This window comes from Helianthus annuus, chromosome 16, assembly GCF_002127325.2.
Source record: "Helianthus annuus cultivar XRQ/B chromosome 16, HanXRQr2.0-SUNRISE, whole genome shotgun sequence".
Classification (NCBI taxonomy): domain Eukaryota; kingdom Viridiplantae; phylum Streptophyta; class Magnoliopsida; order Asterales; family Asteraceae; genus Helianthus; species Helianthus annuus.
The window spans coordinates 202373571-202434255 of record NC_035448.2 but is presented as its reverse complement, the minus strand read 5'-3'; the positions used below and the strand labels follow the sequence as shown (position 1 = coordinate 202434255).

Genomic DNA, 60685 nt, shown 5'->3' with positions numbered 1-60685 from the left:
CTACACATCCCCAAGTAGCAAGCTCCTGAGTCACTGGGTACCTGCAAAGCATGCAGTAGGGTATCAACAAAAATGTTGGCGAGTTCACGAGTTGTCCAGTTTTTAATTACCAAAAACTTGTTTCACCAGTTAATTTATCCGTTTATACATGCCATGGGGAGCTACCCCATAAGTAAGCGACTAAACTGTTTTTCCAATACCGAATACTTCATGTGACCAAACGTTTCCGTAAAGTGCCCCGTTTGTCAATGTTCTATCATCATTGACGGATTTGCCAGAGTCTATTAGTTCACTCCCGATCCCATACACGGGCACGGTGTGAGGCTGGTAAGACCTAAATAGCGCTATCAACTAATAACCCGTTCGCCTGGCCCCGGCGACTAATCGGTATTAAGTAGTAGGGACTTGAGTGATAGAGTTTCGTTTAGTGTTGCCCGTTGCATTCCGTATAAACAGTAATTAACTAAGAGTCCCACACAAGGGGAGAAAAGTAAGTTTGTTCCCAGTAACGAGGGAAGAAAAGCAAGTTTGTATCCCTCACAAGGGGATAGTGTTGTTTTTAGTTACGTTTCCCAATCCACCGGGAATGCATGCTTTAAGTTGTGAACTCACCTTGGGTTGCTCGGCAGATTAGCTTACTTGGTCAAGCTTGCTGGTCACCACGTCCTAACATGGTTACCAGTATAGGTCAGGTTTGGGGTACAAGTAATCACGTATATCCTACCTGTATCTAACACATAGAATGCATGCAGTTATCTATTGAGTTATTGGGCCTGCTCTAATAATTACACGGTTAAACAGCAACAGTTAACACATAGTCCAGTTAAACACATAGTCCAAACATGCCAGCATACATTATGGCCCAATAACTGAGTCAAACGGCCCAGTCGAGACCAGGTGGTCTCGACATGTGAGCACGAGGTCTCGAGTCGCAACTAGAGGGTCTCGAATGGTGCATGACCAACTCGAAACCATATAGGTCTCGAGTCCTGTCTCGAGTATGGATCAGAAGGTCTCGACTCGAGATCGTGCCAGTCTCGAGTCCCTGAAATTTGGCTGCTGGTCTCGGGTTGTCATGAGATGGTCTCGAGTCGCAACCAAAGTCCCGACTCGCAACCACGGATGCGTGCACAGGTGGAAACCTGGATCCAGCCACCAATTATACTGAGCAATTTAATTAATAGCAAAAGTAGTATTCACCAACCACAGGGTTAGCAAATATCATAATCAAGTTCAAAAGTTTTAAGTTCAAATAGTAACATAAGTAGCGGAAGCGTAGACAAACAGTTTAAAACAATGTTCATGGTTCAAGTTTATTTAGAACACAACACATGGGTTAGACGACCACTACACATCCCCAAGTAGCAAGCTCCTGAGTCACTGGGTACCTGCAAAGCATGCAGTAGGGTATCAACAAAAATGTTGGCGAGTTCACGAGTTGTCCAGTTTTTAATTACCAAAAACTTGTTTCACCAGTTAATTTATCCGTTTATACATGCCATGGGGAGCTACCCCATAAGTAAGCGACTAAACTGTTTTTCCAATACCGAATACTTCATGTGACCAAACGTTTCCGTAAAGTGCCCCGTTTGTCAATGTTCTATCATCATTGACGGATTTGCCAGAGTCTATTAGTTCACTCCCGATCCCATACACGGGCACGGTGTGAGGCTGGTAAGACCTAAATAGCGCTATCAACTAATAACCCGTTCGCCTGGCCCCGGCGACTAATCGGTATTAAGTAGTAGGGACTTGAGTGATAGAGTTTCGTTTAGTGTTGCCCGTTGCATTCCGTATAAACAGTAATTAACTAAGAGTCCCACACAAGGGGAGAAAAGTAAGTTTGTTCCCAGTAACGAGGGAAGAAAAGCAAGTTTGTATCCCTCACAAGGGGATAGTGTTGTTTTTAGTTACGTTTCCCAATCCACCGGGAATGCATGCTTTAAGTTGTGAACTCACCTTGGGTTGCTCGGCAGATTAGCTTACTTGGTCAAGCTTGCTGGTCACCACGTCCTAACATGGTTACCAGTATAGGTCAGGTTTGGGGTACAAGTAATCACGTATATCCTACCTGTATCTAACACATAGAATGCATGCAGTTATCTATTGAGTTATTGGGCCTGCTCTAATAATTACACGGTTAAACAGCAACAGTTAACACATAGTCCAGTTAAACACATAGTCCAAACATGCCAGCATACATTATGGCCCAATAACTGAGTCAAACGGCCCAGTCGAGACCAGGTGGTCTCGACATGTGAGCACGAGGTCTCGAGTCGCAACTAGAGGGTCTCGAATGGTGCATGACCAACTCGAAACCATATAGGTCTCGAGTCCTGTCTCGAGTATGGATCAGAAGGTCTCGACTCGAGATCGTGCCAGTCTCGAGTCCCTGAAATTTGGCTGCTGGTCTCGGGTTGTCATGAGATGGTCTCGAGTCGCAACCAAAGTCCCGACTCGCAACCACGGATGCGTGCACAGGTGGAAACCTGGATCCAGCCACCAATTATACTGAGCAATTTAATTAATAGCAAAAGTAGTATTCACCAACCACAGGGTTAGCAAATATCATAATCAAGTTCAAAAGTTTTAAGTTCAAATAGTAACATAAGTAGCGGAAGCGTAGACAAACAGTTTAAAACAATGTTCATGGTTCAAGTTTATTTAGAACACAACACATGGGTTAGACGACCACTACACATCCCCAAGTAGCAAGCTCCTGAGTCACTGGGTACCTGCAAAGCATGCAGTAGGGTATCAACAAAAATGTTGGCGAGTTCACGAGTTGTCCAGTTTTTAATTACCAAAAACTTGTTTCACCAGTTAATTTATCCGTTTATACATGCCATGGGGAGCTACCCCATAAGTAAGCGACTAAACTGTTTTTCCAATACCGAATACTTCATGTGACCAAACGTTTCCGTAAAGTGCCCCGTTTGTCAATGTTCTATCATCATTGACGGATTTGCCAGAGTCTATTAGTTCACTCCCGATCCCATACACGGGCACGGTGTGAGGCTGGTAAGACCTAAATAGCGCTATCAACTAATAACCCGTTCGCCTGGCCCCGGCGACTAATCGGTATTAAGTAGTAGGGACTTGAGTGATAGAGTTTCGTTTAGTGTTGCCCGTTGCATTCCGTATAAACAGTAATTAACTAAGAGTCCCACACAAGGGGAGAAAAGTAAGTTTGTTCCCAGTAACGAGGGAAGAAAAGCAAGTTTGTATCCCTCACAAGGGGATAGTGTTGTTTTTAGTTACGTTTCCCAATCCACCGGGAATGCATGCTTTAAGTTGTGAACTCACCTTGGGTTGCTCGGCAGATTAGCTTACTTGGTCAAGCTTGCTGGTCACCACGTCCTAACATGGTTACCAGTATAGGTCAGGTTTGGGGTACAAGTAATCACGTATATCCTACCTGTATCTAACACATAGAATGCATGCAGTTATCTATTGAGTTATTGGGCCTGCTCTAATAATTACACGGTTAAACAGCAACAGTTAACACATAGTCCAGTTAAACACATAGTCCAAACATGCCAGCATACATTATGGCCCAATAACTGAGTCAAACGGCCCAGTCGAGACCAGGTGGTCTCGACATGTGAGCACGAGGTCTCGAGTCGCAACTAGAGGGTCTCGAATGGTGCATGACCAACTCGAAACCATATAGGTCTCGAGTCCTGTCTCGAGTATGGATCAGAAGGTCTCGACTCGAGATCGTGCCAGTCTCGAGTCCCTGAAATTTGGCTGCTGGTCTCGGGTTGTCATGAGATGGTCTCGAGTCGCAACCAAAGTCCCGACTCGCAACCACGGATGCGTGCACAGGTGGAAACCTTCTAGAATCTCTGTTGTACTATCCAATAGAATTTCATATTCATGATCCTTTGTACTAACCAATCAAATATCACAAACATGTTTCCAATTTTCTACACTAATCAAAATGGATCAAAACATTCAAATTCCAAATGTTCTAAGCATATTCATACAGTTCATCCTCTATCCAAATTGTTCTTCATCAGGGTTTTCATTATCCTAACAAAATAACTCTATCAACAATCATCTGACATCATCCATCTCAACAATCTCAGCCTATGTTCATAGTACCACATCATCATTCATGTTATTTCATTGAGAATCATGTCATATTTACATTCATATATCCAAAACGTAACACGTTATCATGAAATCACCCACAACTAGCACCGAAACAGATTTGCATCTAACACACAAATATTCACATTATTCAAGAAGCACATTTGTAATCATTTGTACTATTTGTAAATAGACCACTTAACACGTGTTGCTTTTAAACGGTTGGAGACACTAACCGGATGGTGTCCGAATACAAGAGTGTGAAAAACTGTTTGAGAGAAAGCTCCCAAGTGATGAACACTAGCTAGATTCCAAGCTCCAAGCTGCCACTTAGTGGATCCGAAAGGATGGAGAGGGGGTGATTAGTGGAGTTTTAGGGTTTTCTAGAGAGAAAAAGCTAGGAGGAGTGAGAGGGTGTGAGAGTGAGGGATTGTTTGAGAGTTTGGGAGAATGATTGTTGCTCCAAAAGGGGTAAGTCGGCTAATGCAAGGATTTTATACTCTCCCGAGTAAGTGCACCCTAAGGCATTATGAGTGGGCTAAGGTAGGGGTGTGGCCCAATCGGCCAAACTGTTCACTCGAGACCGAGTGGTCTCGAGTCGGGTTCGCGGTCTCGGCTCACTTCGTACATATGTTTATACCTATGTATATATATATCTATTATACGTACACATTATAGCACATCAAGATAATTCACAAACTTTCATTTAATATAATATACACATAATGTCGATACAAGATAGTTGCTCGGGAAAACCCAAAGTGTCACATTATCCCCAAGTTTTAAGAACTTTTGTCCCGAAAGTTAGGGCAGCCACTGTCAAGCTAGTGTGAGTGAGAACATTTCAACGGGGTGTCACATCATCCCCCCGTTAGTTTGGAATTTCGTCCCAAAATTCGGTTGTAGCTTCAGCGCTGGAAGTTTCGTTAGGGAACAACTGGGGATACTTGTGCTTCATCTGGTCTTCCCGCTCCCAGGTAAACTCTGGGCCACGTCGCGAGTTCCAACGGACTCGTACAGGAGGTATCTGGCTACGTTTGAGGGTTTTGATCTCTCGATCCGTGATCTCAATCGGTTCCTTAGTAAAGTGTAGCCGTTCGTCAATAGTGAATTCCTTGAAAGGAATGATGAGTGTTTCATCTGACATACACTTCTTCAGATTAGATACGTGAAAGACGTTGTGCACCGCACTCAGCTCTTCAGGCAGATTTAATCTATAAGCGACCTTACCGATTCTCTCGGTAATTTCGAATGGTCCGACATATCGCGGATTAAGCTTGCCCCGTTTACCAAAACGAACCACACCCTTCCAGGGTGAGACTTCAAGTAGAACCCGGTCACCGACCTGAAATTCTAGTGGTTTCCTACGCTTATCGGCGTAACTTTTCTGACGGTCACGAGCTGCCGCCATGCGTTGTCTGATCTGGGCAATCTTTTCCGTTGTTTCTACCACCAGTTCTGGGCCTGTGATCTGGCTGTCACCAATTTCCGCCCAGCAAAGAGGTGATTGGCATTTACGACCGTACAATACCTCAAAGGGTGTTGCCTGAATGCTGGTGTGGTAGATGTTATTATATGAGAATTCCACTAGCGGTAGATGCTTCTCCCAATTCTTGCCAAAATCGATCACACATGCCCTAAGCATGTCTTCTAGGGTTTGGATGGTGCGTTCAGACTGTCCATCCGTTTGTGGATGATAAGCGGTGCTCATGTCTAAATGTGAGCCAAAAGATTTGTGCATAGCTTGCCATAACTCAGAAGTAAAACGGGCGTCTCGATCGGAAATAATGGAGGTTGGCACTCCGTGCCTCGAAACCACTTCCTTTAAGTAAATGTCTGCCAAGGTAGAGAACTTGTCTGTTTCTTTAATAGCCAAAAAGTGTGCCGACTTGGTCAATCGGTCTATTATCACCCAAATAGTGTCGTTTCCGGGTTGAGATCTAGGTAGGCCAGTAACGAAATCCATGGAAATTTGCTCCCATTTCCATTTCGGGCTTTCTGGTTGCTGGAGTAGGCCTGCTGGTTTCTGGTACTCTGTCTTGACTCTTGCACAAGTCAAACATTTGCTGACATATGTTGCTATGTGGGCTTTCATGCCAGGCCACCAATACGTAGTCCTTAAGTCGTGGTACATCTTATCCGAACTAGGATGTACTGAGTAACTGGACTTATGGGCTTCGTCCATCACAAGTTCACGTAGATCTCCATAGAGCGGAACCCAAATGCGCCCTGTCACATAGTAAGCGCCGTCTTCTTTTCGTTCTAGCCGTTGTCTCGATCCTCGCAGGGACTCAGCCCTAATGTTCCCCGGTTTCAATGCTTCAACCTAAGCATTTCTAATCTGAGTAGGGAGGTTGGACTGGATGGTAAGCTGTAACGCTCGCACGCGCTTGGGCGGAGTGTCCTTTCGACTGAGGGCGTCTGCCACGACATTGGCTTTGCCCGGATTGTACTTGATTGCGCACTCGTAATCATTCAAGAGTTCGACCCATCGACGTTGTCGCATGTTTAATTCCTTTTGCTTGAAGATATGCTCGAGACTCCTGTGATCGGTGTAAATAGTGCACTTGGTACCATACAGGTAATGTCTCCATATCTTAAGAGCAAAAACCACTGCTCCCAGTTCCAAGTCGTGCGTAGTGTAGTTCCTTTCGTGAGTCTTAAGTTGTCGAGAAGCGTAGGCAATAACCTTCTCGCGTTGCATCAACACGCAACCGAGCCCATGAATAGACGCATCACAGTAAACCACAAAGTCGTCGGTACCTTTAGGTAACGAGAGAATAGGAGCACTACAGAGGTTATCCTTCAGCTTCTGAAAAGCCGATTCCTGAGCTTCATTCCACTTGTAAGCAATACCCTTCTGGGTGAGTGTCGTGAGAGGTTGAGCAATCTTCGAGAATCCCTTGATGAATCTGCGATAGTATCCTGCCAATCCCAAGAATTGACGAACTTCGGTCGGAGTCTTAGGTGTAGGCCAATTCCTTATAGAGTCGATCTTAGTTGGGTCGACGTGAATTCCGTCCTTATTGACCACGTGTCCAAGAAAATGGACTTCTCGAAGCCAGAAGTCGCATTTCGAGAACTTTGCGTACAGTTGCTCATTACGAAGGAGTTCAAGAACGCAGGTGTTGCTCATGCTCCTCTTGACTTTTCGAGTAGATCAGGATGTCGTCGATAAACACAATTACGAACTTGTCGAGGTAGGGATTGCACACGCGGTTCATGAGATCCATGAATACTGCAGGCGCGTTAGTCATTCCAAAGGGCATGACGAGGAATTCATAATGACCATAACGAGTTCTGAAGGCATTTTTGGAGATGTCTTCATCACGGACTCTCAGCTGATGATAACCTGACCGTAGGTCAATCTTAGAGTAGTAGCTCGATCCTTGCAACTGATCGAATAGATCGTCGATACGTGGGAGAGGGTAGCGATTCTTGATGGTAACCTTGTTTAGCTCATGATAGTCGATGCACATTCGGAATGTGCCATCCTTCTTCTTAACAAAGAGCACTGGTGCTCCCCAGGGTGACGAACTAGGACGGATAAATCCTTTATCCAATAGTTCTTGTAGTTGCGTAGAAAGTTCCTTTAGTTCTGCGGGGGCTAGTCGATAAGGCGCACGAGCTATAGGTGCTGCTCCGGGGGTTAGCTCGATTTGGAATTCGACCTGACGATGAGGAGGGAGTCTAGGTAGTTCTTCAGGAAATACTTCGGGGTAATCGCGTACAACTGGAAAATCTTCAATCCTCTTTTCCTTTTCCTGTGTGTCGGTGACGAGCGCTAAGATAGCGGTGTGCCCCTTTCGTAAACACTTCTGGGCCTTTAAGAACGAGATGACGCCTGTGACTTCTCCGCCTTTGTCACCTTGAATGGTGAGAGGTTTGCCAGATCGGCGGGGAATGCGAACCATTTTCTCTTGACCGAGGATTTTAGCGCGATGTTTGGATAACCAATCCATACCAATGACGACGTCGAAGCTTCCAAGATTGATAGGGAAAAGATCGATACTAAACGTCTGACCAGACAACACTAGCTTGCAGTCATTGATCACATGTGAGGCCTCGATGTTTCTACTATTAGCTAACTCGACGATATGCTTAGAGCTTAATAACGCAGGCGGGTGCTTAAGTTTCTTACAAATACGTAGGGTTACATAACTAGCATCGGATCCGGAATCAAATAATACAGAAACATAGCGATCATCGAGTAGGAACTTACCCGCCACGACGTTGGGGTCATTCCTTGCTTCTCCAGCTCCAATCACAAAAGCCCTTCCTCTTGCACCATTCCCGACATTGTTGTTTTGATTGTTGTTTCCATCTCCCTAGTTGTTGTTGCGGTTCTGGTTCAGTTCTGGGCAATCCCTGCGTATGTGCCCCGTTGCCCCACAGTTATAGCATCCACGGTTGTTCCCTTGCTGCTGTTGTTGTTGCGGTTGTTGCTGATTCTGCCTAGCTGGAAACTGACTCCTACAGTCTTTGGCTTCATGCCCCATCTTGTTGCATCCTTGACACTGACTTTTGCCACATGGCCCGCTGTGATGTCGGTTACACTTGTTACACTTGGGATGGTTCCCTCGATAGCCACCCTGTTGCCGAGGGCCTTTGTTGTTTTCAGTTTTCCTTTGCTGAGTCGGGGCCTGAGTGGGCTTAGCATCTTTGCTTTGGTTTCCTTCCCACTTATGCTTGTTATCACCAGAAGCTCCATCAGTAGCACTAATCCTTCTGGGTAACTTGCCCTGCTCCACAGCCTGATCAGTGAGTTTGTGAGCAAGACGGACGACTGGCTGGATGGTATTAAGGTTGGCTGAGGTCACATGGCTTCGAATTTCTGGGGCTAAACCCTTGATGTACAATTCGATCCTTCGGTACATAGGTCGAGACATGTTTGGGCAAAGAGCAGCATAGTCGTTGGACAGTTTGGTGTAGGTCTCAATCTCTGACCCAACCATCTTAAGCTCAAAGTACTCGTTTTCGAGTTTGTGGATGTCATCCCTGTGACAGTACTCTTCTTTGATCATATCCTTGAAATCTTCCCACGCAGTAGCATTAGCGGTTTCCAAACCAAGCATTTGAATCTGTGCTTTCCACCATGAAAGCGCGTTTCCTTCAAGTGTGCCAGTAGCAGGGGGACACTCGCAGACAGCGAACACAGCTTCGACCTTCTCGATCCAGTGCAGAAGACCTATGGCACCCTCAGTGCCATTGAAAGGGAGAGGCTTGCAATCCATGAAGGTCTTGAAAGTACAAACACGTAGTTGCGCAGGCGCATGCTGACCTGTTGTGAGAAGTGAAGCGAAATAGGTTTAGGGGTGAAAAGACGTTGCGGCGGTAGGATCTAAACATCCTAAAATAACGAGCTTACCTCCAGGGTGAGCTGCGAAAGCTGCAGCCGCCGTGTTGATCAGGTTAGTGAACTGAGCCTGAGTCATGTTAACGTTTCCTCTTCCGCGTCCACTCATTGTCTTCATAACCAGAAAACATAGCATGAGTGTGATGTCGTAATGTAGCGAGAATGAGATAGAAGAGGGAGGTGTATCTATCTAACTAGGCACACTAGTACGTATAGCAGAACAGAAAGCATAAAGTAAGCAAGCAAGTAAACACTAGTCCGAGCTATGAGGTCTAATGTGTTGAGTCTTGGACTTGGAGTGTAGTGTCGTCACGAGTCACGGGTTATAGTCTGGGTTTTCTCAAAAAGATTCCCTTTTTAAAACCAAGTTCACTATAACCAATGGCTCTGATACCAATCCGTCACACCCCCAAAATCCACACGCGGAGTACCACCGCTTGGGGGCGTGACTGACCTGGATCCAGCCACCAATTATACTGAGCAATTTAATTAATAGCAAAAGTAGTATTCACCAACCACAGGGTTAGCAAATATCATAATCAAGTTCAAAAGTTTTAAGTTTAAATAGTAACATAAGTAGTGGAAGCGTAGACAAACAGTTTAAAACAAGGTTCATGGTTCACGTTTATTTAGAACCCAACACATGGGTTAGACGACCACTACACATCCCCAAGTAGCAAGCTCCTGAGTCACTAGGTACCTGCAAAGCATGTAGTAGGGTATCAACAAAAATGTTGGCGAGTTCACTAGTTGTCTAGTTTTTAATTACCAAAAACTTGTTTCACCAGTTAATTTATCCGTTTATACATGCAATGGGGAGCTACCCCATAAGTAAGCGACTAAACTGTTTTTCCAATACCGAATACTTCATGTGACCGTACGTTTCTGTAAAGTGCCCCGTTTGTCAATGTTCTATCATCATTGACGGATTTGCCAGTCTATTAGTTCACTCCCAATCCCATACACGGGCACGGTGTGAGGCTGGTAAGACCTAAATAGCGCTATCAACTAATAACCCGTTCGCCTAGCCCCGGCGACTAATCGGTATTAAGTAGTAGGGACTTTAGTGATAGAGTTCCGTTTAATGTTTCCCGTTGCATTCCGTATAAACAGTAATTAACTAAGAGTCCCACACAAGGGGAGAAAAGTAAGTTTGTTCCCAGTATCGAGGGAAGAAAAGCAAGTTTGTATCCCTCACAAGGGGATAGTGTTGTTTTTAGTTGCGTTTCCCAATCCACCGGGAATATATGCTTTAAGTTGTGAACTCACCTTGGGTTGCTTGGCAGATTAGCTTACTTGGTCAAGCTTGCTGGTCACCACGTCCTAACATGGTTACCAGTATAGGTCAGGTTTGGGGTACAAGTAATCACGTATATCCTACCTGTATCTAACACATAGAATGCATATAGTTATCTATTGAGTTATTGGGCCTGCTCTAATAATTACACGGTTAAATAGCAACAGTTAACACATAGTCCAGTTAAACACATAGTCCAAACATGCCAGCATACATTATGGCCCAATAACTGAGTCAAACGGCCCAATCGAGACCAGGTGGTCTCGACATGTGAGCACGAGGTCTCGAGTCGCAACTAGAGGGTCTTGAATGGTGTATGATCAACTCAAAACCATGTAGGTCTCGAGTCCTGTCTCGAGTATGGATCAGAAGGTCTCGACTCGAGATCGTGCCAGTCTCGAGTCCCTGAAATTTGGTTGCTGGTCTCGGGTTATCATGAGATGGTCTCGAGTCGCAACCAAAGTCCCGACTCGAAACCACGGATGCGTGCACAGGTGGAAACCTTCTAGAATCTCTGTTGTACTATCCAATAGAATTTCATGTTCATGATCCTTTGTACTAACCAATCAAATGTCACAAACATGCTTCCAATTTTCTACACTAATCAAAATGGATCAAAACAATCAAATTCCAAATGTTCTAAGCATATTCATACAGTTCATCCTCTATCCAAATTGTTCTTCATCAGGGTTTTCATTATCCTAACAAAACAACTCTATCAACAATCATTTGACATCATCCATCTCAACAATCTCAGCCTATGTTCATAGTACCACATCATCATTCATGTTATTTCATTGAGAATCATGTCATATTTACATTCATATATCCAAAACGTAACACATTATCATGAAATCACCCACAACTAGCACCGAAACAGATTTGCATCTAACACACAAATATTCGCATTATTCAAGAAGCACATTTGTAATCATTTGTACTATTTGTAAATAGACCACTTAACACATGTTGCTTTTAAACGGTAGGAGACACTAACCGGATGGTGTCCGAATACAAGAGTGTGAAAAACTGTTTGAGAGAAAGCTCCCGAGTGATGAACACTAGCTAGATTCCAAGCTCCAAGCTGCCACTTAGTGGATCCGAAAGGATGGAGGGGGGGTGATTAGTGGAGTTTTAGGGTTTTCTAGAGAGAAAAAGCTAGGAGGAGTGAGAGGGTGTGAGAGTGAGGGATTGTTTGAGAGTTTGGGAGAATGATTGTTGTTCCAAAAGAGGTAAGTCGGCTAATGCAAGGATTTTATACTCTCCCGAGTAAGTGCACCCTAAGGCATTATGAGTGGGCTAAGGGAGGGGTGTGGCCCAATCGGCCCAACTGTTCACTCGAGACCGAGTGGTCTCGAGTCGGGTTCGCGGTCTCGGCTCACTTCGTACATATGTTTATACCTATGTGTATATATATATATATATATATTATACGTACACATTATAGCACATCAAGATAATTCACAAACTTTCATTTAGTATAATATACACATAATGTCGATACAAGATAGTTGCTCGGGAAAACCTAGAGTGTCACATCACCCTTTGTGGATACTAGAGATGTACCCACACATTATAATGCATAATATCAAAAGGAGCAATAAAACGAGAGAAACTTTTATTATATGGTGAAAATTTGTAAGGCCCTAACACGTTTTAACTGAAAAGACGCGGCGGAAATACGAACCTTAGAATTTCTTTTCATATAAACATTCACACATGTTTGAAAATCATTTACAATGACTCTTTTACAAGAGCTACATCTTTCTTTCTCATTTAAAAGGATAAATTATAATCTAAGGTTACAACTACATGACCACGTTTCCATATAATCCTCATTCTGACCTATCTTCAACCGCTTGCTCTTCATGACGACAATGATGATCCATGTAACCTGCACTCATCGTAAACACCAACATAATTAGTAACCGGTGACATCATACCTAATTTAAAACATGCATAATTTAAATGAAATATCGCATTCTCTCGACGGGAGATAACCCATTCAATTATCCTCTCGAATCTAATTATTGCATTCCAGTGTCGAACCTTCAACGGTGTAAGACCCTATAAGTGTTTTGGCCCAAAATGACGCAACGGAAAATGAACCGTAAAATTTCTTTCTTTTAATTGCTCTAACATACTTGTAAACCGTTTAAAAACGACTTCTTTAAAATAAGTACATTGTTCATCCTTAGTTAATGTAACCCTTATAACATATGAATACAGACCACGTGACCACTTTTCTGTACAATCCATGATCTTCAACTCGATCCTCGTCCACTCGTCCCTCATGATGATAATGATGATCCGAATAACCTGCAGTCACCATATATAACTAACACATTAGTAAATGGTGACATCATACATAATTTAATGGATATATAAACAATCAGTAACCACGTAGCAATCTATATTTGTATACTACTCCATTATGATGTTCTTTCGAATTTGTTCTTTACCCCGGGCCTCCATTCTCTAAGAGCCCAACACTTACATGCCTGCACTTTCATTTCATTCTCATAGACAACTCAGTTAGTATCGTCAATACTCGTATATATATTAACACCATACATACCTTCATACGAATCTCACTCATTTGGAAACATTAGGTTTATTAGCATGCATGCATCTTATCTAACCCTGACTCCTTAAAAGATAATAGTCCTACTTAATACATGCATAAGTATTAACAATCTTAACCACAAACATCTGTACACATATATAAGTCTCGTACACACTAGTCTATGTACATACTCATTTCTATTCATGTTTACCCATGGTTTCCATTTACTAACATGCAATTAAATCCATACATACAAGGCTTACATACTTATTTTATTCCCACATGTACTTGCCCAAACGCTGCCTTTTCACCCGCACACATAAACACTCTTTAATGAGTTTGGTGTGCATTTCAGAAACTTTAAAAATGAGTTATATGCTCATCCATACTTCATAAAAACTATTTGGTAAGGTTGGGGTACGTTATGCAAGTTTAACGGGACTTAGGAATGGGATTATGGTGTCAGGAATCGAAGAAAATGAAGAAACGGGGCTGCCGGCGTTGGCTGGCGCGTAGACAGCAAGATAGAGCGTCGGCCAACTGCTGCCCAGCGTCGGGGACGACGCCCCTACAGCACCGATGCCCGAATTTTGTTCTTTTCGCCATTTCGACCCTCGTTCGCGCATCCCGAACTTCCCAAATCATAAAATAACATTATTCCAAACCCCAAATCATTCTAAGACTTAACACCATGTCCCCATAATCAAATCTATACTTTTATCATACTTTCTTGATTTTGACCCGTTTGATTTTTCCAAGTTGTTTCCGACATAGTCAACTACTTTCGACCCATTACAACAATACCTACCTTAGTACTTCCATTTATTACATGATCTTCCATGATTCCCCACATTCATAGATATCAAAACTCTCTATACTTACTAAGAAGTGAGTCGGAAGTCACTTACCTTAAGCGACCGTCTTCTCGTTCGCTTCGTTGTATCCCCTTGGCCCGTTAGCCTTCCATACTTGAGTCCATGTCAATTGGGTTTCCTATCCTTTCAAGTCATTATGTCCATATCATAGTTAGTATGCATGTTCATTCATATCACATCCATTTCTAACTCTTAGCTACATAGACTTTCATTAGTCAAACTTTATCACGCATAAGACATGAACCGACAACCACATTGTTCAACATTCACTTAATCAAATTCATTATCATACGTACACATAATTGGTCTAACACATATCACATGATTCTTTATAATCTCACAAACATATTAATAAGTCTAACCATGCTACTCACATATTCATTGACTTTTCAAAAAGTCAACGGTCAAGCATACTAATTTCCAACTTAGAAACTTATGTCCATATTTATGTGGTAGACCAAACTAGTGACAACATATACATTTCATATTCATGTTTTTAGGACACACACAAACACATGATCAATTAACTACATCATACACATAGATAATCAGTTCAATACATACTAATGCTCTCATGATACTACAATTATCAACTACATTCAAGTTAGCAATTTAACATAATCCCAACATCATCCTTTACTAGTATGTCCCCAAGCTATATGTTTAGTACACATCCATTTCTAAATTACCATTATGAAACTAGCCCGACATATGGTGTGCACCACACCATTCAAGTATAGAGTAAAAACTCCTAAAGCATACTTTTTACCAAAATCATTTCATCAAACTAATACCCACATGTATTTCATCCAAAATACAAATCTCATGCTATCCTATCATTAATTTCTTCATTGTTATATTCTACACATATTTATCCATCAATTGCACATAATTTCATCTAAAATTGTTACCTTAGGCATTTCATTAAACACTTTGTGTGCGTACAACAATTAAGGCACAATGTACAAGTATCTCATGCTCATCTCCTACTTATTGCTTCCATTAATCAACAACAATCAAAATCACATTACTTCCATTTCATACATAATCTAACTAACAAGTATCCTTCACACATTACACAATACATCAAATTTGAACAAGAATTGGTCATGGGTGATACACCCATGTCGCCACCTTCATCATCACCAAATGGATTTTATGTAAAAACATCAATTTACTTAAAATTGTTCATAACCCAAGTTTTATTTGGTGATTCTAATACACCTTCATACTTAATTTCATAGACATTCACGGATTCATCATAAACCCATTTCATAAAAAAATTACTAAATCAACTATTACAACTTACCACATGTTTATTAGGCTGAGATAATGCTAGATATTGATCCATGCATTTGATTATCAACTCCACACTCATCAATTTGCTGAATTTTCCTTGTTCTTAAGAGGTTCTACCTCTTCCCCTCTTTCCATCTCTATACTCACGACACACACCCACACTTACATATGCAAGAATTGTAATTTTTTTATAAACTTTAATACAATCTACCAAATGTAGCCCCTCATGTTTGTCATTTTTCTCATTTGTCACAAACTTAAATCTCTACTATTAAATTTTAGTTAACTAAGTCATAAAAAAAAAACTAGTTAAACATTCTCATGCCATATAAAAAGGAAACATACTAGTGAATTAAACATTCGGATTTTGGGGCGTTACAAGTCTACCCCCCTTAAAAGAGGTTTCGTCCCCGAAACCTTTCTCATTACTACTAGAAGAATGCTACACTTACTTTTTCACCTAAAAATTCAAGTTGCTTACTAAAACACAAAAATACTTGTGACTCGTTAAAGAGGTAGTGTTCACATACAACCATAATTATATATCTTGTTCTTGCTTTCTTAATCAAGCCTTGGACTTTTATACATTTACCAATCGTAGTGGATCAACAAAATTTTCATCTCACACATGTATCATACATGGTATTTCATTCTAGCGTTAACCCCACAAGTACTTATCATGAGTTTACCTCCGTGTTCTATTATTAACATTCTTTTTGAGTACTTTCATTGGCACATGGTGATTTAGACCATCTACATACACATATTACCAACATCCATTTAGGTTTAATCACTATCACTAGGTAGTTATTATTTCATTTTCGTTCATCTTGGGCAAACCAAAACATTCCATTACTAATGCTCCATCTAATTACTTTCATATCCATATGAGAGGTAAGCATATGTTATACACATACCGTAAACATTCAATTATCTATCACTACTACCACACAACTACTTTTTTCATACTTACTTATTCATATTCGACACGAGAATTAAGCATCATTCTAAGTTTACTACCATTACTTGTACTAAGCACGCCTTTAAGTCTTGCCTCAAATCATTTCATTCATGTCACTTTGTTCTCCGGGTTTATGTTCCTTTCCATGACTTAATCTGAGTCAAAGTCCTTCCTGTGTTGACTTATAAAGTCACACCCTAACCGCAACATAACTACTATTTCATACATAATCTTTCATACTTAACTCGATTTTTAAGAGTCATTGTATGTTTGTTTTAGTTACATGTACTAAGTATACCGTTAGCTTATATTCTAGGCCATTCCATTCGTATCATTTTAATTTTCTGGTTAGCTTGTTTCACGAATTACTTACCAGATGCTAACGTTCACACTTCTAATCAACATTATGTCTGAGTTGATATTTAATATTTAGTTGACCTCTAAAAGTCAAATCTTCCTTTCCATGTCACACTTGTGCTACCATTAGTTCGTACGGAAGTACTTATTCAACTCATAACCTTATATCTACATTCACATATTAAACAATTCACTAACCTTGCTACTTTGGCGCAATACTACGACTTGCAAGAACGGATCGGTCCACTTCGTCACGAGTCCATACCATCTCTGGATAGGTTTTCATAATTCTTATGACAAGTTCCGGATCGCGAGCATCCTTTCACTAGCTCTATTGGTTTCGTCACCTCATGAGTTCTACCATCCTCACATATAAAATTAAAGATCAGTACCTTTCATTCAAATTCCATCAATTATGACATTTATCAAGTTATCTTGTTTACATACTAGCCCCTTCCAAAATTCTTTTAAAACATTTGTTCGTTTGGCCCTCTCGGAACGGGTCAATGCATGATTGTTCCTTAATATATCATTTTCATTTGTTTGACGCGTTTATAACGGGTCCATACATGACCTTTCTTTAATATACTATTCTAAAAAAAACATTTTTCCTCCCATCCATACTTAATCTATCACCATCTACTTTAAACTTACTCATAAAACCCGTTTGACTCCAACAAATTCAAATTGAACACATTCTTATGTAGGTACTTTCATTCTTTTTATGTTTACAATCTGTCTCACAAATTCAAACCTTTCTTTTTATACTTTTCATTCTTACCTTTCATTCTTACGGGTTCAAACTTTGTTAATAATTTTCATTCTTTTATGTTTGAGTCCATCTCGTGGGTTCAAACCTTTCATTCATACTTTTCATTCATTTCCATTGTTTGACCCGTTACGTGTCAACTTTCTTATCATACTTTTTCATCCATTGTGACCTGTTCATAACGGGCCAATCCCTTAACATATTTTCCCATCCTTTGTGACCCGTTCATAGCGGGTCATGTCCTTAACATACTTTTCCATCCGTTTTGACCCGTTTATAACGGGTCAAATTCTTTAACATACTTAATTACATGTATTACTATAATCGCAAGATATAACAATGAGCATTACTACAAGTGAAACTTGAAATATATCAAGTAACATATAGATTCAAACATTTTATTCTTACTTGGTTGGTCCATTCTTACTTACGGATTCGTACTCTTCCTTCCAAAACCTTCATTCAACATAAAATGCTCCCAAGTTACTTGGGAATCTTGCCACTCTTTTCACACACACGACCACTTACTTCTCAATTCTACCAGACATACATGTGATGATTATCATGGTCTCACGAGTATCATATATTTCTTGCTCGCTGGTCGGGCGCGCAATCCACATACTAGCCTCGTGCCTTCATGTAACCATAACCTTATGTCCGTAGAAGTTGATTTCAGTACGTGCATCATTTATAAATATTATCAAGGCAATATCAATGTCTTACATTGTACCCATATTTATTTAAAAATGTGTACCTGGGGTCCAACGGTTCAATCACATACTTTGGCATTTGCCTTAGATTGCATCTTTGGACCATCCTTCTTAATCATCCAAGCTTACCTTACATAAATAACACAGTTAGTTTCTTCATATGAACATACGTATACATATTCCCATTCGAACCTTACCTTTAAAATCGTGTAACACCTTGTAAAATCATGTCCAATGATGGGGTGACACGTGTAATGAACCCTAATAAAGTCAAACGTTGACTATGAGGGACTAATTTTGACAAAAATCGAAAACCTTGATTATAGAAGGACTGAAGGTGTCAACATGCCTAAAATAGGCCTCTGAGTGACCTTATACGGCGTCCGTATTCTCAAACGAGCCACTTGTTGGACGAGAGGAGTTGTTTGCGTAATTATGTGAAAGTATGCGCGTGGAAGGGTTAAAAGTGTCAACATGTTAATTCTTACCTCTGAGTGACCTTTTAACAAACTGAGAGCTTCATTATGTTACAGCATGTTCTCGGGAATGCCTAATATTGGCTATTAAAGGCTTTTATGCCAATAAGTGAAGTTACGCGCAAGTTTGCGAGTTAGAGGGGTTAAAAGCGTCAATATGAATGACCTTTTAACGAACCCGAAGCATTTTGATGTGCCATCATAATTTTGAGAATCCTTAATATGGGCTACAAAGGGCTTTGATGCCATTAAATGATAATAAGCGCAAGTTTGCGCATTAAAGGGACCAAAAGCGTCAATAAGCGAAACTACGTTTTCAAGCGACCGTTAAGAGAACCAGAGACTCTATAATGCTCGGTCACGTTCTCGGGAATCCCTATATGGATTATACAAGACTTGGATATCAATAAATGGCTTTACGCGCAACTTTATGCGTTCAAGGGACTAAAAGCATCAAAACTACGAAAGTATGCATATTCGCGCATATTCTACATTCTGGCCATACCTGCACATCCATAAATTTTTGTAATCATTAAAATGTTATATTTTAGTGATGGGAATGCAAAAATACCATCCGTCGCGAAATCTGGATTGTTTTCGCGTCCGTTCGAACGTTCGTCGTAATTAAGCGGAAAACGCGACCGTACGACCGAACGAACTGGTACCCATAGTATTTTTGAGCATGGTTGAAGTTAAATATACCTTAGCGTCCCTATAGAGCTTTGAAATAGGGTTAACGGGTGTTAGAAGTGCCAAAAACTCAACGATACGCGTTCAGGGGCCAAAACTGCCAACTGTTGAAACTTCATGTATACTGACCAGGTCCTTACGGACTGTATACCATGGACCATACGGTCCGTATGATAGTGCCAGCTATGAATTTTTGCTTGTTTCCCACTCTAATCCATTCTTAACCAATCAAAACCCAATCCTTGGGCTTCAAGACAATTGTAGAGCTGTTCCAACACCTGTAATGATCTTGTAAACCCATCCAACACTTGTCTTAATCCTAATCATATCCAAAAACTATAAATATGATGAGAACCCAACACTTTCATTTGCTCATTTCCTTCATTCTTCTCCTCTCTCAAGTTCTGGAGCCTCTTGATCTGATTAGGACTTGTTTTCTTGTAGAAAAGATAGCAAGGACCTGTTGTAAGTATCTTGGCTCCCTCCTTAGTTCAGTTTTATGTTTTAAAAAACGAAAAGTCAAGATATCGTAAATTAACTTTGACTTTCGGTTTAAACTCTAATGGTCTAACCACTGATCAAATTGAATGTGGGTATAAGACCATATATATGTAGGTGATTAACCCTCAAAAGGGCACCTCCTAATTCCTTCGTTTGCTTAGTTAATTGCTGGGTCAAACTGTTTAATTAAAAAGTCAAACTTGGCAGATTTGTGTATAATAGTTAAACCAATAATGCAAGGGTTATAAATTATATTTAACACTTTAATAACTTGGTAATTATTATTTAAACATGTCTAAACACTTTAATAACTTGGTAATTATTATTTAAAAACCGAAAAGTCAAACTTGACTTCTACGTTGACTTTTGGTTATAAGCCGAATTAGATTAGTATGATACTGATTTTAGGCTCCGTTATGATCATATTATAATGTAGCATAACCCTCTGGGATTATATTACATGATCATACTAGTAATCCGAGTCTTATGCAAGTTTCCGTTAATATGCCATACTTTAACTATTATGCCCTTTTTAGAAAAAAATAAGGTTTTAGACACCAATAAGCTTTCAAACAACTTAGGTACTGATATGTTAACATGTTTAACATATTTTGATGTTATAAATCTGATCATAAACTGAGTTCGCGTATAATGTCGTAAATTGTGCTTTAAAGTGACCAAAATGCCCTTTAGGCGCATAGATCGGTTTTAAGCATAATTCCTTATACCAAACTCATTGCCTACTAATTTAATATCATAATTAGGATAATTTGGGATATCAATTCAGATTATAAACTGAGTTTACACACAAGTTCTTGAATTATGTCTTCAAATGACGATAATGCCCTTTTGGTACCTAAAATGGTTTAAAAGCATGATTATCATACGAAACCTTTTTACTACTGATATATCATGTTAAATAACATATTTTGGTCATATAAACCTGACTGTAATATCAGTTTTCATAAAAGATCGCATATATCGTCATTTAGCGACTTAAACGCCGTTTCGGCGCGTAGTATGGTTTTAAACCATAACTAACAATCAAGACTTGTTACCTACTGATTTTATAAATCATTTTAAAAATATTTTTACAGTAGGTATATGCTATAAACTCAGATCCCCAAATTAGCCTTCAAAACTATGTTTGAAATTACCAAAATGCCCCTATGGAGCACAGTTTGGTTTTAAACTATGAAACACACATATGTTTGATATCATACTGATATTATATCATAGATAAAGTATTTTAAAAGAATGTTTATAATCATAACATCAGATTGTACCCAAGTTCCTTTTATACGTTATTAAATGACCAAAACACCCTTACGGGGCATAGTGTGATTTTAAAACCTAAACGGGCATACAAGTTGATATCCCACTGATAATATAACTTGTTTAAAGTATATTGGCATACGGAATTTGTTCACGACTCATCCGGTTACTCGTTATCGCTTATAAGCGTACGGTTAGACTTACGTAACTAGTTTATGTAAGTTTGCTGAAACGGGTTTAACCTTATTGTTTTTACTTCAAAATCCAGAATGTACTTAGTATACCCATATTATACAAGTCCTCGTACTTGTTGGGTCTGAATTATATTCTATTCCGGTCACCGCTTAATCTAGCGTATCATTCCGTTCTAGATATTTTAAGCTAGCAGGCCTATGTCTACGACTTAAATAAGACCGTTAGCATTCTAAATTGGTTATATATTACCATCACTCCAGACTAGAGCCACCCGGTAAAAGCTACCTGCATTTAGATAGGTTGGATACGACTGAGTTATTATGCTGTGAATCAAGTATTAGCTCAGGTAAATACTTTTAACTTATTTTCCCTTATACGGGCTTGGGATACGGTAGATTAATACAGCTTGGTCGGGTGTGGATCAATCAAATGCCGGATTGTGGCTAGTAAATCCACAAAACCTGTTTTGATACTGTTCTGTTAATAACTTAAACGTTGGGGGTTAACGACCGTGTCCTGGATATATCATTGGCTCATTCATTTGTAAATGGCCACGACCGATGCGCAGGGTGTAGGCATACACCGAAAAGATGCCAATAATAAATTATTAATTACCCACAAGTTGGGGATAAATCCTTTATGGGTTTTATAAGTGGTGAGTCATTTAATCATGTCTCAGACTCTGTACTGGGCCCCAGATGTATGGTAAACATGTAATTCAGTATACAAGATTATCTTTAAATAATTGTCCCAAGTTATAAAAGGTTTTGTGCCTTGTGCACTTAAATAAATTTTCATAAACTCTTTTCAAATGAGTCGGTTAAATTGTATTTACCAGTGAAAACTGAGGTATTTTAAAAAGGCTAAGTGGCATGTACTACTCGTAATAGGCTGGGAGTTGCTCAGTGTCGAAACAGAGGATCTTGCAAATCCTTAAAGATGCCATAAAGTCTGCTAAGCTTCATTTTACGCATCCTGTAATGATCCTCCTGTGGATTGATATTATAGACTCGTCTATAATAAATACTTTGATATTTTCAGACATTTGAGTTTGTAATAATATTTTATATTCCAAGACTTCCGCTGTGCTATTCTGTGTATGTTTGACCATGATGATATCAACTACGTCACGATACTCCCCACCGGGCCCACCGGTGACATGTGGAAATATCGGGGTGTGACATTTCCAGAAGCTTAAGTATAAGTCTCATACTTCATACAACAGTTTGGTGAGGTTAGGGTGCATTTCAGAAGTTTATCGGGGCTTGGGAATGGGGCTACGGGATCCGGGATTAAATAAAACGAAGAAATAAGGAAAATGGAGCCTTTGGCATCGCCTATGGCCCTAGGGTGCATCGTCGACGCCGTTTAGGCGTCCACAGCCGCATCGACAGTGTCAACGTGTCGGTCAGCCAAATGGCGTCGCTGACGCCACCCTGCAGATCGGTTGCCCGATTTCGTTCTTTGATGCATTCTAGCCCCCGTTCTCGCATCCCGAAAGTCCCAAAGCTGTGAAAGCAATGCTTGATTCTCTAAATTAATCAATGGATTTAATAACTAAAGAATCATCAATTTACACAGATTTTACAAGTCAAAATCTCAGATATAAAGAAAAACAGAGCACATACAAGAAAAGATGAATGTTTGATTTTGTTATAAAAACACAAGAAAGAATAAAGATAGTGATTAATAAACAAAACCCACAAACATTGTTTGAAAGAATCATTGATTTACAGAAATTTTAACATAAAAATCTCAAATTTAAGAAATTAAAAAAAAAACAGAGCATATACAGGAAATGAGAAAATATTATATTTTGTTAAGAAAAATGAAAATATTAAATATATAACGATGATTAATAAACAAAACCCACAAATATTGTTTATAGGAATCATCTTTACACAGTTTTAGACGTAAAAATCTCAACTTTGAGAAATTTAGAAAAAACAGAGCATATACATGAAATGAGGAATGTTAGATTTTGTGAACAAAAATGAAAATATTAATGACAAAATGATGATTAATAAATGAAACCCATAAAAACTGTTGGGAAAAAAAAAGATAGATTCGCAACAGATTTTAGAAGAAAACCCATAAAAACTCATAACTTAGATGGATAATTTTTTACCCATCCCAACTTATTTCATGGCCCAATATAACCTGTTTTTTTTATTTTAAAACAACCCGAAATAACTCAAAATACTCAAATGGGTTTTTATTGTCACCCCTACTTATTACTATTGTTGGCTGATGTCAACTATTTATATATGTAAGGGAGCAAATCTCATTTTTACTTCAACTCCCATTAAACTTAAAACAGTCCCCAAATTCTACTCTTATATACCCCTATTAAGGACCATTGGACCAACGTTAGACAATTGTCAAAGAACAATCTTCTATAAAATCGATATCTAGTATATATGTATACTAGGTTAGAACCCTGTGTATTAGACGAGTTGAATAAATAGATGTTATTGTAAACAAATAGTTTTAAGAAATAAAACATCGTTAATTTGTTGTTTATACTTATTATATGAGATTGATAAATAAATAAGTAGATTAGTATGTTGATACTACTATATAAGTGAGTGATACCTAACATTCTATGAAAACTTGTATGTTACAAAGGCTGAATATTAAAAAAAATACAAATTATAAACTTTTTTAATTAATTATTACATGTGTATTATACGGGTTGACATTATTTGGAATTGTTAATTACTTGAGTATTTTAAAGGGTAGATTTCTTTAATTAATTATTAAAAAGTTAATTTTTTTAGTTGTAATATATGACGAACCAGTTGCACTAATTTACGATTAATAACATATTTCAATTGAATATATATCCATTGCACATTGTGTTATACTCATACGTTAACATATGTGGGTAAACGAGTTGATGTTAACCCATACGTTGCAGCGGGATGTTGATTAGTTTTATGCAAATATCTTAATTTAAGTATTACTATATGAGACGTAAAATTCTCAATTTTAAGAAAAACATTTTTTTTTTCATTTTGCTTTGTCCCCATTCTGTAACACCACATTCAAATTTAAAATAACATAAAGTGTTTTAAGGAATTATCCAATTCTAAAACCCAATCTAATATAGACCATCAGGCGGACAACCAAATTAACCAATATTATTTAACCTAACTATTAAAAATAAAAACCAGACCAAATCGAAAAGTTACTTATGATTCGATTTAACCGTTTGTAATTTTGTAGAACTTTTCTAAACGGTGGAGGTATCCACACCTCCCCCCCCCCCCTCCCTCAAAAAGTATTTACACACCCCCTAACCCTAAATGACCCTTATTGTCCAATACGCTTTAAATTGGCCTCACCCATACGCCCCTCATTGCCAATACGTTTGAAAATGGTCCCTACCATCTAATTAATGTCAATCATTGGGTGTCAGCCAATGATTACCAATAATTGGGGTGTGTGAAACTTTATTTTGATAGGGTATTTGTATGGGGAAGTTGTGAAATATTAAGAAAGTTAAATTTTTTTTATAAAATGTTGTTATAAAAAATTGTGTTAGTATTATAAAAACTTCATATTTTTATGAAATGAATTGTGTACATTATAAAATGCCAATTTTTTATAAGTATTATTAAATGTCAATTTTTTTTATAAAACGAATTGTATATATTATAAAATGGCAATTTTTTATAAGTATTATTAAACGTTTTATTAAATATCAACTTTTTTATTTATCAATTATTATTATTATGCGTTTAATTTTATTAAATGGGTATATTATAACGTTTTATTAAATGTCAACTTTTTTATTTTTCAGTTATTATTATGTGTTTAATTGTTTCCATAACGCAATGTGTATGTTAAAAAATGTCAACTTCTGAAAGTCTTTAATTGTTTTTCAATTGTCGTTTATTAACCATAACGCAACAAGAAACATAAGTCAAAATGTAATTAAACATAGTTTTATATTAATACACAAAACATGTAACTTTGATACAGAATGTAACGACTAAACTCTAAACCCTAAACCCTAGATCGCTAATTGTTACATATTTTTGAATTCCTGTACAGGAAAACGATGGGTGCAACATACACAATATAAAGACAGCCCCGGCTGTCTTGAAATTGCGTACCGAACCCTACCTTCCAACGGGATTCTGCTTCACATTTACCACACTGAGATGGCATAAGGGATCAGGAGGTTGGAGTAGTGGAGTCGGCATTTCGTTTATCAACCACCGTCCAGTCTTCCGCGTCTTCTTGGGATGGTGAGCGAAGTGGCATTCCCGTTGGTGGAGGGCTCGTGAGAACACTAATGAACTCCTCTTTTGGAAGGACATGTCACGGGGCAAACTGCGTTGGCTAGCGTCACTAGGAGCTGACGAGGCAACAGGCTACTCCGATAACACGTAATCCTAGATCCACGTTCTAGTGCATGAATCTGAAATACGAACGTAGTTTCTCCATAAGAATTACGCTACCACCACCGTCAAAACACCGAATTTAGATATCCTGTTAATAAAAAAATACAATTTCGCATTAGACTCGGCATTCAAAAATATATTGTAAAAATTAAAAAAAAAAACAAAACACCACCACAGCCGACCCACCACCACCACCACCATAGCCGACACACACCGCCACCACCCCAGCCGACCCACCACCACCACCACCAACACAGCCGACCCACCACCACCCTATCCGACCTACCACCACCACCACCACCCCAGCCGACCCACCACCACCACCACCAACACAGCCGACCCCCCCCCCACCACCACCCCAGCCGACCCACCACCACCACCCCAGCCGACCCACCACCACCACCACCCCAGCCGACCCACTACCACCACCACCACCCCAGCCGTCCCACCCCACCACCACCACCACAGCCGACCCACCACCACCACAACCACAACCCCAACACCACCACAACCACAACCCCAACACCACCACAAACCGCCAAAATAAAACCACAAAAAACAAGGGTAAACAAACCTTGAATATTCCAACCGTATAGACCGATACGAGAGACGCGTGTGGTCCCCTTCCAGATTGTCATCGTGTGGTCCAGAACTCGTCCAAAAAATAACTTTTGGATTTGGATATGTACTTGTTCTCGGTGAAAGTATAAAAAGGAAGGTGAAACTGAACTTCAATGAGACCCGTATGGGTCGATGAGAGGCATATGCAAGTGGGGTGTCATAAATGTCCTGTCAACTTTTCAGAAAAGGTAGGTGGATATGGGTCTCATCGGGCTATACGAGGCATATGGGCTGAAAAGTTGTCAGGATCCGTACCCACCATACGCGCGTATGGGCCTATGAGCGGCATATTGGTTTGTTTTTTTAAAGCTTGTATATGTTGGTTGCAAATGTCGGGTATTTTTGCCATCCTTACTTGCCACAGAAATATACACCATCTTCACAATCACAAATTCACAATGGTTGTTTGCAGATGTTGTAGGATGGCTGCACTAAGAACATCTTGGACTGAAGCTAATCCCGGACGTTAATTTTACATTTGTCATATTACGGTATGTTTTTAATGTATTTTTTTTCCATTAACCCTTGTATATTAGTGATTTATTTTTTTTCGTGTCAGCGTTTTAAGTGCAACTTCTTTGTGTGGGTCAATCCTCCCATGTGTCGTCGGGCATGTGTGGTCATCAAAGAACTGATGGATACGAAGGCTGTGCAGAAAAACGAAGTCAATTTTTTGAGAGAGGAGGTTCGAATTTATAAATTGCAAGAAGCGGAATTTGAAGAATTTCATTCAAGTGTTGTTCGTAAGAGGGAACGTTGGTTGATAATCAGTTGGATTTTTTTTGTGTTGTTTGTCTTGTTATTTTTCATTGTTAGTATATAAGTTTACGCAAGACATGTAATCGAATATTAGTTATAAATGCCGTTTTTATATATATTAAGTTTTAAAAAAATGTAATCGAATATTGTGTTGTTTGTCTTGTTATTTTTCATTGTTATTATATATACTAAGTTTTTTTTTTTTTTAAATGTTGTTTTTTAAAATAAGTCGACTAAGCATAAATAACAAAACGAACAAACATTCATCAAGTTACAAATGTTTAAACATACCAAAATAAACAAAAAGAAATAAAAATTTGTTCATACATGCCCACAAATGTTTAACAAAATAAAATTCACCCAACAAATACAAATACTAATCCTCCATCTCCTCATCGCTGTCGTCAGAATCATCCTCACCACCTGCCTGCGTCCCGGACGGACCTGCCTCCATGTCGAAACCCGGATACACTCGTGGATGTGGCGGGGGTCGAACCGGCAACCCCGCCTGGGTACGTCTCTCGGCCTCACTAGCCATCACCCACTCCATCAAATCCTCCATCCGGTCCATCCGCCTATCCATCCGCTGAAACTGTTGTGTCCAGCTGGCCATCATACCATCCTGACCCGCCACCAGCCTCTCAAGGAGACGTTGGGTTGACTGAGGCAACCGCACTGCATGATAAACGCGTTGTGGAATCTGTGGCGGATCCTGCGGATGCCCCTGGTCAACCTGAGGCTCCATGTCTCCATCCATAGCAGGCACGTCAGCAATATGCGGCATCTCCACCTCCCCAACCTCGAGCAGTGCCTGGTGGACTATCGGTTGGGGTTCATAAATCTGTTGGTGTTCGTCAACAAACCGATGCCCGATATCCTCAAGGAATGGGTAATACAGACCGCAATGCTAGGCAATACGCGTGATAAAAGCCCCACCAATCAAACGGCTACGCCTCTGCCGTTTGCCGTACGAGGCGAAATACTCCGCCAGACAGCGATGGAGGGCGCACGGTGTGCCCGTATATAAGCAGTACAGAAAGAACAGATCCACCTTCGTGACCCACTCGTTGCTTTTGCCACGAGCAGAGATCGACGTGGCAATGCAGCGGTGTATGTAGCGAACGAGTGGGTCAGGAATCGCAGAAACTCGGGCCTTCTTACCGAAGGGTCCAGGACATAGAGGGGGCCACCAAGCAAACAACTGATCATCAGGCATAGCCCAAATCGCGGTGGTATAGATGTCCTAAACCAACTCATCATCGGTATAGAACCCGGTGGCAACAGCAAACTGACGCAGCGACCAATTTTGTCGCTGTCCGAACAAACAGAAAGATACCTCGGGAGGCGGTGCTTCCACGTTCGGATCGTCCATATCCGAATTGGGTCGGTCAGCCGGCCGTGGACGAAACACGAATGTGGACAGAAACTCCACCATCATGGTCCTATAAGACGGCCCAGCCGCCACCGAAAACATGCGATCCCACGAGGAATTCTCCCTGATCAAACCCCTGGCTCTCTCCTCCTCCCCGACCTCCCGTAAAGCCTCCCATGACAACACCCTCTGCCGACCCTTCATTTGTCGCAACTTTAAAAGTGGAAACCACCAGGGGAGGCTTATTAGTCAATGAGACACTCATAAGGTGTCAAACAGGGGAGGCTTATTGATCAATGAGCACCTTATAGGAGTTGTATATGGGTCTCATTGCCCTATACGACTCATATGAAATTATTTTTTTTAACAATTTTATGTTGTAATTAAGGGTTTTTTATGTTATAAAACACCCTAATTATTTTTTTTTTAAATTGTTGCATACACTATATTTCACGGATGTTACACCTTTGCCAAGTTAACAAATTCTTTTTCGTGAAGTTCTATTACTATCTACTAACGCTCTACCCTGTGTAATACTATACATGTACATTGTCACCCATTCATAGCTTTTATACGTCGGTGAAGTATTTCAAAGTCCATTTCGTACCGACATCGGACAATCATCCCGGTAACTTAGCAATAATAATAATAATAATAATAATAATAATAATAATAATAATAATAATAATAATAATAATAGTAATAATAATAGTAATAAATAATAATAATAATAATCATTATTATAACAAATAATAATAATAATAATAATAATAATAATAATAATAATAATAATAAAACATATGTACATTTAAAAAACGATGTTATACCTAGTCCCGGCAAACGGGTCGGGCCGGGGGGCAGGTACGGTCTTTGACCCATGACGATACTTTATGAAATGAATTTTGTGTATTATAAAATGTCAAATTTTTTATTTATCAATTATTATTATGTCTTTAATTATTTTTCACTTGTCATTTATTAACCATAACGCAATAAATACACGAAACATCGTTTTATATTAATACACAAAACATGTCATTACTATATTATACCAAAAAGCAACATAGGGGTGTCTTTGACGCACCGTCGCAACATTTATAGAAAGGCATCCATTCATTTTAATCACCATCATATCCAACTATTAAATAATCGGTGTGATGATTTATAAAACCAACTTTTTCTTCTGGCTTCCAACATGAGATGCATGAAACAGAACCCTTTCGCATTCCTCATCTTCATTCTGTTTTACACACAAAAACATCCCCTCTCTTTTGTACCAGAATTGTTGGAGCACAATTGATTGCGATCTGCATATGGCATTTTTCAAAGTCCATTGCCATTTACATAGAGTATAAAGAAACTATGCATATGATTGAATCAATTGTAATAATAATAATCCCATATTTATAAGTAGAAGACTTAATATATTATCGGCAATTGAAGGATATCGATCATTAATCTTCTTTAATTTTGTTAACACCATGGGACGTGTCACGGTTGAAACAATCGATTCATGCATTTTATAACACACTATCGCATCGTTTGATTTTAACGCACCGTTTCATAGGCACCGATTATTCAAAAACATGGTTTCAACTACGTGTGACGGTTGAAACAAAACATGGTTTCCAAACGTGTGATGGCTTTTTATTGCGTGTGTTCATTTATTATTCTTCTATATCTGACATATTTGCTCTTAAATTTAGTCGCCGGGCGAAATAGGAACTTCATATCAGAATGGAGAAGGATGGATTTTGGGATGGGGTAAAAGTAAAACAAATACCATTTCGTTGGAAAGTCAGTTTGCTTTACCATCGCCATCGAAACTGTCCATTGGGCAGTCTGAAACCTCGCCTGACGGATCATCTAACACATGTTGTCTTTTGCCACCGTCGGACATCACCAGAACGTCGTCCGAATGGCTCCTCATTTTGTCTTTTCCATCTCAAACTCCCTCTCTACATCCACTGGTATCTCTATCTCTTTAGTAGTTGATGTGTATGTTTGATGCTTTTGCCGGTTAAAAAAAAAAAGTAAGTTTGATGGTTTTGAAAAGTCTGTTGGATGGTTTTGAGAAAGAAAGACAGAAAAGACAACCCTATGTTCAAAATAATGGTTAAAATTTGAAATTTTCATTTATTTAAATATAACCAGAAAACTTGTTAAGTTACATCAAAACAGAAGGTAGACGGGCAACAAACTGGTTAAAATGGATTTTAGTCTAAAAATGAATAAATAAAATGGAAGTTCTAGAAATGGTTTGATTTGATTTAAAAAAACTTTCGAGTATGATCTTAATTATATAATTTTCTAACTATCACTACTTTTGACACGCGAACGATGACACGCACATATTTTGTGACATTCAATAGCGTATGTCAAGAAAAAAATGTCATGGTTTACAAAATTTAATAAATCTATGACATTCTTTTTTGTGTGTCATGTTTTTAGCGTCATATAAAAAAAAACAAGATTCATCTTGACACGCAAACAATGACACATGCTCATTTTATGACATTTGAAAGTGCCTGTCAAGAAAAAAATGTCATGGTTTTACAAAATTCAATATATTATCGAAATATTAACAATGTTTTTAATTCATAATTGCTACGTATCTAATTATTGAAATATTAACAATGTTTTTAATTCGTAATTGCTAAACTTTTATAGTTGTTATTATTCCGGGTGATTAGTGATATCTTAAGTATGTGGTTTTTGTTTTAACCATGTTATGCTATTTTTATTATGTCATTTTCTTTGTTATACTTAAACTTTTTAAATAAACTACTGTTTTAATTTTAATCTAAAAGAAAAATAATTTTGTTTCTGGCTTCTATTGTCGTCCCTAATATTTGGTTGAGATCATTTAAGGTCATTAAGGCACTATTTGGTAGCCTCTTAATGATTCCATAAATATGCTACCTCTAAATCAGTAAGATGTGAGAGTGTGTGGTTCACAAAAATAACACTTCTTAATGATTCAGTGATAAGATAATGCCGAATGGTTAAGAGACAGATTTATCATTGCCTAATAACCCAAAAACTTTAGCCACCACCAACCACCACCACCCATAACAATCACATCTAACCACCACAACCATTCGCCAACCACCACCACACAATACAACAAGCACCCATGAAAAACATCGCTAATCACCACCACCCACTACCACCACCACCCATGACAAACACCGCTAACCACGACACCAACCGCCAGCCACCACCACCACGCACTACAAACCAACACCCATGACAAACACCGCCAATCACCACCATCCGCCCACCATTAACCGCCAACCACCACCATCACCACCAACATCGAGCACTAAAACCATCACACATGATAGACACCGCTAATCACCACCACCCGCCACCATACCACTTGTCACCGCCAACCACCACCACTACCAACCAGACCATCGCCAACCACCACCCCTACCACCGTTAACCACCTACCACCATCGACAACCACCACCACCGTCACCGTCACCGCAAAGCACTAACGCCACCACTACCCGCCACCGCCAATAACCTCCATTACCACTAGCCAACCACCAGATACATTTCATTTAACACAAGATAGTTTAGAGAGGTATAATATCCATTTTACACAATTATTCGGAGTTTTAGATAAACAACACTTACTGGTTCAGAGCCTTTTACCCAATCAGACTTTTTACTTGTTCAACAATTACTATTTAGAAATTGCCAAACAACCCCTAACATCTACTAGCACTCATTTGAACTCATGAGTCGTAACGATCTATTTCACTTTCCAAAGTCAAACAAAACTTTGTGGAAAAAGTCAACTTTAGTTAATAATAATAATAATAATAATAATAATAATAATAATAATAATAATAATAATAATAATATCAATAATAATAATAATTCATGTGAAATTCTAGTACATAATGTTTTGATTACATGACACTATTGTTCTGTTTTCTATACTTGATAATCTTCGTGTATGCTTTATAATTTGGGCTTTGTGAATAAAATGAATAAAATTAATTAAAATCTAAATAACAATAGAAAATACAAATAATAGTAATAATTATTAATAGAAAATACAAATAATAGTAATAATTCTTACTATAACATTATCTTTAAAAATATAAACCAAATTTCCCCTCCTAAATTTCGTTCAAAATTTTCTTCCTTCATATTTCTTCCATATTCCCGCTCTCCCACCTTTATTTTCATTTTCAATCTCCCCAAAAGGCTCTATAATATGCGATTTTTACTCAAATTTAGGGTTTTTAGGAGAAGAAACGGTTTGCAGCGACAGCCGACGTGGATACGAACAAGGTTTGTATGGCGGAAGTGTTGGCGGGCGAGACAATGATTACTTTGGGAACTAGGGATAACGACAAGAGCTTATTATGTGCTTTAATTTGAGATGTTTTGTTGATTTTATGAAATGGTTTGATTGGCTAATTCGTGTGTAGATGGTTCAGCGAAGTTGAAGGGAAGGAAAGTTCAATTTGATTCTCAAGGTTTATCCCCATTCCGACGAACCTTCACAGTTCAGTTCCCTACGACATTTCGATCTCCGTTCTGCAAAAGAGGTGGTCTGTTGAATTTGAAAGATCTGTTTGTTACTCCGTTTATCGACGAACTTGAGCACCGTATCTCATTAGAGATGTTGGTATGTTTTCTCTGTTATATTCGTTTAATTAGTACGACTTTGGAATGATGATATTTAATTAATTGATTGTTGTTTGCAAATCTTATGTTTGAAAAGAAATTTGAATTCATGCTACAAGTCGTGTTTCATGATTCTTTTGAGTAATCTTTTTTTTTTTGTGAATTGATGCAAGAAGAGTACCAGATGCATACTTTTTTATGCAATGTTACAATTTGTACTCTATACATTCCTTTCACAAATCTGAAGGAAAAAAATTAGATTTTCTGCACCTTAAATTATAGATATGTTAGGCATTTGGTTTTTAGGCTTTGATCTAGTTACAATTATTGGTCTCTTTCCCTTGCGTTTATGTACCTGTATCGTATACATAGTTTTTTCATATTGGTAAAAAAAAAGTAATTAAATTATTTGTTTTTTTATAAAAATACATAGCATAATAAGGAGTAAAATTTGAAATCGAAATCAACAATGATACCACAGTATTGAGTTTCATATCGTGAACAACCTTTCTATTTTGACAAGTTATCTAACTAGCTTGTGTATCTATTCAAGTGAGTTTGGATTTAATCACACTGTACAACCAAATTAAAGTACACACATCAATTTTTTCAACCTTCACTATTTGCGTATGATTCTATCAAGCTCCGAAGATGAAGATAATGAGAGGACGAGACAGAATTTTGATTTTTGTCAACTGTGGTTGCGTTCTTAATAAACCAAAGTAAAGACACTGCCGCATCATCGTCAATAAGGTACTAATTTATTAAAAAATATAATAAGTATTCAATTTATAAAAATATGTAACTATGCTGACATATGAGATACACCGTGTTACATCTTTACGAAATATTGCTTGTATTTATAAAAAAAATGTTGCGTAGGTGGTGCCATGATATTGGTGGTGAGCATGCTACAAATAAGCCTCTGATAAAAACTGTTTTATAGGTACATATTTTTAGATCTTTGTTTTGTTCTTCTATTTAATTGGAAGCTTTCAACAATCTGCTTTGTACTTTTCCTTTTTTCAGGTCATGATAAGATTATTTGGTCTAGCAAAACAACATTAGTTTTTGCTATACGCGATACAACAATAGTAAGTGCGGTCTACACACGTTTTTTTTAAATAAGAGTAAGTGTAATAAAACAAATTGTCATGTTTAGTTGTATTTTTTTTCTTTATTGAGGAATTGATCAGATTGAAGTTGTTGCTCTTTCTAGCTACGAAGAGAAGGAAGAACAGTTCAAAGAACAGGTAGAGTACATGTTTTTTGAACAAAATATTATGATGGACATATAGACCTTAAATGATAAATTGGCCTCATTTTATATCTTTTTTTTCTTCATACCCTCTTCACTAATGAAAGAGTGGATGAAATTGGGTATTTTTTCCATTTTGTAGGTGAAGATGAACAAAGTGAGTAGGAAATCTGGGCATGCTACATAAGCAAACGGTGAAGGAGGTTCACTCGCATAGTTAATGAAATATTGTATTTTTGTTAGTATTTCTTTTTTTTTTTTTTTTGAAATATTGGTTTGTTATTATCAACATTAATCAAATATTGTTAACTTTGTTATTTGAATTATTGAATGAAATGGATTGTTTTGATATATATGTATTATAATTTGTATTTTGAGACAATAATCATTTAATTTGAAATCTAGGAAAAATATATATATTTTTTAAAACACCTAAATTCATGATACGCATCTAAGTGTGTCATCTTTTTATTTATGACATGGGCTTCCTTGACATGCATTGTGTGTCATAAATGTTTGTCCTAAATGCGTGTTATAAAAGGATGACACACAAATACATGTCATCTTAATTTTATGACATGAGCTTCCTTGACACTCTTTTGCGTGTCATAAATGTGTGTAAAAAACATGACACACAAATACATGTCATGTTAATTTTATGACTCCTCAATCAACGACACGCTTTTGTGTGTCATAACTACTGTTTTATGACGGACAATGTGCGTCAAGAAATGTGTATTTTCTAGTAGTGATATTCTTCGTAGTCACACATAATTGTATTCTAAATTTTAAATTTTAAATTTAAATACCGGACTTTTCTTTTGAAGTATCAATACACAACGTTTTATTTTAAATTTCTAACTTAAATTTCAATTGCATTAGATAACTATATTTTTATTTTAATTGTGTATTGTTTGAACCCAAAAGAACACTAATATATACAATTTTTGTGTATATACATATAATAAGTTGTTACATTGTACGCTATAAAAATATAAAATTGTAAAGCCTCTTTTTATCTCAGATCTTTCAACATTCCGTCGCAACACGCGAATTGACGCTCGAGAGGCCGGAGGCCGGATTTTTCAGAGAGAGAGATCAAAATATATCCTATGATGATTATGAATGTGATTATGTGAAATCAAAATGAACACTAAATCTGAGTTTGGGTTTTCAAAACGTATTATTTATAAATATAAATAAATGTAAATGGGAGTTTGGGTTATCAATAAATAGAATTACAGAAGAATAGAAAAGAGAAATGTAAATAGGAGTTCGGGTTATTCATAAAATGCAAAAGAATAAAAAAAAGATGATCACAGTTTTTGAATACTTTTAAATTTATAACAAATATATTTTAAAATAACTTTTAATCATTTAACTTAAATTTAAATAAAGCAATTTTGTATAGTTTTCGAAAATGTTTTCTCCTTTTATAAAAAAAGCAAATAAACGAACGATTATACTTTTTAGGTTTGGTTTACCTATTTTTCGTTTTATCATTTAACTAAAATATAACTATATAATTTTTTAAATGCTTATTTCTATTGGGGACCACTAAAATGAAAACCACCTCCAGTTGTAAGAACCGCGAGAACCAGTTCCTAACCACTAGATCAACAAGATTGATGGATGAGATTAAAAGTAACTAATATTAATATTAAATACATCTTGTCTTATTATGTCTTTAATATTTTAATCCTAAAGGCTAGTTTAGTAAAATTATTTTTTTGTCTTTTAGTCTTTATTATTTTTTATTACTTTTTTGTTTCATTATATTACTTTTTATTTTTTAAAAAGAATTTTTTTATTAAAACATTTTCAAATTCAGATTTATTTAACAAGACAATTTTTTTGGGCGTCGGTTTTTGCACGCCGTTTTTACGCCCGACTTTTTCATGCGTCGTTTTTGCACGCAGTTTTTTACGCTTGGCATTTTCAAGCGTCGTTTTTTTAACGCGCCGTTTTTTACGTCTCGTTTTAACGCGGCGTTTTTTACGTCCCCTTTTTTCCGCGGCGTTTCTATGCGCCACATTCATGCCCCTTGTTTAGGCGCCGTTTTATCACACGGTTTTTTTACAACTTACATAGAAAAAGTTTTCCATTTTACGTTAAAAAGTTTACGTTTTACGTTAAACTTTTTAAACTTTTTACGTTTTACGTTAAACTTTTTAAACTTTTTACGTTTTACGTTAAACTTTTTAAACTTTTTACGTTTTACGTAAAACTTTTTACGTTTTACGTTAAAATTTTTACGTTTTACGTAAAGCTTTTTACGTTTTACGTTAAACTTTTTACGTTTTACGTTAAACTTTACGTTAAAATTTACGTTTTTACGTTTTATGTTAAACTTTTTACGCTTTACGTTTTACGTTAAAATTTTTACGTTTTACGATAAACTTTATACGTTTTACGTTAAAAAAGTTTACGTTTTACGTTAAAAAATTTACGGTTTAACTTTTTTTCACAAAAACTTTTTACGAAAAAACGAACGCACCTATAAATCACAGCTCGGTATGTGTCTCAGATAAATTGTTATCATCATCATCGACTGGAAAAAAAATATAACAAACCAACAACAAAAATTAAAACAATGTTTGGATTCTTGAAAAAACCGGGGTTTGGCTCAGATTTTTCCGATAATCAGAGGTTGCAAAGTGGGGTTGCAAGTTCAAAAACCTACCCTCCACCATCCTTGCCACGCCATCGTCATCAAAATATGGGTTTTTTTTTTTTTTTTTTTTGCATCATCGCCGCCCAAACGAACATATCAAAACCCACACATAGTTCACTGTTTCAAAACATTCAAAAGCATCAGCAAAAACCCCCCAACGCCACCGCCACCACCACCAACAACCGTCGGGCACCTTCATCACAAAAAAAGCACCAGCAAAAACCCTCCAACATTCAAAAGCATCAGCAAAAGCACCAACAAAAACAACCAAATCCAAACATTAAAAAGCATCAGAAAAAGACCCCAATATTATTTGATTATTTAAATATATGAAACTAACCCAGCTCATGAAATCAATTATCAATGAACAATCAACCAGAAAAAAACAAGTATTAGTTGTGATTACAAGTGACCCACTTGATATAAGCTAACAAAATGCAAAAATAATAAAGTACTAACAAAAAGAAAAAGAAAAATCAGATCTTGATTCAAGAAAAATTATGGGTTTATAATAAAATCAACAAAAAATAAAAACAAAAAGGGTTTGTAAAGATTTAAGGTTACCAACAACCTTGGAAACTCAGAGGCTTAGATTAACATTAATCTCTGTTAAATTAAAAGAAAAAAGTTACCTTCTTTTAATGAGTGGAGTATGTGTTCATGTGTTGATGGAGGCCTTAAAATGGTGTTTATATATTGATCCGGTTAGTATAATAGTAGTGTGAAAGCAGACTCTCTGCAACTTTCAAGAGGTGGGAGATTAATATTTTATAGAGAGAGGGAGAGAGGTCTGTTTTTTGAAGAAATGAGAGAGACAAATGAAATCAAATAAGGAGAGAGACAAGCATTAAATGGAGAGAGAGAGAGGAAGGATTTGACATTTGAGGTAAAAGACCAAAATACCCTTTTAGTTGGCATAATCTGATTGATTGAGAGTGGTTCTCGCGGTTCTTACAACTGGAGGTGGTTTTCATTTTAGCGGCTCCCTATTTCTATTATTATCTAACTAAAAGAAACAACGTCAAATCCGTTTTAACCATATGTTAACAATACAGTATATGCTAGATCTATTAAAAAACGTTGAATATGGCTAATCTCTTTTGTTGAATTAGTTATAACTGGACAATTTGTTGATAATCAACATTCCGCCGCAACGCGCGGTTAACGTTAACTTGTTTTAATACAAAATGTAACGACTAAACCCTAAACCCTAAATCGCTAACTGTTACATATTCTTAAATTCTTGCAAACTGTATCGGTTATTCAGATCTCTATTCGGTCACCATATTGTTGCTATCAAGTTTAAGGACACGTTCCACGGTAAACGTGCTTTCCGCTTCCCCATTACCACATGAAGAACCTCCGACCTGATCTGGCGCTCCCTCGTTGTTGCTGAAGAATTCTCAGTAACCGGTTCCACAGCATGAAGAACCAATCCATACAAAAGGAGTTCTCCCTCGAGGTTGCTGACGCAGAAGCATTGTCGTTTACATTCCAGTTCACCCTCACATTCACCTGTAAATATCTACTTCCACCGTCACAGATTGTGGGTGCAGAAGTATTGTCGTTGGTGGACGTTCTGGTGCATGAATCTGGAATACGAACGCAGTTAAGCGTTTGAATCTGAAATATAAACGCAGTGTACTTCTCCATAAGGATTACGCTACCACCACCGTCAAAACACCGACTTTCGATATGCTGTTAATAAAACATACAATTATAGCATTAGACCCGACATCCGAAAATATATTGTTAAAAATAATAAATATAATAATAAAAATAACATATGCACATTTAAAAAAAAACGATGATATAAGTCTAGACCCGGCAAACGTGTCGGGCCGGGGGTCGGGTAGGGTTACGCTACCACCACCACCACACCCGCCTAACCACCACCAACACCACCACCACTACCACTACCACCACAGCCACCACCACTACCACTACCACCACAGCCACCACCACACCCGCCTAACCACCACCACAACAACAACCACCACCACCACCACAGCCACCACCACACCCGCCTAACCACCACCACAACAATCACCACCACCACAACCACCACCACCACAACCAGCACCACCTCCAGCACCACCACCACCACCACCACAGCCACCACCACCACCACTAACACCACCACTAACACCACCACTGCCGTCATTCCCCACCACAGTCAATCCCCCACCGCTGTCAATTCCCCACCGCCACCAATCCCCCACCACTGTCAATCCCCCATCGCCGTCAATCCCCCACCACCGTCAAACCCAACACCACTATCAAACCCAACACCACCGTCAAACCCAACACCACCACAAACGGCGGAAATAAAACCAAAAAATAAAAAAAGGTTGAAGATTAAGCAATAAAATTTGGAATACAAACTAACCTTCATCGTGTGGTCCAGAGTTTGTCTTGTGAAAATCGTGTGGTCCAGAGCGTTTGTGTGTGTGTTCTTGGTGTTTTAGTGTGTCAGTTTTCAAATTTTTGATCTAGTTTACCCCTTTATTGAAGTTGGGAAAGTGTTTGTGTTCAATGAGAGCTGTATGGTTCAATGAGCACCTTATAGGAGTTGTTGGGTTTAAAGCGTACGAAGTGTATAAAGGATATACTATAACCAATTTATCAGCTCCTGTACAGGAGGATAAACTGGTTAAGGCTTGTGTGTTCTATGCGAAATGTGCGAGTTCGAAACCCGGGGGAGGCCGGTCCGATACAGAAGGTCCCTTCCCTTTTTTATTTGACATTTTTTATTATTTATTTATTTATATTAAAATTATTTCCTTTTATTAAAAAAAAAACAGATTTCATTTTTAGTTTGAGTCAACAATTTTAAAACCCTTTAAAACAATAGTTTTCTTTTATTTTGTACTCTTTTCTTTTATATGAAGCACTTTAATTAAAAAAATTTTATAGAAAAATTGTTACGTACACTATATTTGACGGATGTTACAATATATTTAAATTATAATAAAGAGAAACATTAATAAGTTCGTTGTGTACACTATGTTTCACGGATGCTACACCTAACACAAGTTAATAACTTCTTTTTGTCGAGTTCTATTACTACGTAGTAACGCCCTACCCTGTGCAATACGAGATATGTACATTGTCTCCCATTCCATAGCTTCCATACTTCGGTATATGTTCCAAAGTCCATTTGGTACTGGCATCGGGCTATTATCCGCTAACTTAACCATGATGAAATGGCTATTTTCGACATAAGCAATCGTTAAAATGGAATGGTTCGGGTAAACCTACGGTCCATCGAACATCGGGAAGTAAGTTTGACAAACACCGTTGCTTAAATGTTGAACAATCACCCAAATTTTTGAGCCACCAACAACCATGTGTAGGGCAACCACATCCAGCATGCCATAGGTGCAGGTTCAACATTTAACCAATTTATCGATCGATACACATTTTCGTAACATCCCTTGTCCAATGATTCGAGTATATGCCCCCAACGCTTTTTGTTAATGAACATCTCGTCGAGTAGCTCTTAGCGGACCCACTTCCACTGGTTCTGGTCATACCCCAAACCCATAGCTACGGATCGAAACCCACAGTTACCGTCCGGCTGGGCATTTTCGATATGTGTTACGTATCTCCGATAGCTAGATGGAAGCCAATCCTTAAAACGCTCGATCATGTTTTTTGTACCTATAATTAGCAAAAAAGTAAAAAAGCTAAAAAATATTAAAAAATAAAAAATTGAAAAACAATTCTAAATATATGTATGTATATACGTATGTACCTGTGCCCGGCCAACAGTGGAAAGTCTTTATCTATAATCGGAAGTGTATTTTTTTCTTCTTTGCTTTTCTTTGAACGACTACGTCGCACATTTGGCTTTTGAGTGTAGTCGTTCCTCTGTGATTCGGGTTGTTTATCTTTACTTCTCGCAAGGTCTTCATTCTTTTGTTGTTTTGCTTTCGTAGTTGGGCGGCCCCGGGTATCTTGTTGTACCTCAGGCGGTTGATGGTCAGTCATACTTGGATTCAACACCGCTTTCGTCTTCGACAACATACTTTTTAACACTAGAGGTGGCTGCGTATGTAGTTGCTGTGTGAGTTTATCCATTTCCATCTGAATATTACACTCGTCTTGATTAAGTTTTTCTGTCGAAAAATCAAGTTTTGTCCAGAATTTATCTATCGCGGCAAGTGGAATTTTGCAACCTGTTTTTCAAGAATCATTGTTAAAACATGAAGTATAATGATGATTATATTCTATGGATTGAAGCATATGTTATAGTTGTTATGTTACCTGTATTTTCCCACCACTCCATCTGACAAGCACATGGCAATCCACAACCCGTAGAAAGCTGGTGGCCACAAGTCCCCCCTCCTTCCCTCAATGCATGTAGCTTCTTCCTCTCGACAACCAATAACTCTAAGGCTTTTTGGGAAACATTACCGCGTAGGTTGTAAAAAAAATGGAAATCTGTGGTCCCCCATTTGCACGGACCTGCTCTCCTGAAAACTAAGTTTTATTTGTATCTTTTGTGACTCTAAAACTTTGCCAACAAGACACACAAGTCTATGGAGCGAGTTGTTTGGCCCTTTAATGTAACTCTTAAACTTAGAATGCTGGCTTTCAACTCTGTTGGTTGTATGTTGACCAAAATTGGGGACTGTGTTAGTCCAAGCTGAAACGAACTTTTCTTTATAATCTTTCAGCCACACATCATACAAATAATCTAGAACATCTGAAAAAAGATTGAATACAATGATTTGTAATGTTTTTATGTATATATGTATGGATGAATGTATGTAAACTAATATAATATGTACCTGATCGTTCGTCGTTAACCAGTCGCGTGAAAAGCCGCTGAAAGTTATAATTGTATATCGTCGGAGTGGGAGAATACACAGTCGAGACCAAGAAAGCTTGAATATTTTCCACTCTTCATCCGTAAGTTTTGCCCGACAGTGTTTTAGAATATTCTGTGAGATGTGCCACCTACATAGCAATTTGGAAGCTTTTGGGAATACTTTATCGCAAGCATTCATCAAAGCTTGATCCCTATCTGTTACAATTATACGTGGCTCCATGCAATCTACCAACAATTCTTTGAGCTTCGCCAGGACCCATAAGAAGTTATCTTTTTTTTTTCTTTAGAGACAAATGCATGAGCCACACAAAAAGACTTGTGTGTTGATGTCACACCCACAACTTGAATAAACGGAAGCTTATACTCATTCGTCTTGTAGGTAGCATCAATCATCAACACACGTGGGAATGCACGCCACATGTTGTACGAGTCCGGATGAACGAAAAAAACCTCCTTGACCGCGTTTGTGGAGGGATTCACTCTGGTGAAATAAACGTACATTTCTTCTTGCAACATGCTCTCCAATATCTGCATTGGAGTTCGATCGCCGTACATTTTTCGTTTAATCTTTTTAATCATGTTTTGTACGTCTTGTAGAATGCACACGCTATGTGGGTACTGATTTCTTATGGTTAAATGTATATTTGTAGGCACCATGTTTTGTAGATAAAGTCTCTCCACCAGTGATTCTTCGTCCGGGGTCAGCCTTCTAGCAAACGCGTGGCCCTCGAGAAATTCAGCAAGCTCATGGTTGTGAATGTTTTTCTTCTCCACAAGGCTCCAACTACCACTAGAGTCTAGTTTCCCTATCAGACTAAAAGGACAGCCAACCTTTTTGCTACCGGAACGCCGAACAGATGCTTTACTTTTGGGTTCGCCGCCAAGATCGCATTGCAACCATATCTTCACTGTCCTTGCTGACGCACCTTCGCCTTTTTCCTCGTTCGTTGGGTGATAATGACGTAACCTTTCGCAACTTCTCTTTTGTATACCCAATTCTTCAAGTGACCCAAATACCTCAAAAAAAAAAAAGGTTCGTTAGAAATCCACATAAATGAAATTAATATATTAATTTGTCGAAAAAACAATAAAAAAAACTCGGGTTCAACATCGGGTTCGGGTTAATATGTATGACACATTTTAGGGTTTGTATGAAATTTCGTGTCATACATTTTCTATTTTTTAATCAGTATACATGCCTCGTTCGTGTTCGTTCGGTTCATTTATAAGCCTAAGTAATCTATTTTTAACAAAACATTTCACCAGAACATATATAATATTTCACCAAAATGATAACCAAATCGGGTTAATATGTATGACACAATTTCGGGTCGGGTTCGGGTTAAGGTTGGGACGGGTCAAACATTTTCTAGATTTCTCCTACCTAATAAAAATTATATACATACGAATAACACGAATACAAAATCATTTTATCCACTCTAAAATTATATCAACATTATGTAACACGAATAACACGTAATTGACGGTTATGTCATACCTTTTTTGTTTTTTTCTCGTCATTAGCACCTTCCTCGTTAGCAGGTTCCTCGTTAGCACGCTCGTCGTCGTGAACACCTTCCTCGTTAGCAGGTTCGTCGTCGTCAACACCCTCCTCAAAGTGCATTACACCTTCCTCAATTTCGTTATCATTTTCCTCAAAGTCCTTAGCACATTCCTCGACTTCGTTATCATTTTCCTCAAAGTCGTTAGCACCTTCTTCGACTTCGTTATCATTTTTCTCATACTCCTTAGCACCTTCCTCATACTCTAACTTGTGTTTGCTTTCCGTATACGAATGGTAAGTCTCGTATTCGTGTCGCGGATAACTTTGGGCAATGTAAGATGGTTCCCCCTCATCTACAAACACCTGGTTCAAGTCAGGTAACGTGGGTCGCACACCCCCGTCATCACGATGAGGCACGGACACAACCTCCTCCTCACCTCGATCAACGCCGGATAACCAAACGCTTTCGGAGACGTACGACTGGTTCGAATCTTCGCCAAAAATATTACCAATGCCCCAAAACTACATCTCTATGCTTCATGGTCTCAACCAATTTTTTTAGTTAAGAATCCTCAGGAGTTCAGTCGGAATTTTGTGAGTTTGAAAAATTTTGGAAGCCATAAATCCCGTATGCTTGGGTAAACAAACATTTTTGCTCGACAAGGGGCATATAGGTCGATAAGGGTCATATGGGTCACTTTCACGCTTTTTCAGACTGAACTCCTTTCATGTCAGTAATTATACATTAAATTCATCAAAAGTCGTGCCGAGAAGCCTCTCATTGCTCAATGAGAGGCGTATAGGGTTTAATGCTCAAACTACCACAACCTTATATGCCTCTCATAGGGCAATGAGAGGCTTATCAAAACCCTTTTTCTGGCACATTAGTTGCTTTCACACTATATACTCCCCTTATTGCCCTATATGCCACCTCTGGGGGGGGGTGTGCACTCAAAAAGTAGGGGTGTGTCAATACCCTCACCCTTTTATTATTATTGATAAAGATAAGTGATATTTATGTATTAATTAATTGTTAAAAAAGTTAAAAAATATAAATAATTTTTTTAGGTTGAGAGAAAATACCATGTGCCATTAATTGAACTCCTTTATTAGAATTTAGAATATTAGAATTTGATATATAGATACAGATAAATATAAATATAGATAAATATAATATTGATATAAATATAAATAGATATTGATGTTTTTTTTGAAAGGTAAACTTTATTAAAACACTAGCTATCTCAAACCGAGGCAACCCAAACCACTACAAACGTTAAATATTTACAAATTTACACCAGTCATTCCAAGTCCTTTCAAAACCTTTGTTCCTAGTTTTGAACCATAAAAAACCCAGCTTCTTCACTTCGCCACAAATGTACTCAAACTTCACCTCTTTATTCTTGAATCTCGCTTCATTCCTCATTCTCCGGATTGACCAACACCCGATTCTAATAAGGCCTTTGATAGCTTCCATCCTCATTCCGACAAGACCCACATGCTTGTGTATTTCTAGAAGATCCCTAAAGGTAAACACCACCAAAGGTTGGCACTTACACCAATTCCTGATCCAAGACCACATCATAGAAGCAAAATAGCACGTCGTGAACAAATGCTCCACACACACACACACACACATATATATATATATATATATATATATATATAAGCTGCTTGAGTCAAACGGTTATTTAGAGTCTCATCTCCTTCACTGCACAGCCCACACACCAAGCTACCGACCTCAATATTACGTTTAAACAAGGCATCGGCGGTGGCAATCCTATTCATTTCCGCCCTCCATATGAACACATTACATTTCTTCGGGATCCACTTGCATCGATCCGAAACGTAAATGTTGGTGCATTAATGTCTATCGCCTCCGTCAATTCAAACCGTAGCTGAAACTGTAGAAATCTAGGATTATATTGTAATATCTAGTTACTAAAAGGCAAGGTGGCATAATGGTAAATAAGGAGAACCTCCTTATACCTTGGCCTATAAATAGATCCCTTAGGGTTAGCTTTAGGGACTTTTGGAGACTTTTGCACATTTGCTACTTTGGAGAGCTTGGATCCTAGAAAGAGAAACTTGAGAGAGAAAGTGCAAAAGGTGATTCACGTGATTGTGCAATTTCAGATCTTTAATAGAATCACAGATTTATTACGTTCTCGTGTGTTCGGTCACGCACGTTCACGGATTCCGCACGTCGAACGTGTCATACGCAATCGTTTCGGAGACGAAAACCGGTCCTAACAGTAAACATTCGCCTGGCTCCTGCTTTTGTCAAGAAGATACCTGCCCGACTTAACCGTATATTCCTCCTCTATCTCATCTTCATGCCCCCAACCAATACCATTTGGCTCGGTCTAGATTCGAATTAACATGCAACAACATTGAGCAAAGAACGACCAGTTCGTTAACTTCAACATCCGAAGCAAGTGGCCTTTTCCATCTCCAAATTAAATTGCCACAATCGATCCGGTTTCCCAACATGTTACTTACCTTGTAGTCTTTGGCCTCCTCTAACTTGAAAAGATTGGGAAAAACCTCACATAAAGGTTTACTCCCCGGCCAATTATCCGTCCAAAAAGTTGTACTTTCGCCACTACCCACCAAAACTTTGAACCTGTACCTTAAAACAATATTGTTGACAACCGGTTTGTTAATCACCTGAACGATGTTGAACCACACGCCACCGAGAGACCTTTTAGCCGTTATGAAATTTCCATTAACTCTGTTACGATGCAGGGCTTCAATAACTTTACACTATAACTTACTCTTGTTGGTGAGGAACCTCCATCCCCACTTGGATAAAAGAGTTTAGTTGACATTTTTTAATTTACTTAGGCCTAACCCGCCATTCTTCACCGGGAGCGTCACCCTATCCCAAGCCACCCAATTTAATTTCTTAACGGAACTATCTCCATTCCAAAGAAAGTTCCTCATCTTTGCTTCTAAATCTTTTATAACTTTCATCGACGCTTTATACAAGGAAAAAAAGTAGTTCGGGAGACACTCAAGACCCGCCTTAATTAACGTAATTCTTCCGTCAATGGACAAAAACCCGCCTTCCACTTAGCCAACCTCAAATCGAAAATATCATAAACTGGTTTCCAATTTATAATTCTGTTCATGTTAGCCCCGACCATAAGCCCCAAATATTTAAACGGGAAAGTTCCCGCCTGACAACCCACAATATCCGCCATACCTGAAACAATATTTTGATGAACTCCAATGGCAAAAAGGTTGGATTTATTAATGTTTATCTTTAGCCCCGAACAAATGAAAAAAAACCGGAGAATACGCACTATATTCTTAATATTTTCAGGTGACCAATTCCCGAGAATAATGGCATCGTCGGCGTAAAGCAAATGAGAGACACATGGACCATTCGGGACTTGAATACCAGAAAAAACATTTAAACTTCCAGCTTTATCAATCATACAGGACAACATTTCCATAACCATAAGGAACAGGAAAGGGGAGATCGGATCACCTTGGCGAAGGCCATTGTGGCATTGAAATTCGAAAGTAGGCGATCCGTTGACAAGCACCGACGATCTAGCCGACTCCAGAATGCCTTTAATCCATGAACACCTCCTGCCCGGAAACCCCATCTGACACATCGTAGAAATTAAGAAGTTCCAGTTTTCATTATCATAAGCTTTCTCAAAGTCAATCTTCAGGAAGAAAGCCTTTAACTTATTCTTTTTTCCCCCAATTCATAATCTCATTTAATAAAAGAGCTCCGTCTAGGATAAAGTTACCTTTGATGAATGCCGACTGAGAATCCGAGATAACAGATCCGATAACCTTCCTGAGATGGTTGGCGAGAACTTTTGAGATTACTTTGCTGATAACACCAATGAGATTTATTGGGCGATATCCGTTAAGCTCCGTAGGTTACTTAGATTTTGGTATAAGCGTAATAAAGGAACTACAACAACCAATGCTAACCAAACCATTATCGAAGAATTCATCCATGATGTCATTAAAATCCTTTTCGAACAACTCCCAGAAACTCTTAATAAATTTCAAATTGAGGTCGTCTGGCCCGGGGGCCTTATCATCACCACAATCGTTAACCACTTCCTTAATTTCCGTCAAGGTGAAAGAGCTAATAAGAGAGTCCTTTTCCTCCTGATTTAATTTCTTAATGTTATCACACATGATAGTAGGCCTGTGTTGGTGACCTTCAATGAACCGGTTCCTAAAAAACCTCATAACCTCACATTTGATCTTATTCGGCTTCAAAACCCAACTACCATTAATATTTAAACCCAGAATCTGATTAGCGGCCCGCCTTATGTTGACATGAGAGTGGAAAAACTTAGTGTTCTCGTCGCCATCAAGAGCCCACTTCGTTCTCGACTTTTGCTTCATATCTTCACACTTATTCAACTCATGTTCAGAATCACTTTTTTATTCTCCACAAACTCCCATTCCTCCACTTCATTTAACTCCCGTTCCTCCATAATTTTCTCCAAAACCTCCGACTTTTCTTCTGCCTTAAAAGCGAGTTCTTCTTCTTTTTTCACACAATCAGATCTCCAATCCTTTAGAGCATTTCTAATAGCAGCGGATTTTTTCATTAGTCTAATGTCGGCACTTCCACTTTCAACCTCGTGTAGCTCCACAGCTTTCAAAACCGTTTCCCTGAACCCATTTTTTCCCAACCACGAGTTATATATTCTTTTTGTTGATTGTGAGTTACAGCGGGCAATGGTCCTAATGGGAGAAAGATAAACCTCTTAAACATTGAGCAAAGAACGACCAGTTCGTTAACTTCAACTTCCGAAGCAAGTGGCCTTTTCCATCTCCAAATTAAATTGCCACAATCGATCCGGTTTCCCAACATGTTACTTACCTTGTAGTCTTTGGCCTCCTCTAACTTGAAAAGATTGGGAAAAACCTCACATAAAGGTTTACTCCCCGACCAATTATCCGTCCAAAAAGTTGTACTTTCGCCACTACCCACCAAAACTTTGAACCTGTACCTTAAAACAATATTGTTGACAACCGGTTTGTTAATCACCTGAACAATGTTGAACCACATGCCACCGAAAGACCTTTTAGCCGTTATGAAATTTCCATTAACTCTGTTACGATGCAGGGCTTCAATAACTTTACACTATAACTTACTCTTGTTGGTGAGGAACCTCCATCCCCACTTGGATAAAAGAGTAGTTGACATTTTTTATTTTACTTAGGCCTAACCCGCCATTCTTCACCGGGAGCGTCACCCTATCCCAAGCCACCCAATTTAATTTCTTAACGGAACTATCTCCATTCCAAAGAAAGTTCCTCATCTTTGCTTCTAAATCTTTTATAACTTTCACCGGCGCTTTATACAAGGAAAAAAAGTAGTTCGGGAGACACTCAAGAACCGCCTTAATTAACGTAATTTTTCCGTCAATGGACGACAAACCCGCCTTCCACTTAGCCAACCTCAAATCGAAAATATCATAAACTGGTTTCCAATTTATAATTCTGTTCATGTTAGCCCCGACCATAAGCCCCAAATATTTAAACGGGAAAGTTCCCGCCTGACAACCCACAATATCCGCCATACCTGAAACAATATTTTGATGAACTCCAATGGCAAAAAGGTTGGATTTATTAACGTTTATCTTTAGCCCCGAACAAATGAAAAAAAAACCGGAGAATACGCACTATATTCTTAATATTTTCAGGTGACCAATTCCCGAGAATAATGGCATCGTCGGCGTAAAGCAAATGAGAGACACATGGACCATTCGGGACTTGAATACCAGAAAAAACATTTAAACTTCCAGCTTTATCAATCATACAGGACAACATTTCCATAACCATAAGGAACAGGAAAGGGGAGATCGGATCACCTTGGCGAAGGCCATTGTGGCATTGAAATTCGAAAGTAGGCGATCCGTTGACAAGCACCGACGATCTAGCCGACTCCAGAATGCCTTTAATCCATGAACACCTCCTGCCCGGAAACCCCATCTGACACATCGTAGAAATTAAGAAGTTCCAGTTTTCATTATCATAAGCTTTCTCAAAGTCAATCTTCAGGAAGAAAGCCTTTAACTTATTCTTTTTTCCCCCAATTCATAATCTCATTTAATAAAAGAGCTCCGTCTAGGATAAAGTTACCTTTGATGAATGCCGACTGAGAATCCGAGATAACAGATCCGATAACCTTCCTGAGATGGTTGGCGAGAACTTTTGAGATTACTTTGCTGATAACACCAATGAGATTTATTGGGCGATATCCGTTAAGCTCCGTAGGTTACTTAGATTTTGGTATAAGCGTAATAAAGGAACTACAACAACCAATGCTAACCAAACCATTATCGAAGAATTCATCCATGATGTCATTAAAATCCTTTTCGAACAACTCCCAGAAACTCTTAATAAATTTCAAATTGAGGTCGTCTGGCCCGGGGGCCTTATCATCACCACAATCGTTAACCACTTCCTTAATTTCCGTCAAGGTGAAAGAGCTAATAAGAGAGTCCTTTTCCTCCTGATTTAATTTCTTAATGTTATCACACATGATAGTAGGCCTGTGTTGGTGACCTTCAATGAACCGGTTCCTAAAAAACCTCATAACCTCACATTTGATCTTATTCGGCTTCAAAACCCAACTACCATTAATATTTAAACCCAGAATCTGATTAGCGGCCCGCCTTATGTTGACATGAGAGTGGAAAAACTTAGTGTTCTCGTCGCCATCAAGAGCCCACTTCGTTCTCGACTTTTGCTTCATATCTTCACACATATTCAACTCATGTTCAGAATCACTTTTTTATTCTCCACAAACTCCCATTCCTCCACTTCATTTAACTCCCGTTCCTCCATAATTTTCTCCAAAACCTCCGACTTTTCTTCTGCCTTAAAAGCGAGTTCTTCTTCTTTTTTCACACAATCAGATCTCCAATCCTTTAGAGCATTTCTAATAGCAGCGGATTTTTTCATTAGCCTAATGTCGGCACTTCCACTTTCAACCTTGTGTAGCTCCACATCTTTCAAAACCGTTTCCCTGAACCCATTTTTTCCCAACCACGAGTTATATATTCTTTTTGTTGATTGTGAGTTACAGCGGGCAATGGTCCTAATGGGAGAAAGATAAACCTCTTAAACATTGAGCAAAGAACGACCAGTTCGTTAACTTCAACTTCCGAAGCAAGTGGCCTTTTCCATCTCCAAATTAAATTGCCACAATCGATCCGGTTTCCCAACATGTTACTTACCTTGTAGTCTTTGGCCTCCTCTAACTTGAAAAGATTGGGAAAAACCTCACATAAAGGTTTACTCCCCGGCCAATTATCCGTCCAAAAAGTTGTACTTTCGCCACTACCCACCAAAACTTTGAACCTGTACCTTAAAACAATATTGTTGACAACCGGTTTGTTAATAACCTGAACAATGTTGAACCACATGCCACCGAAAGACCTTTTAGCCGTTATGAAATTTCCATTAACTCTGTTACGATGCAGGGCTTCAATAACTTTACACTATAACTTACTCTTGTTGGTGAGGAACCTCCATCCCCACTTGGATAAAAGAGTAGTTGACATTTTTTATTTTACTTAGGCCTAACCCGCCATTCTTCACCGGGAGCGTCACCCTATCCCAAGCCACCCAATTTAATTTCTTAACGGAACTATCTCCATTCCAAAGAAAGTTCCTCATCTTTGCTTCTAAATCTTTTATAACTTTCACCGGCGCTTTATACAAGGAAAAAAAGTAGTTCGGGAGACACTCAAGAACCGCCTTAATTAACGTAATTCTTCCGTCAATGGACGACAAACCCGCCTTCCACTTAGCCAACCTCAAATCGAAAATATCATAAACTGGTTTCCAATTTATAATTCTGTTCATGTTAGCCCCGACCATAAGCCCCAAATATTTAAACGGGAAAGTTCCCGCCTGACAACCCACAATATCCGCCATACCTGAAACAATATTTTGATGAACTCCAATGGCAAAAAGGTTGGATTTATTAACGTTTATCTTTAGCCCCGAACAAATGAAAAAAAAACCGGAGAATACGCACTATATTCTTAATATTTTCAGGTGACCAATTCCCGAGAATAATGGCATCGTCGGCGTAAAGCAAATGAGAGACACATGGACCATTCGGGACTTGAATACCAGAAAAAACATTTAAACTTCCAGCTTTATCAATCATACAAGACAACATTTCCATAACCATAAGGAACAGGAAAGGGGAGATCGGATCACCTTGGCGAAGGCCATTGTGCCATTGAAATTCGAAAGTAGGCGATCCGTTGACAAGCACCGACGATCCAGCCGACTCCAGAATGCCTTTAATCCACGAACACCACCTGCCCGGAAACCCCATCTGACACATCGTAGAAATTAAGAAGTTCCAGTTTTCATTATCATAAGCTTTCTCAAAGTCAATCTTCAGGAAGAAAGCCTTTAACTTATTCTTTTTTCCCCCAATTCATAATCTCATTTAATAAAAGAGGTCCGTCTAGGATAAAGTTACCTTTGATGAATGCCGACTGAGAATCCGAGATAACAGATCCGATAACCTTCCTGAGATGGTTGGCGAGAACTTTTGAGATTACTTTGCTGATAACACCAATGAGATTTATTGGGCGATATCCGTTAAGCTCCGTAGGTTACTTAGATTTTGGTATAAGCGTAATAAAGGAACTACAACAACCAATGCTAACCAAACCATTATCCAAGAATTCATCCATGATGTCATTAAAATCCTTTTCGAACAACTCCCAGAAACTCTTAATAAATTTCAAATTGAGGCCGTCTGGCCCGGGGGCCTTATCATCACCACAATCGTTAACCACTTCCTTAATTTCCGTCAAGGTGAAAGAGCTAATAAGAGAGTCCTTTTCCTCCTGATTTAATTTCTTAATGTTATCACACATGATAGTAGGCCTGTGTTGGTGACCTTCAATGAACCGGTTCCTAAAAAACCTCATAACCTCACATTTGATCTTATTCGGCTTCAAAACCCAACTACCATTAATATTTAAACCCAGAATCTGATTAGTGGCCCACCTTATGTTGACATGAGAGTGGAAAAACTTAGTGTTCTCGTCGCCATCAAGAGCCCACTTCGTTCTCGACTTTTGCTTCATATCTTCACACTTATTCAACTCATGTTCAGAATCACTTTTTTATTCTCCACAAACTCCCATTCCTCCACTTCATTTAACTCCCGTTCCTCCATAATTTTCTCCAAAACCTCCGACTCTTCTTCTGCCTTAAAAGCGAGTTCTTCTTCTTTTTTCACACAATCAGATCTCCAATCCTTTAGAGCATTTCTAATAGCAGCGGATTTTTTCATTAGTCTGATGTTGGCACTTCCACTTTCAACCTCGTGTAGCTCCACAGCTTTCAAAACCGTTTCCCTGAAACCATTTTTTCCCAACCACGAGTTATATATTCTAAACGGCTTGGCCCCAAAATTCTTTTTGTTGATTGTGAGTTACAGCGGGCAATGGTCCGAATGGGAGAAAGATAAACCTCTTAAACATTGAGCAAAGAACGACCAGTTCGTTAACTTCAACTTCCGAAGCAAGTGGCCTTTTCCATCTCCAAATTAAATTGCCACAATCGATCCGGTTTCCCAACATGTTACTTACCTTGTAGTCTTTGGCCTCCTCTAACTTGAAAAGATTGGGAAAAACCTCACATAAAGGTTTACTCCCCGGCCAATTATCCGTCCAAAAAGTTGTACTTTCGCCACTACCCACCAAAACTTTGAACCTGTACCTTAAAACAATATTGTTGACAACCGGTTTGTTAATCACCTGAACGATGTTGAACCACACGCCACCGAGAGACCTTTTAGCCGTTATGAAATTTCCATTAACTCTGTTACGCTGCAGGGCTTCAATAACTTTACACTATAACTTACTGTTGTTGGTGAGGAACCTCCATCCCCACTTGGATAAAAGAGTAGTTGACATTTTTTAATTTACTTAGGCCTAACCCGCCATTCTTCACCGGGAGCGTCACCCTATCCCAAGCCACCCAATTTAATTTCTTAACGGAACTATCTCCATTCCAAAGAAAGTTCCTCATCTTTGCTTCTAAATATTTTATAACTTTCACCGGCGCTTTATACAAGGAAAAAAAGTAGTTCGGGAGACACTCAAGAACCGCCGTAATTAACGTAATTCTTCCGTCAATGGACAACAAACCCGCCTTCCACTTAGCCAACCTCAAATCGAAAATATCATAAACTGGTTTCCGATTTATAATTCTGTTCATGTTAGCCCCGACCATAAGCCCCAAATATTTAAACGGGAAAGTTCCCGCCTGACAACCCACAATATCCGCCATACCTGAAACAATATTTTGATGAACTCCAATGGCAAAAAGGTTGGATTTATTAATGTTTATCTTTAGCCCCGAACAAATGAAAAAAAAAACCGGAGAATACGCACTATATTCTTAATATTTTCAGGTGACCAATTCCCGAGAATAATGGCATCGTCAGCGTAAAGCAAATGAGAGACACATGGACCATTCGGGACTTGAATACCAGAAAAAACATTTAAACTTCCAGCTTTATCAATCATACAAGACAACAATTCCATAACCATAAGGAACAGGAAAGGGGAGATCGGATCACCTTGGCGAAGGCCATTGTGGCATTGAAATTCGAAAGTAGGCGATCCGTTGACAAGCACCGACGATCTAGCCGACTCCAGAATGCCTTTAATCCACGAACACCACCTGCCCGGAAACCCCATCTGACACATCGTAGAAATTAAGAAGTTCCAGTTTTCATTATCATAAGCTTTCTCAAAGTCAATCTTCAGGAAGAAAGCCTTTAACTTATTCTTTTTTCCCCCAATTCATAATCTCATTTAATAAAAGAGATCCGTCTAGGATAAAGTTACCTTTGATGAATGCGGACTGAGAATCCGAGATAACAGATCCGATAACCTTCCTGAGATGGTTGGCGAGAACTTTTGAGATTACTTTGCTGATAACACCAATGAGATTTATTGGGCGATATCCGTTAAGCTCCGTAGGTTACTTAGATTTTGGTATAAGCGTAATAAAGGAACTACAACAACCAATGCTAACCAAACCATTATCGAAGAATTCATCCATGATGTCATTAAAATCCTTTTCGAACAACTCCCAGAAACTCTTAATAAATTTCAAATTGAGGCCGTCTGGCCCGGGGGCCTTATCATCACCACAATCGTTAACCACTTCCTTAATTTCCGTCAAGGTGAAAGAGCTAATAAGAGAGTCCTTTTCCTCCTGATTTAATTTCTTAATGTTATCACACATGATAGTAGGCCTGTGTTGGTGACCTTCAATGAACCGGTTCCTAAAAAACCTCATAACCTCACATTTGATCTTATTCGGCTTCAAAACCCAACTACCATTAATATTTAAACCCAGAATCTGATTAACGGCCCGCCTTATGTTGACATGAGAGTGGAAAAACTTAGTGTTCTCGTCGCCATCAAGAGCCCACTTCGTTCTCGACTTTTGCTTCATATCTTCACACTTATTCAACTCATGTTCAGAATCACTTTTTTATTCTCCACAAACTCCCATTCCTCCACTTCATTTAACTCCCGTTCCTCCATAATTTTCTCGAAAACCTCTGACTCTTCTTCTGCCTTAAAAGCGAGTTCTTCTTCTTTTTTCACACAATCAGATCTCCAATCCTTTAGAGCATTTCTAATAGCAGCGGATTTTTTCATTAGTCTGATGTCGGCACTTCCACTTTCAACCTCGTGTAGCTCCACAGCTTTCAAAACCGTTTCCCTGAACCCATTTTTTCCCAACCACGAGTTATATATTCTAAACGGCTTGGCCCCAAAATTCTTTTTGTTGATTGTGAGTTACAGCGGGCAATGGTCCGAATGGGAGAAAGATAAACCTCTTAAACAAGCTTCTGGCCAAGAATTGAAGAAATTTTGGGCAAACTAGGAACCGGTCAATCTTGCTAAGTTTCCTTCCGTTATCTCGAACACATGTGAATTTTCTGCCTCTTAGCTCGTACTCCATCAGATTACTATCATAAATGAAATCATTGAAGTTCCTAGCACACGTATTCTTGAAACTAGAGTTTTTGCGTTCACCTTGACTTCGCACCGTGTTAAAATCACCAGCAATCACCCACTTCCCATCGACCCTAATCATGACCTCTCTGATTTTATTCCAAAGGTTCAACTTATCCGGAGTTTTTTGGGGGGCATAGACATTAACAATGTTCAACTTCTCCTGGGATCCTTTAATTATTCCACTCACCAACAGGAAGTTCCTATCTTTCACAATACTAGAAGCCACAAAAATCCCACTGTCCCAAATACAAAGAAGACCCCAGACAAACCAGACGCATCCACACTTTCAGCACAAAAATCTTTATTTCCCCAAATTTTTGAAAAATTAAACTTCGACAGATCCACTTGTTTAGTCTCTTGAATCAATATAAAATCAACCATATTTTTAATTTTCAAATCCTAAATCCAAACTTCCTTCACAGGACCCCCCAATACCTCTAACATTGATAGAAAGAAAATTCATTTACTCACCACATTAATGCCTTCATCCGCCATAAGCCATAATCTCCTGCACCAATTTATTGTGACCAGAAAGATTTACTCTGACCATGTTCCCAATTCAGAACGTCTCCTCGAACTCATCTGGGACCACGTTGCCGGTATGCCTTCTCTCCTGTGTATCATCCACCAGAATATCCCCAGCCGAGCTAACACTTCCATCGCTCATAGGCTTAGCCTCCGTATTTAGATCAATACCAATATCGCCTTCGTGCGACATATCGTCCCTGTTACCAGTATCTCTACCTGGGCCAGAAACACATAATCCTCAAAGGGCCTGTCCATATCCACTCTAGATCGCTTATTGGGCCTACTATTACTTTCTGGGCTTGAAATAGGAGTGGGCTTCTTATGTTTATCTTTTAAATGTTATAAGGTTTTTTTTCACCACCTGTGAAAGAACCTCAGGCCCCACCTTATCCTTACCATCGATTGGAACTTTGGAATAGAACATTCGATTTACAGCAGCTGGTCCCCCACCATCATTACCCTTGGGAATAGCTCCCGCCTCCTTCTCCTTACGCGTGCATGGAAACGCACCTTCACCTTCCTGTCTCTTCAACTCTCCATGCACCACCTTCATCTTCTTCGTCCACCGGCACTGGCCGGGTTACCTCCACCAAGCAATCCGGGACCCAGTCACTTTGTTCCTCGGATAACCAGACCTTATATTTCCTTCCTTTCCAGCTAAGAATTGCAGTGTCCTTAATGAGTTCACCATGTTTCACAAGGACACCAACCCGATTTACCGATAGATCTCTAACTTCAGAAGATAACTGAGATGCATGAACAACTTTCCTATAAGCTTCGGCCAGATCATTGAAAACTTTGTTTTCTGCCAAATGCACCGGGACCCCGTCCACCTTTATCCAAGCAATTCTCTCATACGGTAAGGATTGACCTTCCCACATGTCTAGGGATAAGAACCAATCCTTCCACACATTGTGGTTGTTGATGAACTCCACCGCTTCATAATCCTCCGGGAAGACAACTAGAACATACAAACCTCCAACGTAATACACCTTGGCAGAAAGGAAACCTGAAGAACATAACAAAACATTCAAGGCTGAAAGCGACTTGATGTTCTTAGTTCTCCCGACCACCGCTTTCTCCTGGAACGCAAAGAATGCACTGGTCTACTCATGAACTTCAAGGACTCTTTCAGTCTTACCGACCGGCTGCTGATTACCCGCTCCCGGATGATTTACATTTTTAGAAGCCAACATGTCCCTGTAAGAGACCCCTTCCGAACGGAACTTGCTACTGCCTCCCCTAACCTCATTGGTGGTTTTCTTCTCAAGCGGACGATCGACCTTCTCATGGTTCTTCACGTCACACTCCCAAAAACTAGTATTTTCATCGGCGAATCTAGCAATGTTAACCTTGAGTTTGCACCAACCCGTCTTTTTCCCATCGAGGGACGATTCTAAGAGCTTTGCATCCTTGACGTTCTTGAAGGTAATGAACCCGAATCTATTGTCTTTCTTGTCAGTCTTCCTTGCAATATACATACATGATATCTCTCCAGAATCTCTAAAAACCTCCGCCACATCCCAAGGTCTACAACCCGAAGGGAGATTTGTGATGTAGTACTTGGTAATTCCCCCTCCATTGTTGCCTTCTTTCTTCCTGTTATCATTCCCTCTCTTCCTTCTGTTCAAAACGTCGTTCCAGTTCCCCTCCTCTTCATTCTCACCCATAGCTTAATGTAACTAAGGAAACCAAAGAAAGCGAATGGATTAGGCGAAAACTAATTAGTTTGAAAGGTTAGTTCAAGACTTGCAGCCGTGTACAAGACGAATAAACCTCGCAATCTAATCAGAAAGAGCTTTCATCGTCGAGCCGTCTTCGCGAAACCTTAGCCTAGGGAGAGAAAAATCGAAGGAACGGATATAGTTTAGATTATTGATGTTTTATTTAGATAAGGATATAATAATTATCTTTAATTAATAATAATTATCCATAACTAAATAGAAGACAAAAGCTTTAATTAAAAATTAATGATCCAAAATTAAGTAGAAGTTAAGGGCGGGAAAACAAAAAAAAAATAGATAGCTTCAATAAATAAGATGTGTCCCCAATTAATTTACTTTATTATATGTATAGATTTGGTCGAAGGTACTAAGATAATACCGGATGCAAACCTACTTTTGAGTAGGGGCGGACCCACATAGAGTGGCTCGGGGTTTCAAGAACCCAATGTTTTTAAAAAAAAATTAGTAGATTCGTTATATTAAATTGTATAAGGAGTAGGACCCTATAAATAGAGTTAGGTAGACACCATAGGAAAAAAAGGAAACCTGGTGTAGTGGTAAATCTCTCTCTTTACCAACAAGAGGTTATGGGTTCAATCCTTGTGTAGCTTGTTTTTCATGCTTTTTTTTAAATTTAGTTCAAACCTCGCTATGACCCGACCCGAAAATTTTAACTTTTTTTTATGAAAATTTTGAACATTGAAAAAAATGGATCACATTGAAAAAAATTCTGGGTTCGCCACTACTTTTGAGTATGATCTATAAATTAGTTTGAGGTGGGATACATACTCACTCTCTATGGATGGGTAAAAAAAATAACTTGTTTCAACAAAAAAAAATTAAAAAAATGTCACGTACACACATTTACATGAGGTGTAAAAAAATGCTTATTTTCGTAACAAACTTACAGCAGCGCGTAAAAAAACTTAAAGGAAAAACTATTGACTCGACATTTTTTTTCTTTTTTTTACAGATGTGTTTATAATAGTTTTATCTACGTTTGTGCAAAAAAAAATTTGGCCCAACTCGCGCGGAAAGTAGGAGTTCTCATGTTTCTCATAACTCGTTGTGGTTCTCATTTGAACCGAGCCCTATGAACTAATTAACTATTCACAATAGTTTTGATTCAGATTGTTTCCACAAATAATACAATTAACTATGGACATTTTCTCCTATATATTATTATTATTATTATTATTATTATTATTTTATTATTATTATTTTTATTATTATTATTATTATTATTATTATTATTATTATTATTATTATTATTAATATACGAACAAAATGAACAGTAACAAAGGACTTTTTAGGGATAAACAAAGAGAGAGAATACAACGCCGAAGGTGATGGAGCCAGCCACGACGGCGCGCGGCTGAGCTGTGGTGGATTCATGGTGGTGAGCAGGGTTTGTGACGGTACACGAGTAGAGAGCGACGACGGGCTGCCATAGCTCCGACAGTGATGACGCTCAAGCTGGTAGGGTTTCGACCAAGTCCTGGCAAGTTTCCGGTAAACGCTATTCTCTTGCATGTTCTCTATTTGGATAGATCGGCTATCAATAAACCTTAATCGGACGAGTTATGTTGATTTCACGAGTAGGTAACCTTCAGTGAGGTTCCAGCGAAGATTCGGTGTACGAACTTCAAGATGCATGTTCCTTTTTCGAGGAGATCGACAAACCCGAGGTTAGATCCCGTGATTTAGTGTTACTATGTTTCCGATCACCCCTGCTCCTCATTGGCCTCTTCCCTCTTTCCGGTACGTCTCCTCCGGGCAATCACTTCTCTAATCCATGGTTTACAGTTGTCGGATTTTATATGCATTTGTTTGATTCTTCGTTTTGGTGTTTGATTTTGTGTTTCAACGCATCAGAAGATTGTGAGAACAGAACATCAACAATAGTGAATAACCGATTGATCATTCACTTTGTAGAGTGCAACTATTAGGGGCTGGCTTGGTGTATGTTTGATCTTATAGGTTGTTGTTGATAGGTGGTTAAAGATAAATTTTAAACATCTATAAGTACACTTCACAGACTACTACTTCATTTGTTTATGTTTCATAGTGCCTAAAAGATTTCATCCTTCATGTGAAAAAGTTAAAAAATTAACATGCTTAGGGATCAACTTCATCCTAATAAAGAAATCGGGATTTAATTAGTTCAGATCTGAATAAGCAAAGTTATCTTCTTAATGGGGATTTAAAATGATTTTTGTTTAAATGTCAAGTCTATAACTGATTTAACATGCTTGAGCCCATTACAACCCTTTTTCATATATCCCACCCATTTAGCAAACAAAACAACCCAACCAAGAAGGAATGTTAGGTGACGAGTTAGCGGATATTGATAATATGTTAAAGAGAACAAAGTTGTGTCTCAGTGAAGATGTGTCCATGAAGAATCTTGCCCTGAGCTTAGTCCAATGGACGAACACGCAGCAAAAACCGTCTCTGGCTAATCAAATCCAACCGGGTTATTTGAACCTGTTGATGTGAAAGTCGAAACTTCAAATTCTCATTTTTCCCCTTCTTTCTTTCAACTATTTAAATTCATAAGTTATAAAGTTATCTTCTTTATAATCGCAGATTAATAAACATGGGAGCTGGTCATGTAAGCGTGAAGTATGGCTTCAAAGTATGTAATCACTAACAAGTGAACACCATGTTTAAATTTGTGAAGATTGCATGGGGACGATTTTCAAGATTAGATCCATTACTATTTTCATTTAATTAGATCATATTGCAATGTTGTTTTGAATTCAGAAACTGAACCATTGTCAATGACGCATCAAGAATGATCCAGTCTGACGATCCAGCATTGATGTTTTATCTCTAGCAGGGTTTTGC

At 38.6% G+C, this 60685-nt stretch overlaps 1 long non-coding RNA gene across 8 annotated transcripts; it reads left to right on the top strand.

Annotated features, from left to right (window-relative positions):
- The first annotated feature begins 32763 nt into the window (after nucleotides 1-32763).
- On the top strand, nucleotides 32764-34711 carry LOC110918656. Of its 8 annotated transcripts, none has more exons than XR_004883469.1 (5): nucleotides 32764-33237; nucleotides 33880-33989; nucleotides 34119-34182; nucleotides 34266-34489; nucleotides 34637-34711. It is a non-coding gene; the product is annotated as an uncharacterized LOC110918656 (long non-coding RNA). The 8 variants fall into 8 exon arrangements; XR_002581481.2 differs by having other exon boundaries at nucleotides 32764-33989; nucleotides 34266-34330; nucleotides 34433-34489; XR_004883470.1 differs by having other exon boundaries at nucleotides 32764-33989; nucleotides 34266-34330; nucleotides 34433-34489; nucleotides 34602-34711.
- The last annotated feature ends 25974 nt before the right edge of the window (nucleotides 34712-60685 follow it).